The 72,089-nt window shown below is 42.4% G+C and overlaps 4 protein-coding genes across 5 annotated transcripts in view; all 4 read right to left on the minus strand.

The window, feature by feature from the left end:
- Window positions 1–5,082: 5,082 nt before the first annotated feature.
- Window positions 5,083–12,868, minus strand: LOC106601777 (uncharacterized). The gene is made up of 4 exons (XM_014194129.2): window positions 12,371–12,868; window positions 10,136–10,402; window positions 8,414–8,529; window positions 5,083–5,569 (listed from the first exon to the last, which is right to left on the minus strand). Exons 1-4 carry the CDS (start codon window positions 12,676–12,678, stop codon window positions 5,319–5,321), a joined length of 942 nt encoding a protein of 313 aa, XP_014049604.2. The 5' UTR covers window positions 12,679–12,868; the 3' UTR covers window positions 5,083–5,318.
- A 12,406-nt stretch (window positions 12,869–25,274) lies between these two features.
- On the minus strand, window positions 25,275–28,528 carry LOC106601778 (uncharacterized). The gene is made up of 4 exons (XM_014194130.2): window positions 28,138–28,528; window positions 27,669–27,935; window positions 27,358–27,464; window positions 25,275–26,514 (listed from the first exon to the last, which is right to left on the minus strand). The coding sequence occupies exons 1-4, from the start codon at window positions 28,428–28,430 to the stop codon at window positions 26,273–26,275; spliced, it is 909 nt and encodes a 302-aa protein (XP_014049605.1). The 5' UTR covers window positions 28,431–28,528; the 3' UTR covers window positions 25,275–26,272.
- A 6,380-nt stretch (window positions 28,529–34,908) lies between these two features.
- On the minus strand, window positions 34,909–39,469 carry LOC123741728 (methionine-R-sulfoxide reductase B1-A-like). Its single transcript, XM_045715540.1, has 4 exons — window positions 39,238–39,469; window positions 38,096–38,238; window positions 35,947–36,061; window positions 34,909–35,764 (listed from the first exon to the last, which is right to left on the minus strand). The coding sequence occupies exons 1-4, from the start codon at window positions 39,290–39,292 to the stop codon at window positions 35,745–35,747; spliced, it is 333 nt and encodes a 110-aa protein (XP_045571496.1). The 5' UTR covers window positions 39,293–39,469; the 3' UTR covers window positions 34,909–35,744.
- Window positions 39,470–43,691: 4,222 nt separating this feature from the next.
- LOC106601779 (cytoplasmic phosphatidylinositol transfer protein 1) overlaps window positions 43,692–72,089 on the minus strand; it is a 134,618-nt gene continuing 106,220 nt past the window's right edge. Inside the window, exons 4-9 of one of the 2 annotated variants that reach the window (XM_045715541.1) lie at window positions 65,509–65,516; window positions 61,996–62,067; window positions 56,032–56,130; window positions 50,357–50,512; window positions 49,300–49,363; window positions 43,693–45,346 (exon numbers count right to left, since the gene is read on the minus strand). In XM_045715541.1, coding sequence (XP_045571497.1) covers window positions 45,030–45,346; window positions 49,300–49,363; window positions 50,357–50,512; window positions 56,032–56,130; window positions 61,996–62,067; window positions 65,509–65,516 — 716 coding nt within the window. In that variant the 3' untranslated portion in view covers window positions 43,693–45,029. Of the gene's footprint in view, window positions 45,347–49,299; window positions 49,364–50,356; window positions 50,513–56,031; window positions 56,131–61,995; window positions 62,068–65,508; window positions 65,517–72,089 lie in introns of both variants that reach the window. The other variant, XM_045715542.1, reaches the window with a different exon arrangement.

Here is a 72,089-nt window from a genome sequence, read left to right on the forward strand (position 1 = left end):
TACTGTACATTACTAATCTACCATGCTGGTGTTGGTACTGTACTATACTATACTAGTCTACCATCCTAGTGTTGGTACTATACTGTACATTACTAATCTACCATGCTGGTGTTGGTACTGTACTATACTATACTACTCTACCATCCTAGTGTTGGTACTATACTGTACTGTACTAATCTATCATGCTGGTGTTGGTACTATACTGAATTATACTGTACTACTCGACCATGCTGGTGTTGGTAATGTACTGTACTGTACTAATCTACCATGCTGGTGTTGGTACTGTACTATACTATACTACTCAACCATCCTAGTGTTGGTACTATACTGTACTGTACTAATCTACCATGCTGGTGTTGGTACTGTATAATACTATACTACTCTACCATCCTAGTGTTGGTACTGTACTGTACATTACTAATCTACCATGCTGGTGTTGGTACTGTACTATACTATACTACTCTACCACCCTAGTGTTGGTACTATACTGTACTGTACTAATCTACCATGCTGGTGTTGGTACTGTACTATACTATACTACTCTACCATCCTAGTGTTGGTACTGTACTGTACATTACTAATCTACCATGCTGGTGTTGGTACTGTACTATACTATACTACTCTACCACCCTAGTGTTGGTACTATACTGTACTGTACTAATCTACCATGCTGGTGTTGGTACTATACTATACTGTACTAATCTACCATGCTGGTGTTGGTACTGTACTATACTATACTACTCTACCATCCTAGTGTTGGTACTATACTGTACATTACTAATCTACCATGCTGTTGTTGGTACTGTACTATACTATACTAGTCTACCATCCTAGTGTTGGTACTATACTGTACTGTACTAATCTACCATGCTGGTGTTGGTACTGTACTATACTATACTACTCTACCATCCTAGTGTTGGTACTATACTGTACTGTACTAATCTACCATGCTGGTGTTGGTACTATACTATACTGTACTAATCTACCATGCTGGTGTTGGTACTGTACTATACTATACTACTCTACCATCCTAGTGTTGGTACTATACTGTACATTACTAATCTACCATGCTGGTGTTGGTACTGTACTATACTATACTAATCTACCATCCTAGTGTTGGTACTATACTGTACTGTACTAATCTATCATGCTGGTGTTGGTACTATACTGAATTATACTGTACTACTCGACCATGCTGGTGTTGGTACTGTACTGTACTGTACTAATCTACCATGCTGGTGTTGGTACTGTACTATACTATACTACTCAACCATCCTAGTGTTGGTACTATACTGTACTGTACTAATCTACCATGCTGGTGTTGGTACTGTACTATACTATACTACTCTACCATCCTAGTGTTGGTACTGTACTGTACATTACTAATCTACCATGCTGGTGTTGGTACTGTACTATACTATACTACTCTACCACCCTAGTGTTGGTACTATACTGTACTGTACTAATCTACCATGCTGGTGTTGGTACTGTACTATACTATACTATACTACTCTACCATCCTAGTGTTGGTACTATACTGTACTGTACTATACTGTACTACTTGACCATGCTGGTGTTGGTACTGTACTATACTGTACTACTCGACCATGCTGGTGTTGGTACTGTACTGTACTGTACTACTCTACCATGCTAGTGTTGGTACTATACTGTACTGTACTGTACTTCTCTACCATGCTGGTGTTGGTACTATACTGTACTGTACTATACTATACTACTATCCTAGTGTTGGTACTATACTGTACTGTACTAATCTACCATGCTGGTGTTGGTACTGTACTATACTATACTACTCTACCATTCTAGTGTTGGTACTATACTGTACTATACTGTACTACTCGACCATGCTGGTGTTGGTACTGTACTGTACTGTACTACTCTACCATGCTGGTGTTGGTACTATACTATACTGTACTACTCTACCATGCTGGTGTTGGTACTATACTGTACTGTACTATACTATACTACTCTACCATCCGAGTGTTGGTACTATACTGTACTGTACTAGTCTACCATGCTGGTGTTGGTACTGTACTATACTATACTACTCTACCATCCTAGTGTTGGTACTATACTGTACTATACTGTACTACTCGACCATGCTGGTGTTGGTACAGTACTGTACTGTACTACTCAACCATGCTGGTATTGGTACTATACTGCACTGTACTACTCTACCATCCTAGTGTTGGTACAGTACTGTACTGTACTGTACTGTACTACTCTACCATGCTGGTATTGGTACTATACTGTATTGTACTACTGTACCATGCTGGTGTGACGTTGTAGCTACTGTATGTGATAGATGGATAGAGAGGTGTGGTGGTGAGGTTTCACCAGAGAAACTTTCTAACAAAAGGGCTGCATGGCTGCTTGACCTGTTTATTTGCCGGCTGATTTGTAGAAATAATGACAAACATGATAAAACAAAAGCATAGAAATAATGATATGACACAAAAGCGTATTGAACTGGCTAGTGGCTTGACTCATCTCTAATACCATCTCCATGTCAGATACATTGTGGTCACATGGCCTTTGAATAAACAGCAAAATACATCCTCTCATGTACAAATCTTCCATCAGCCAAACGCTTAACATACTGTAGGTTACAAAGAAAGCATGGACCTCGATCTACAAGGGACTAATATTATCAAAGTGGGCAGCACCATCAACAGGTGAAAACCTGCAGCTGCCCTCTTCATGGAAGGTGGAAGGTTTGGGGTAGTTACAGTATGCAGAGCTGGTAAGAGCTAGCCTGGCCGGACATTTCACACATTTCTCTTCTGATGAAAACAATGTGTTAATAGTCTGTAAACCAAACACTTAACAGTGAATTTTCGATATGTGAGTCAGGTACTAAGGCAAGAAAATTATCAGAAGTTCTGTAAATGTACACTGAACAAAAATATGAATGAAACATGTAAAGTGTTGGTCCCATGTTTCATGAGCTGAAATAAAAGATCCCAGAAATGTTCCATACACACAAAAAGGTTATTTCTTTCAAATGTTGTGCACATACTTTTTTCCAACCCTGTTAGTGAGCATTTCTACTTTGCCAAGATAATCCATCCACCTGACATATGTGTGACATATGTAGAAGCTGATTAAACATCACTGCTTTGATTAAACATCATTACACAGGTGCACCTTGTGCTGGGAACAATAAAAGGCCACTCTAATATGTACATTTTTGTCATACAACACAATGCCACAAATGTCTCAAGTTTTGAGGGAGCGTGCAGTTGGCATGCTGACTGCAGGAATGTCCACCAGAGCTGTGCCAGAGAATGTAATGTTAATTTCTTTACCATCAAATCAAGTCAAATGTTATTTGTCACATGCTCCGAATACAACATGTGTAGATCTTACCGTGAAATGCTAACTTACAAGCCCTTAACCAACAATGCAGTTTAAGAAAATATTTACTAAATAAACTAAAGGAAAAAAATAAAAGTAACACAATAAAATAACCATAACGAGGCTATATACAGGGGGTACCGGTACCGAGTCAATGTACTGGTGTACAGGTTATTCGAGGTAATTTGTACATGTAGGTAGGGGTAAAGTGACTATGCATAGATAATAAACAGTGAGTAGCAGCAGTGTAAAAACAAAAGAGGGGGAGTCAATGTAAATAGTCTGGTGGCCATTTGATTAATTGTTCAGCGGTCTTATGGCCTGGGGGTAGAAGCTGTTAAGGTGACTTTTGGACCTAGACTTGGAGCTCCGGTATTGCTTGCCGTGTAGTAGCAGAGAGAACAGTCTATGACTGGGGTGACTGGAGTCTTTGACAATTTTTTGGGCCTTCCTCTGACACTACCTAGTATATAGGTCTTGGATGGCAGGAAGCTTGGCCCCAGTGATGTACTGGGCCATATGCACTACCCTCTATAGCGCCTTATAGTCGGATGCCGAGCAGTTGCCATACCAGGATGTGATAGAACCGGTCAGGATGCTCTCGATGGTGTATCAGTAGAACGTTTTGAGGATCTGGGACCCATGCCAAGTCTTTTCAGTCTCCTGAGGGGGAAAAGGTTTTGTTGTGCCCTTTTCATGACTGTGTTGATGTGTTTGGACCATGATAGTTTGTTGGTGATGTGGACACCAAGGAACTTGAAACTCTCAACCAGCTCCACTACAGCCCCGTCGATGAGAATGGGGGCAAGTTCGGCCCTCCTTTTCCTGTAGTCCACAATCGTCTCCTTTGTCTTGCTCACATTGAGGGAGAGTTTGTTGTCCTGGCCTCCCTATAGGCTGTCTCATCATTGTCGGTGATCAGACCTACCACTGTTGTGATGCCAGCAAACTTAATGATGGTGTTGGAGTCGTGCTTGGCCACGCAGTCGTAGGTGAACAGGGAGTACAGGAGGCGACTACCACAAGCCGCCGTCAACGTCGTTTTAGAGGATTGGGCACTACGTCCAACTGACCTCACTCACAACTGCAGACCACATGTATGGCGTCGTGTGGGCGAGCGGTTTACTGATGTCAACGTTGTGAACAGAGTGCCCCACGGTGGCAGTGGGGTTATGCTATGGCAGGCATAAACTACGGACAACCAACAGAATTGCATTTTATCTATGGCAATTTGAATGCACAGAAATACTGTGACGAGATCCTAAGGCCCATTATTTTTAAAGGTATCTGTGACCAACAGATACATATCTGTATTTGCAGTCATTTAAAATCCATAGATTAGGCCCTAATGAATGCATTTAAATTGACTAATTTCCTCATATGAACTGTAACAGTAAAATCTTAAACATTGTTGCATGTTGCATTTATATTTTTGTTCAGTATATTTGAGCATTTCATTATTGCTGTTCTGGGATAGATAGGCCTTCGTTTCAACACAGATCCAATTAAGAAAAACAATATGTTGTATAGCCTATTACATATTATTTGGGTAGTATTAATTTAACAATTGCTGCACAGCCTTCCATTTGAGTAAAAGTGAAAAATATGGAAATCTCTACATTTTGCAGGAAGTCTATACATTTACCAATGTGGTCAATATGAAGACCTCCAGATAAATGTAGATTAGAAAGAGACTTTAAACAGTGATAAGCTTCAAGAGGCTATTTAATGTAAGCAGATTGGCTCCACTAGCACACTGCTGCACATAATCAACCAATCATTTATATAAAAGCCTCCTCCATTCAGGCTGCAAAAGCATAATTATAAAATGACATTATCAATATGAAATTCATCAAATTGTAGGCTACTCCAAAATATGATCACTAAGTGATGGAAGGTATACTTTTGATTATTTCCCCTTGGATACTGCTGTAAGAGTAAGCCTACAACATATGAAAACAGTCATAGAAATCATTAATGTCTTCAAGGATCTCCTTATACTCTGGGGTATCCCGGTCCAGGTGCATCTCTCTTTTCACCCATATTTTGAGGTCTTTTGCTTGACCATCGTTGATTATCCCCTTGTAGAGATATTCATCGCCCAGGTCAATGTAGCCATGTCCGTAGTAGCTCCTTGTGCCTTCATCAGACATGTCAACTTTACCCTCTGTACGTTGTGCGGCGTCAACAAATCCTACAATAAGAGTGCATATTTTCACATTTACAAGGGATTTTTACACATTGAAAGAATGAATGTTAGTGATTCAAACACTAGTCCTTCTCAACTACACATTTTGCCTAGGCAGCCAATAGTGTATGGGCGCTAGATCTGCACTATCATCTAGCTAGGCTTGATGTGCATATCCGGTAATACACTCGTGTCTCCCGTAGACAGCTTGTATATAAAAGCCTCCTCCATTCAGGCTGCAAAAGCATAATTTACCTCGTTAACTAACTTTAATGGTGAGAAGGCAGAAAATAACAGGGAAAATATGCATATTACCTTTATGAAACCCCATTTTCCACCACCATTTTCATATTTTCAGACAATTTAGGATGCTGCACACAGCGTTCTAAAATATGGTGGTGGAAATGGTGTTTCATAAAGAAAGTATGCATAGTTTCCGTTTCCCCCCCACCTTCTAGCCATTAAAGAGAGGGAAATTCTGCCTTTGCAGCCTGAATGGAGGATGCTTTATGTATTAGCTGGTCCATGGGGGGCATGACTGTCACGTCCTGACCCTAGTAAGATGTCATTTTCTATAGTAGAGTAGGTCAGGGCATGACGGGGGTGTTTTGGGTTTTTCTATGTTTTCTACTTCTATGTTTAAGTTCTAGTTTTTCTATTTCTATGTTGGGGTTGTTTGGGTTGATCTCCAATTGGAGGCAGCTGATCCTCGTTGCCTCTGATTGGAGATCATATTTAAGTAGGGTTTTTTTCTTCCTGTTTTTATGGGTGATTATCTTTTGAGTAGTGTTTGTTTCTCTCTGCGTCACGGTTTGTTGTTTTTGTAAATTCAGTTATTTTGTGTATTGCAAAAGTTTCACGGCTTTAATAAAATGTGGAACTACAACCACGCTGCACTTTGGTCCGATCCTTTAGACAGCCGTGACAATGACTGTATTACCGGGAATGCACATCAAGCCTAAATGACATACCAGCAGGACATAGGGGTGCTGAGGGTGCTGTGTACCCCCTGAAAAATCATAATAATACAAAAAATTACAAAACAAATAATCTCACAAAAGTAGTGTACTAGGGCTTTACTTTATGCCAAATCATAGCACCTTCACCCCCAAACATCTTCCCGCAGCTATGCTGAATGATAGTGCAGATCTAGCACTGGGTGTGCTATCGGGTGCCTAGGCTACTACAAGTTCATTAAACAATCTTAAACATTGACGGAAAGACAAATATTGGATACCTTTGTAAGATTTATCTTAACATTAAATATCCATATGATGAGGGGAATATATATACTACTGGTCAAAAGTTTTAGAACACCTACTCATTGAAGGTTTTTCTTTATTTTCACTATTTTCTACATTGTAGAATAATAGTGAAGACATCACAATTATGAAATAACACATGGAATCATGTAGTAACCAAAAAAGTGTTAAACAAATCAAAATATATTTTATGTTTGAGATTATTCAAAGTAGCCACCCTTTGTCTTGATGACAGCTTTGCACACTCTTGGCATTCTCTCAACCAGCTTCACCTGGAATGCTTTTCCAACAGTCTTGAAGGAGTTCCCACATATGCTGAGCGCTTGTTGGCTGCTTTTCTTTCACTCTGAGGTCCGACTCATCCCAAACCATCTCAATTTGGATGAGGCCAGGTCATCTGATGCAGCACTCCATTATTCTCCTTCTTGGCAAAATAGCTCTTACACAGTCTGGAGGTGTGTTGGGTCATTGTCCTGTTGAAAAACAAATGATAGTCCCACTAAGCCCAAACCAGATGGGATGGTGTATCGCTGCAGAATGCTGTGGTAGCCAAGCTGGTTAAGTGTGTTCTAAATTAATTCTAAAATCTAAATCACAGACAGTGTCAACACCAAAGCACCCCCACACCATCACACCTCCTCCTCCATGCTTTACGGTGGGAAATACACATGCAGAGATCATCCGTTCACCCACACCGCATCTTACAAAGACACAGCGGTTGGAACTAAAAAATCTCAAATTTGGACTCCAGACCAAAGGACAAATTTCCGCCGGTCTAATGTCCATTGCTTGTGTTTCTTGGCCCAAGCAAGTCTCTTTTTCTTATTGGTGTCCTTTAGTTGTGGTTTATTTGCAGCAATCGACCATGAAGGCCTGATTCACACAGTCTCCTCTGAAGAGTTGATATTGAGATATGTTTGTTACTTGAACTCTGTGATTCATTTATTTGGGCTGCAACTTCTGAGGCAGGCAACTCTGATGAACTTATCCTCTGCAGCAGAGGTAACTCTGGGTCTTCCATTCCTGTGGCGGTCCTCATGAGTGCCATTTTCATCATATTGTTTGATGGTTTTTGCGACAACACTTGAAGAAACTTTTGAAATATTCCTTATTGACTGACCTTCCTGTCTTAAAGTAATGATGGACTGTCGTTTTTCTTTGCTTATTTGAGCTGTTCTTGCCATAATTTGGACTTGGTCTTTTACCAAATAGGACTATCTTCTGTATACCCCCCTACCTTGTCACAACCCAACTGATTGGCTCAAACGCATTAAGGAAAGAAATTCCACAAATCATTTTTTAACAAGGCACACCTGTTAATTGAAATACATTCCAGGTGACTACCTCATGAAGCTGGTTGAGAGAATGCCAAGAGCTGTCATCAAGGCAAAGGGTGGCTATTTGAAGAAAAATATTGTTTAACACTTTTTTGGTTACTTCATGATCCCATATGTGTTATTTCATAGTGTTGATGTATTCACTATTATTCTACATTATAGAACATAGTAAAAATAAAGAAAAACCCTTGAATGAGCAGGTTTTCTAAAACTTTTGACCTGTAGTGTATATATGTATATATATTTTTTACCAGCATCATATCTGAGCATCTGGGAAGCTATAGGATGACCCATGATAAAAGCTTGCTTCAGCATTTTTATTGCACAATCATCTTTTCCGCTTAGAATTGTTTGTGTCAAAAGCCACCTGTGAACAGGAGGGGTAAGCATTAAAGATAACACACAGAGCAGGGGAGCTGCACAGGCCATGTCCAGAAACAACATCTTACACCTACCCCTGTGGAATTTGTGGTTTTATGAAAATATGGGATAGGTATAATAGGACTGCAAAGAAAAATAATACGCCTTTCAAAATCCTTAATGGAAATGTTTAAAAAAAACTGTTACTTTCAGGAATGTTGTTAATTTATCATTTGTAACCAGAAAAGTCTGTCATTGTAAGGGTAAGGGGTTGTTTCAGTTTTTTTCCCCCAATTTCACTTGTTCAGTCCCACTCAAGCAGGGTTGGGGTCAATTATGAATTGAGAATTGCTCTTTAAATTTAATTTAACTCTTGAATTAGGAAGCAGAATTTGAATTAATTTAGAATTAGATTTACATTTTAATTTAATTCCATGAAATTCAAATGGCTTATTTATCTATCCCCATAGAAATGTTTATTTTGACATCATGTACAACTTGGTCTCAGAGCATGTTGTATTATTCTGTACATTTCCATTTAATATGATAGTTTTCGCATGGTTTCTAATGGTACGCCTTAAATTGTCCATCACCCATTTCGTATGATATGGTACGAATTACAATTCATATTATATTATACATTTGCAAAATGCACAATATGTTACAAAATGTACAATACTTCTAGCTAGGTGTTAGCTAGGCTAGGGGTTAGGGTTTGAAATTATGGTTAGGGTTAAGTTTTTTAGTTAGATTAAAGGGTTAGGGGAACGGGTTAGCTAAAATGGTTAAGGTTAGGGTTAGGGAAGAGTTAGTTAAAAGGGTTAGGGGAAGGGTTAGCTAATATTCAAAGTAGTTGCAAAGTAGCTAAAAAGTAGTAAGTAGTTGAAAAGTTGCTATTTAGCTAAAATACGAAACGCCCACCCATCCACCCCAACCAACCACCCTACTTTCATTTTTTGCCTTAAGTTACCATCTGTCTTATGTAACCATACCAAACGAAACATGTCATACTAAATTGTGTCCCGGATTTACTTTCACTATGTCACGTCTAGACTATGAGACCAGGCTGTCATGTATGGTTACCAACACCATGTAGCGTACATCTAATTTAAAAAATGCATTCTCCTTAAACAATTTTGAATAATTACAGTGGTCTGGAAACATTCTAAGATCATATTGTGGGTTGTCTATAATAATTCATAAATCCCTCAATATTTTTTAATATCAGATATTTTTTGGCAAGAATGCATTACATCAAACACTACAGTATGGAAGGGAACAATCTAACATTTCATGACAAAGAAAAATACTCTGAGTTATAATAAAACAAATATTTTGAATGGTATGTGTATTCATTGCATTAATAAGTGGCATATCCTTTGGATAAAACATTTGTCAAATGAAAGAGACTTTCATGTTTCATGTCTCAGTTGAATTGGCTTGAATTGCTTTGAATTAAATTATATTTCCTGCAATTGAAATTCAATTCAAATGATGCTTGATGAATTGACCCCAACCCTGCGCTCGAGGATTAATAACGATTTACAATGTATAAGGGGAGGGAACTAGTACACACATTGGGGGAAAGCCTTGAGCATTTCTAAAGCATTCACCTGCATATTTTAGATTCTTTGCTGCTACCAGTGGTCAGAGCATCTCTGTGATCCTGGTAAAGAACCCTCATGGTTAACAGTTTCCGTCCAGTTGGGTCATAATCAAGGCTCATGATCATCTCATGAAGCCTTGGATTCACTTGTAGGAGACGATCCAGTCGTACATCGTTTAGGGCCTTCTTCAGAGAATCTTTAGGTGGAATATGGTCTGCCTCCGTAATGCCTTTATTCTCCTTATCACGCTGAGATGGTCTAAATTTTTTGTCACTTATGAGGAGAGAAGAAGAATTAGTAGGTTAGGTTTACATCATTTGTTTGTTAACCTCGTCCCCAGTCTTGAATTGCTGGTGCGTAGAGCCTGGTAACAGTGTGGGACTATTTGGAATTTAGGGGGTGTGGATTTACTAATTGAAATGCTAATCAATTTATATTCTGAGTGAATCACACGATTATGAGGTGGCTCTAAATCGAGGTGGGAGTGTGGAGCGAGCCTGTGACAGTTGTATTAGACGGGACTTTAAAAAAAAGTATGTTAAATCACATTGATCGTATTATTTTTGAGAAGCCCAATTGAAAAGTATTTCTAAGATGCGTACTTTCCGATTTTCTAAGCTCATTTTAAATCACTTGTGGTGCTGGCGTTTGAAGTCCACAATATAGGGGGGAGGTTCTAAGGATTATGCTAAAGGATGGACTGAGAGATCATTCAATTAAAACCAGCGGTTGTTTCATCCGCTTCTGCCATAGACATCTATTCAACTTCCATTCTGAGGCCCTGTGAAACCATACGGTTCGACAGAGAGCCAGCTGGTGGACGAGATTATTCATTTTGTCAATGCAGTTGGAATTATATACATGCTGTCAAGAACATTAAGTCCTAGGCCTATCCATAACAAGGCCTATTGTATTCAACTATCAAAGTAGACTTTAATCATGACACTGGAGCTTGGGGCTTCTAACCCCTTTAAAACATTGTGTGTTTGTTGTTCCTCTATTTCTTCTGCGTCCATTGATAGTAACCATTAGTCTGTGTGATTAACGGTAGCAATGTTTGTGAGACAAGAGCGGATCCCGAAGTGGTCCAGGAGCAGTTTTTCTCACAAAAACGTTGGCCGAGTTCGAATGGTTTGAGCTACAAACTATTGAGACTCTCACAAACATGTACTTGTAACCTGTTTTGCTCTATGACGCTCACAAGCTACACAATAGTAGTTCGAAGGTAAAGAGTTATTTTACATAGAAGATCAAAGGAAATCAATAGTGTCTATAATACTCTAATAAGTTCACATAGTTGCTGTCACAAACTCCAAACTCCACACAGTTGTCACTGACTAGTTGAATATTCATTTCCCACTGAGCAAACAATTTCTATACTTACAGCATTCTTATAAATTCATTTTAATCAGATTTTTGTTTGGTGGACCTTATTTTTCTTATTGACATTCATCAATAAAACTCATGAATGCAACTGTTTTTGTGCTTTTCTTGTAGCCCTGGTTGTCCTGAAAATAAACCGGTGAAACACTTCATTGTGAGGCTAAATATAAGGCTTGTACATGCAGATAAATAACAGTAGTGATTTTTTTTTTTACACATATTTAACATCTTATTTTTGGGGGCACAAAACTACCTCCATACTTCCATTAGTTCGTATGGGTTACCTTCAGACTTCCATTGGTTTGTATGGGTTAACTTCAGACTAGTGCTGGGACACTTGTGTGGGTCATAGAGCAAAACGGAGAATCCCATCGTGTTCATTCTCCCCTTTCCATAAGTTTGTAGGCCAAACCTTTTGGACGCTATAGACGTTTCCGTGAGAAGACCGAGTTTTGGGATGTCTCATGGTCGGTAGTTCGGCCACCTTCCACTACAGATGCGGAAGGTCGACATAGGCGAATGCAGTGGGTTGAGACGCAGCCCATGCCAAAATATCTGATATCTTTAGTTTAAACTGACAGATTTTGATCGGGATATTTTTATTATGTTACTTAGATTGACTCACAAGTCCGTCAAAGAAAAGTGTGTGAGGTGGACTTGTCTGCTACCAAAAATGGATCCACCATGGTTCTGCCTCTCACACCAGTCCAATATCTCCCCGTCATCCACCCAGAACCCAGAAAATTGAGTAGATGGCTGAAGTACTCCGCTCATACAGTATTTGATTCTGGGTTGATGAGATTAGGCCTAGGTCTACCTGTACTTCCACACAAAAATGTACCGAAATGATAGACTTACTCTTTATATTTGTGAACATGTCCAAGGCTGTAACCTTTTATTATGCCATCATCATGTTCGTCATGACGGCACGGTTCTTCTCTCTCCTTCCTAGCGTTTCCAGTTTTTCCAGAATCTTCATTAGATTTTTCCTCCTTGAACCATGTTCTCTCGTCACCAAAACACTTGTGAGTTCCTGGAGAAATACAAAGTTTCTCCTCTCTGTTCTTTTTAACCACCTTAATAAATATAACCACTCCTACCAGCACTGCTGCCCCCCATCCGACTGGCCCCAAGAACCCTAACAGCCCGAGGGCTGGAAGACCCATTTCAACTCCTGGTAGTCTGCAATGTCTTGTAGCCCAACTCTTGGTTCTCAGCAAATGTGTCCTCTCTGATCTTAACTCCGAAAAGTTATAATCTTGACACACTTAGATAAGTTTGTCATGCGGTATGGGCGGAGTTGTGCCATATATGACCAATGAGTCCAAGTTCTAAGTGTGTGCGTGCATGTGTGTTTCTAAGTGAAAGAGAAAGAGAGATGTTATACATTGCTGGGTGAGGAGTGTCTGCTGAGGAGTGCCTGGTTACATACACACGTGCGCACATGCACACACCCACATACTGTTCACACACATTCAGACAGAAATATGCTATGTGAAACAAACATGTCTCTCTGACATGGAGATCAAGGAATCATGTCGGCTCTTTTCATGGCCTTTCTATCTGCAATGCAATATTTGGTTGTGGGTTTATGAGCTAAGGCCTAGGTCTACCGGTACTTCCACACAAAAATTAAGCAAAATTATAGACCTACTCTTTAAACACACTTAGAAAAAAGGATTCCAAAAAGGTTATTCGGCGGTCCCCATAGGATAACCCTTTTTGGTTCCAGGTAGAAACTTTTTGATTTCAGGTAGAACTATTTTGCATGCTTAAGAAACCCTCTTGATTACTGTGCATGCTCCTACCATGTGCTCCTAATTGAGCACTATTGATTGATGCATTGAGAAATGTGATTGATCATTTTGTTTAAGGTGTGGCTGCCCAGGCGAAGGTGCAGGTGAGAGGGAAGCCACATTTTTTAGAGCTGTGGCAGATGTTGTACTTTAGAGTTTCTAGAGAAGTTAAAGTTGTACTTATCAACAAATGGGTAATATATTGTGCATTTTAAAGGTGTCTAGTATCATTCAGTGAAGTTTCATATGATTTCTCAAAATGGTCACAAGACCGCAAGAACATTTGTCCAAGGTGTACTTATAGCTTTGGCACCAGAAGTCTACATTCAACAGCTTTAAAAACAAAAACATTGTTAAAATAAAGCATTTATGATGGATGAATAGTTTATTAATCATTTAGAAAGCATTGTTCCTAAATGTATAAATATTAATGTCAGTAAGCTATTCATAAACAGTATTTTATCAATTTATAAATGATGTATTAATGATTAAGACGATCCATTAAAAGATGTTTGATAATTGTATTTTCATACTTTATAGTTATTTATAAACTAGATATAAATGAATTATTATTGCAATTACAAACCAGTTGTAACAGACCTGTTATTGGTTGATTAAATCATTAAGAGAGCATTAGTTAATGGTTGACTGACTTGCCTAGTTAAATAAAGGTAAAATAAAATACAAAATACAAATTTTATTGTCAAAATGGTGATATATGTCACGTCCTGACCAGCAGAGGGAGTAGTTGTTTAGTATTTTTGGTCAGGACGTGGCAGAAGTACTGTGTTGTATGTGTTTTTCTGGTATTTCTGTTTCTATGTTGGTCTGTGTGGCTCCCGATCAGGGACAGCTGGTTATCGTTGTTCCTGATTGGGAGTCATATATTAGGAGTATGTTTGTCACCTGGTTTTTGTGGGTTGTTTTATTTTACACTGCTAAAGTATCTGTATAGCCTGTAAAACTGTTACTAGTCGTTCTTGTTTATTGTTTTCCCGTGTTCACTTTATTCAAATATAATTAAAGATGAGCATACATATCCCGGCTGCGTTTTGGTCTATTCAACACGGCTACATTCATGACAATATAATACTAAAAGCTTAGATTTTGTTTTAATTGGATCATGAGTAAACTTATGCAATGTGTCATTTGTTTTCTTACAATTTTGAACCAAACGTGACAATTGTCCCATGGTGTGACTGTCCCCCATAATTGAAAACATAAATGACCCGAAAAAGCTTGGGAAATCATTTAAGGAACTAGGCTGTAGTAGTACTACCAAAAACAAACTAAACAGTATTGGACTGAACATCAGAGGGGAGATGGTATATGAAAAAGCAGAGGTTGCCAATGAATTCAACTCATTTTTACTTCTGTTGCCAGCAAGCTGGTTAGCAAGCTGCCCACCAGTTCTGGTTTGTATGGAAGCAACCAAGTCAAGAAGTATTATGTAAAGTTAGGGGTTCAGCCAAACTCTTTTTCTTTTGCAAAGGTAGCAACAACCAAAACAGTACGTATGCTGGCAGAGCTAAAATGCTCCAAAGCCACAGGCCTGGATAATATTCCTGCAAGGTTTCTAATAGATTCTGCTGAGCAAATTGGCCCTTGGATTACGCATATTGTTAATCTCTCTCTTGAACAAGGCACCTTTCCCAGGGACATGAAACAAGCTAAAGTTATACCTCTGTATAAGAAGGGGATAAAGTCTGACCCTGGGAATTATAGGCCTGTATTAACACCAAAGATCCTGGAGAGAATTGTACATGAGCAATGTATGAATATGTTAACAAACAGGGTCTAATGTTTGATTTTCAGTCGGGTTTTAGAAAAACATACTCCACTGATTCATGTCTACTTTACTTGACTGACTTCATCAGGAAAGAGATTGATGAGGGAAATCTGTGTGGAATGGTACTGCCTGACCTACAGAAGGCCTTTGATACAGTTAACCACTGTCTCCTAATCTCCAAACTGGAGGCACTGGGGTTAAGCAATATCCTTCTAGGCTGGGTAGTCCTATTTATCAGGAAGGGAGCAAGTAGTAGAGGTTAATGGTTCACTGTCTCAGGGAAAACCAATGAGTTGTGGCGTTCCACAGGGGAGCGTGCTTGGGCCTCTGCTGTTTTTATTGTATATTAATGATATGAAAGATGCTTGTTCTTGCCATCTTTTTCTTTATGCGGATGACTCTACACTTCTGGTGTCTCACAAAGTAAAACTATGTCGGAGAGCATACTTAGCACAGAGCTTACTAACATTAGCAAATGGCTTGGACATAATAAGCTATCTCTGCACTTAGGGAAAACTGAAGCAATTATTTTGGGATCCAGACCTAAATTGTGTAGGTCGTGCCAATATGAATAACCCCTATGATGTAACAAGGAATGATGAAATAGATGTTCTTCTTCTATGTTTTTGTTTTATTATTTCACTGCCATACTGTGTTTGATCTTGTCTAGCCATCTTGTCTCAAGAGGACCACAATGGAAATAAGTCCCAGACTGTATTGTGTGTTATCCTCCATGATTTTATTCATGTGCATGTATGGCTTTTAAGTTTTATGTGTGCTTGTTTTTTTAAATGGTCGAATTAATAAACTAAACTAAACCATGTAAGGTAGTGGAACTTTGAACTTCAGTAAATTAATTAAAATAATGAATCAAATTCCCCTCACTCTTTAAGTTATAGCACATAGGTTTATTTCAAGAAACAATAGTCCATATTTCCAAATAGTTCTGATTGATTATATTTTGTCCCTAAAAGCAATGTCCACTTGTAACACAATTCACTTGGTGTTACACAATCCACTTGGTGTAACACAATTCACTTGGTGTAACACAATTCACTTTGTGTAACACAATTCACTTGGTGTAACACAATTCAGATCCTCAAAAAGTTATACAGCTGCACCATCGAGAGCATCCTGACTGGTAGCATCACTGCCTGGTATGCTCGGCCTCCGACCGCAAGGCACTAGAGAGGGTAGTGCGTACGGCCCAGTACATCACTGGGGCCAAGTTTCCTGTCATCCAGGACCTCTATACCAGGTGGTGTCAGAGGAAGGCCCTAAAAATTGTCAAAGGCTCCAGCCAACCTAGTCATAGACTGTTCTCTCTGCTACTGCACGGCAAGCGGTACCGGAGCACCAAGTCTAGGTCCAAGAGGCTCCTTAACAGCTTCTACCCCCAAGCCATAAGACTCCTGAACAGCTAATCAAATGGCTACCCGGACTATTTGCATTCCTGGTTGTCGCTCCCTGCATTAGACCATCCATCCTGTTGGTCCCTCTCTGTCTGTCCTACCAGTTTCACTCCTCCTGACCATGATCCACGTGATCCACCCTGGGAGGCCCCCCATCAGCTGTGCCTCTTTTGGAGACTGTTTCCCCCCTGCTCTACCTGGTTGATCCTGTCATATTCTTGTCCCAAAGATTAAGCCATGCAAGTCTTAGTACACACTGTTGGTACAGTGAAACTTTGAATGGCTCATTCAATCAGTTGTGGTTCCATTGATCGCCCCAATGTTACTTGGATACATTAGCTGTGGTAATCCTATAGATAAGATATGCCAACAAGTGTTGACCTTCAGGGACACATGCATTTATCAGACCCAAAACCCATACAGGGTGCTCTCGGGTGCCCTGGACGCTTTTGGTGAAGCTTTGTGCCACTGGCGTCTCATTCTAATGTCTGCCCTATCGATGGTAGTTTCTGTGCCTACCTTGGTGACCACGGTAACGGGGGAATCAGGGTTTGATTCCGGAGAGGGAACCTGAGAAACGGCTACCACATCCAAGGAAGGCAGCAGGCATGCAAATTACCCCTCCTGACTCGGGTAGGTAGTGACGAAAAATAACAAGACAGAAGTCTTTCAAGGCCCTGTAATTGGAATGAATACGCTTTAAATCCTTTAACGAGGATCCATTACTGATGTTACAAGCATTTTTACAGTGGTCAGAAACGTCTGAAAGTTTCCTTAATTATGTTTTAACAGTACAATGACTGCCTGATGTGTATTGTTGTCACGTGTGCTCCCTCTCCGGCCTCTAGGTCACCAGGCTGCTTGTTAGGGCGCACACCTGTCACCAGCGTTACGCGCATAATGACACTCACCTGGACTCTATCACCTCCTTGATAACCTGTCCTTTATATGTCACTCCCTTTGGTTTCTTCCCCAGGCGTCATTACTTCTGTTTCATGTCGGTGCGCTGTTTGTGTTTCTTGTTTTGTTCATTTAGCCGGTTTGTAGGCTCCCATGCCTCAGTGGGTTCGATAGGCTCCCATAACTAAGCTTGGTGAACAGGTTCCCGTGCCTCAACCATGGCAACCGGGGAGGTCTCAGCCAGCTCATCAGGCTCTCACTCCTCAGACTGTTTGTCAGGTTTCTGCGCTTCAGCGAAGGCTACCGGTCCGCTCCGGATCTACGGGATCATCCCTGTGGTTGGCGTCCTGCGGCTGGAGTCAAACGCGCCGGGGAGGGGGTACTGTCACGTATCCCCCCTCGCCAGCCTCTAGGTCACCAGGCTGCTCGTTAGGACGCACACCTGTCACCATTGTTGCGTGCATTATGACACTCAGCTGGACTCCATCACTTCCTTGATTACCTGCCCTTTATAAATGGAATAGACAACAGGTGGAAATTATAGGCAATTAGCAAGACACCCCCAATAAAGGAGTGGTTCTGCAGGTGGGGACCACAGACCACTTCTCAGTTCCTATGCTTCCCTGGCTGATGTTTTGGTCACTTTTGAATGCTGGCGGTGCTTTCACTCTAGTGGTAGCATGAGACGGAGTCTACAACCCACACAAGTGGCTCAGGTAGAGCAGCTCATCCAGGATGGCACATCAATAGGAGCTATGGCAAGAAGGTTTGCTGTGCCTGTCAGCGTAGTGTGCAGAGCATGGAGGCGCTACCAGGAGACAGGCCAGTACATCAGGAGACGTGGAGGAGGCCGTAGGAGGGCAACAACCCAGCAGCAGGACTGCTACCTCCGCCTTTGTGCAAGGAGGAGCAGGAGGAGCACTGCCAGAGCCCTGCAAAATGACCTCCAGCAGGCCACAAATGTGCATGTGTCTGCTCAAACGGTCAGAAACAGACTCCATGAGGGTGGTATGAGGGCCCGACGTCCACAGGTGGGGGTTGTGCTTACAGCCCAACACCGTGCAGGACGTTTGGCATTTGCCAGAGAACACCAAGATTGGCAAATTCGCCACTGGCGCCCTGTGCTCTTCACAGATGAAAGCAGGTTCACACTGAGCACCTGACAGACGTGACAGAGTCTGGAGACGCCGTGGAGAACGTTCTGCTGCCTGCAGCATCCTCCAGCATGACCCGTTTGGCGGTGGGTCAGTCATGGTGTGGGGTGGCATTTCTTTGGGGGGCCGCACAGCCCTCCATGTGCTCGCCAGAGGTAGCCTGACTGCCATTAGGTACCGAGATGAGATCCTCAGACCCCTTGTGAGACCATATGCTGGTGCGGTTGGCCCTGGGTTCCTCCTAATGCAAGACAATGCTAGACCTCATGTGGCTGGAGTGTGTCAGCAGTTCCTGCAAGAGGAAGGCATTGATGCTATGGACTGGCCCGCCCGTTCCCCAGACCTGAGTCCAATTGAGCACATCTGGGACATCATGTCTCGCTCCATCCACCAACGCCACGTTGCACCACAGACTGTCCAGGAGTTGGCGGATGCTTTAGTCCAGGTCTGGGAGGAGATCCCTCAGGAGACCATCCGCCACCTCATCAGGAGCATGCCCAGGCGTTGTAGGGAGGTCATACAGGCACTTGGAGGCCACACACACTACGGAGCCTCATTTTGACTTGTTTTAAGGACATTACATCAAAGTTGGATCAGCCTGTAGTGTGGTTTTCCACTTTAATTTTGAGTGTGACTCCAAATCCAGACCTCCATGGGTTGATAAATTGGATTTCCACTGATTCTTTTTGTGTGATTTTGTTGTCAGCACATTCAACTATGTAAAGAAAAAAGTATTTAATAAGATTATTTCTTTCATTCAGATCTAGGATGTGTTGTTTAAGTGTTCCCTTTATTTTTTTGAGCAGTATATATTCACTCCTTGAACTTGCTTCCTGACTCTCAGCATACATTGTTACAATTGTCCATTGGGGTGACACCAATAAATGAAAAGAAAAAAGGTGTCGTCTTGGACAAAATGTAAAAATAATTGTTGAGCATGAGGCAGGTAACATTATAATAATACACAAGTAAGATAATTGCTTTTTATCAGATTTAGTGAAATTACTGTGAATCTTACCCAAAATGTAATAGCGAGGCACTTCGTTATCATTATACAAGGAAAATATATGTTTTTCATTTAAATTGCCAGAATTTGATTACAGATTTAAAGACAGAAGTAACTAAATAATGAGTAAAAATAATTTGGGAATCATTAAACCTTAATATTAACATACATTTTAATGTCACACTAGAGGACAAATTGAAGGTGGTTTAGACATGGTTTATTGTAACTATGTTTTTTTAACTTTAATTTTAAATGACTTTAAAAAAAAAAAAAATTATTGGGGGCCATATGGTAACTACCTAGTGGTAGAAAAAGTACCCAATTGTCCTACTTGAGTAAAAGTAAAGATACCGTAATAAAAAATGACTCAAGTAAAAGTGAAAGTTACCCAGTAAAATATGACTTGAGTAAAAGTCAAAGTATTTGGTTTTAAATATACTTCAATATCAAAAGTAAATGTAATTGCTAAAATGTACTTAGTATCAAAAGTATAAATAATTTCTAATTCCTTATATTACAGTTTTCCTCGATTGTTTACACACATTTTCTGAAAGTATGCCTCATATTCTCAGAACTCTACACACAAATCAAAAAACACACACAATGGGCAAAACCCCTCAATTCTCCAGCAAAATGAAACTTTACATTCAAAACAATGTTATTTCTTATCAAAATGGTATTTTGTTTTCACATGACACACACAAACCATCATATGAATAGACATTTATAAGAACCAGTTGAACACTGATGTGCTCAATGTAAAACACTATGATGAATGGAAAACACTTCTTCTCCATTCATCATAATGACTTAGGCCTTTTTTTGGTTCAGTGTTGCCATTACTTCAGACAGTACATACATAAGTGTGTTGTAAAATATTTCAGAATATTGTTTTTATACTCAGAACACACAAATACACGGTAACAAATATATTTTATTTTTCCCACAAAAACAATGTACACAGTGTACATCCCATTCCCAACCAACAGAAAGTTGCACATACAGTGGTCTACATACAAAACAGAAGAATTTAATGTATACAGTTACAGTAAAAAAATTAAAAATTAAAATAAAATTAAAACTATGCTGCATCCTCTCTTCTGTTGCGGTCTGGCCACAGCACCTCATCCACATCACAAGCAATGTTTTCCCTGGCCAAGCAGCGGGGGAAATATCGCCGAGCATGGCGATTCCAGCCATGAAAAGCATCAGCTGCTATATCTCCACATGCGTCTTCCATAGCTTGGAGAAGAGGTATACGCGTTTGTGGATTTCGGTCATACACTTGCCATCTCCAGGCAGAAAAACATTTCTCAATAGGATTGAGGACTGGAGAATATGGAGGGAGATAAACAACTAAAAAGCGTGGGTGGGCAGTGAACCAGTTACGAACCAGAGCAGCCCTGTGGAAACTTACCTTGTCCCAAATGACAACGTACCTGAGCTGCTCTGGGCCAGCTACCTGATCTGGTGGAATGAGTGTGTTGTGTAGGGCGTCCAGGAATGTGATCAGATGGGCGGTGTTGTAGGGGCCAAGGGTAGCATTATGATGGATGACGGGTGGGTAATCGCTGCACACATTGTGATGTTCCCTCCGCACTGGCCAGGGACTTGAACAATGGCACGCTGGCCGATGATATTCCTTTTCCTCTTTCGTCTTTTTGTGAGGTTGAATCCAACCTCATCAATGAAGATGAACTGGTGCTCCACTGCAGCCACCTCTAGCTCAAGGACTCTCTGAAACACACATGACAATATCAGAAATAGACATGGAGTGGTGTCATGATGTTGGCCTCTTTGAGTACAGGGAGGACAGTTGACCCCCTCCCCCCTTGCACCACCCCCCAACCTACCTTCCCCCACCCAGTCCCTGTGTGAAGGAGTGGTACAATTCCAGGAGAATCTCTTGCCACATGGCCCATAGAGAGACACAGGAAATTCTTCCAACTCACAGAATTGGGGAGCCAAGCGACATTTGTGTTCTGGAGAAGGTATGAAAGATTGGTGAAGAATCCAGCTACGAACTGGTCCGCTTGGTACAATTTTGTGATACTCAGAAGAGACAATATAGCCATATTACCATAAAACGGTTTATATAATAGCCTCAGCCTTGAGACTTGCATCCACATGGTTGTATAGAATGTATTAATAAGGATAAAGCTATTTGTAATACATTGATATGCTATGTACTGATGTTAATGTGATAGAATTGTATTTCTCTACCAAGCTTAACTCAGTCATCGGCACGCCCCCAGGGACACAGACAGGACCAGGCGTCATGTGACATGTTCACTATAAAACTATACCCTGATCTTCTTTCTTCAGACCAGGCCTCCACTCCATTGCGAGTTGGCCAATAGGTTTGACCATCCAAGTACTCTACTGAAAGTGAACCATACCACGTGGTTAACTTTTAGACTATTGATACCGACAGAATAAGAACAAGTCTTTGATATGAATTAATAGTCTGCAGCTAGAAATTATATCATTGAACGCGAAGACCAACGAAACATCCATTCTATAACGACATTAATGAATGTCGCTTTGAAAGATCCATTCTAACCGAGAGAGAGAGAGAGAGAGAGAGAGAGAGAACGCGGAAAAAACTCTCCAACAGAACGACGCTCCAACAAGGATCCCGACGACACACTGAGCGTAAATATATATTGATTGCAATTGTTCCCGAATGAGTGAGCGTTCAATTGTCAATATTAATGAACTCTGTGTACCTCCTCAGCTGAACTTTTTATGACCCATTGTCTAACAGACCAGCCATGCCTGTTAGCCACTAGGGCACATTACTCTACCAATTCTTTGTGATGATAATTACTGTTTGTATACTTTCTGTGAATTACTTAGTTTAGTAAATAAATGATTTTAAGACAATTGATGTATGGATGACTCTTAGTAAAGACTGGGTTCGTGCAGATACAACAATTTACGACGTTTGGAATGAGACTGGACGCGAGGTAAAATACACCATTTAAACCAGAAGATAATCGGCCTATACTACAATAGAATATAATATATGTTATAATATAGGAAAGTTATATTAGGAAAATTATAACTTTGTAATCTGAATATTTTCCTTGGTGCCCCGATCTCCTAGTTAATTACAATTAAACGATGAATCAGTTTGATCGCGTGATAATAATTACAGGGAGTTAATTGATAAACATGTCTTCAGTTTAATGGTACCCCAAAGACACGACAGTGGTCACTATTGTGAAGCACAATCATTATGATTACAATACTGAAATATGTATATATTCTTGTTGAGAGTATGCATCAATTGTGGGATTGTATAGGACTCACTTGCACATAGTTATATCGCAATTCTTTGACTCTTTCTGAATTGCGTTCAAATGGCACCCTGTAGACCTGCTTCATCCTGAGATTATTTCTGCGCAAGACACGGTCCAGTGTTGATAAGCTTACCCTATCAATATTTTGAAATATCTCAGTGTTTTCTATTATTTTTCTTTGTATTTGCCGTAATGTTATGGCGTTATTTTCTAGGACCATGTTCATGATTTCAGTTTCCTGTTCAGGAGTAGGAACACATTCCCGACCACCTTGTGTTGGTAATCTTTCAGTTCTGCCAAACAAAAAGTAAAATACTGTAAATACAAAGTAGGAATACATTTCCCAAATACTTGAAACATACTTTATTTTTACAGTCCTACAGAACAGTCCACAGGCAATACTGTACTACTGTACTCATTGAGTACTGTATTGATATGCAGTACTGCAATTTTCTAGTGAGAGTATATTTCTTACCTATTCTCATTTCGGAATGTCCGGATGATGGATGCTACAGTGTACCTGCTCAAATTTGGCTGTACTCTTTGCCCAGCCTCCCTCATTGTTAGACCATGGTTGACCACATGATCAACCAAAGTGGCTCGGATCTCATCAGAGATTACAGTCCTTGGCCTTCCTCGTCCTCGTCCTTGTCCTTGCCGTCCTCCTCCTCTTACTCTCACTCCTCTGGCTCTGCCTCTGTTTCCAATGTTAGCATCCATTGCTCCAAAACCGAAGAGCTCACCTGTTGCCCTTTTATGCTAAAGCTCTGATAGCTAATTGTAAAACTGTGTGACGGGTGTTTGCCCATGTGATGAGTCAGTGTGCATATTTGAATGGCAGTGTGTTCATTGTGAAAACAAGAGATTTTCTGCATGACGATTGTGCCAAATGCAAAGAATTGTGTGTAGTGTTTTGAAAAAAGTGTGTTTTAGAACTGCAATTTGAGTGTAAAGCAGGAATTGTGCTTGTAGTTTAGCAACATGTTGTGGTCATTGTGTCTCAAGTACCAGTATTTGTGTGTAAACAATTGAGAAAACTGTAAGCAAACCAGATGGCACAATACAGGAAACCTGTACAGAATTTTTTTTCCCAAAACATACATCCTGTTTGCAATAAGGCACTAAAGTAATACTACAAAAAATATGCCAAAGAAATTAGGGGAAAACACAACACATCACTGAGTACCACTGTTCATATTTTCAAGTATGGGGATGGCTGCATCATGTTATAGGTATGCTTGTCATCGGCAAGGACTAGAGAGTTTTTTTTTGGATAAAAAGAAACGGAATAGAGCTAAGAAAAGTAACATATTTTTCAGTCTGCTTTCCAACAGACACTGGGAGACAAATTCACTTTTCAGCAGGACAATAACTTAAACACAAGGCCAAATATACACTGCAGTTACATTTACATTTACATTTTAGTCATTTAGCAGACACTCTTATCCAGAGCGACTACAGTAGTGAATGCATACATTTCATAATTTAAAAAAAATTCTGTACTGGTCCGTACTGGTCCCCCGTGCTTATCAAGATGCCATTACATTTTCCTGAGTGGCCTAGTTACAGTTTTTTAAATAATATTTAAAAGGTGTCATCTTGGATATATGGCAAGACTTGAAAATGGCTGTCTAGCAATGATCAACAACCAACTTGACAGAGCTTAATAGAATAATGTGCAAATATTGAATAATCTAGGTGTGCAAAGCTCTTAGAGACTTACCCAGAAAGACTCACAGCATTCAAAGGTGATTCTAACATGTATTGACTCAGGGGTGTAAATACTTATGTAAATGAGATATTTCTATTTCATTTTCAATAAATGAACAAAAATGTCTAAAAACACGTTTTCACTTTGTCATTATGGGGTATTGTGTGTAAATGGATGAGAGAGAAAAAAATCTATTTAATACATTTTTAATTCAGGCTGTAAAACACCAAAATGTAGAATAAGTCAAGGGGTAGGAATACTTTCTGAAGGCACTGTAGCTACTTGAAAGCACAAAACATTCCACTGGCGGGAGACGAAATCACACCTCTAGTGATGCTCCTATACTCCTAGGCTGAGACGTTTCCTACAGTAGTTGCATAAATATGTGGCTATTGCTTGACAGAACAGAAGTAAAAAAGAAGACTTCCTCTCATGTAAGAGGGCTATATTTCATCTGCCAAATGGTTAACATATTTATATGGAATTATGGACAAAATCACAATTATCTACCAGGGCCTCAGAGTTGTATTATCAAAGAGGACAGCACCACCAACAGGTGGAAACCTGCTACTGCACTCTTCAGGTAGACGAAGGATCTATGAAAGTAGAGGGTTTTACACACAGCTAAGCTTTACACAGGACAAACAGAAGATCTAATACAAATAAGAAAGTAATGTCCACTCACTGTCTGCTGCTTCCAAAATAGCTGATCTTTTAATAAAGGGTTTTCCATACATTGAGCTAGTGGATACTGCATAATGTTACAATAAATGCAGAGAATCAGGAAATCTAAACATTTTGCAGAGAATCTATAGGCTGTACATTTACCAATGCAACAGGCAGACAGGATCTACTACTAGTACACTGCTGAACATAACCAACCAGGCACCGACTATAAGGTAGGCCAAAAAAACTTTGCAACAATTATCAGCAATAAATGATACTCCTCATTATGATATTTATACTGTTAGTTTCTGAACAAACGGAGTAAAAACTCAAACGGACGACTACAAAATGCTCAAACCAAGTTTACTCACCCACTGGATCATACAGCTGCAAAGACAAGGCATGATTACACAAGCACATATATTTATAACCTTCTAATATGTGGGGTCATGTCCTTACACATCTTGACAGCCAATACATCTCTGTTGCTAGGCAGGAACTTAATTGGTTCCTCTCACTGGTGTAGTCATATCCCTGCCTGATACTAAAACCTTTATGCGTGGAAGTGTATGTGTGAGATAGGACTGTAGTAGGAGAGTCGATGTGGTGGGTCTCTCTGGCCTGCCTCCCAGAGGTTTCTTCTCACTTCATCTGTTGACTTGACCTCGAGACGCATTCCTCGCTCCTCCCTAGTTCCGCAGCTGGCCTGCCTTATCAGAGACTAACTATGGCCCTTCGCCTCCCTCCTTAGAAACATGGAACAGAATATGAACTTTCTACACTCAGTAACTTTCCAAAAGTCCCTATCTACCCTTCCTTGACCCCAACATATGCATCCCTTACATATGTAAAGTTATCAATGAGTTTTAGAATGGTAACATGAATAAGTATATTTCAAGGTAGATTCCAACAATACTGTATTCCATAATTTGCATATCATAGAAACGTTTTTAACTTGGGAACTCCTGTTAGAGTACACAATCTGTATTTACTCTGTATTGTCTGAGTTTGTTTGTCATTTCTACCACCGGAAAAAATGAAAATTCCGTTTAATGTAATCAAGGATCTCCTCATACTCTTGGGTATCCCGGTCCAGGTGCATGTCTCTTTCCACCCATGAAATGAGCTTTTTTGCTTGATTGTTGTTGATTATCCCCTTCTTGTGGTATGCTTTGACCAGCTCAATGTAGCCACCTCTGTAGTAGCGCCTTGTTCCTTCATCAGACATGTCAATGTTACCATCGGTATATGGTGCGGCCAATCCTAGAATAAGTACATAGTTTCAAATAGGGAAAATTTGAACTTTAAAGTGGTATTTTACTCACAAAGCAATTATGTATTTTTATTTATTTATTTTTATGTAAAAAAAAATAAAAAATTTCATTAGTCCATTTTTGATTAAGTCCCAAATTGTCCCACACATTCAAGGCATTTAGCTTCAAGTCGCCTGAAAGCAAGAGCAAGTGTTGATAACAGTATTCTGGGAACTAAACACGTTTTCTATTAGTCTGGCTCTGATGCTCCATTATTCAAAATGATGATATTCTGAGACCGTATCAATGGTGGACTGGTGAGAAATATACTGTATGTGTCACGCCCTGCCCTGAGAGAGCCTTTTTTATGTCTCTATTTAGGTTTGGTCAGGGTGTGATTTGGGTGGGCATTCTATGTCCTTTTTTCTATGCTTTGTATTTCTTTGTTTTGACCTGGTATGGGTCTCAATCAGGGACAGCTGTACATCGTTGTCGCTGATTGGGAGTCATACTTAGGCAGCCTGTTTTCCTTTGGGGTTTGTGGGTAGTTAATTTCGGTTTAGTACCTGACAGAACTGTTTGGGTGTCGGTTTCTTGTTTTTTTTTGTTAAAGTGTTCTATCTTTAATATATTCATGATGAGCACTAATCACGCTGCGCCTTGGTCTACTCTTCAACGACGGCCGTTACAGTATGCATATCTTAGTTTTTTTGTAAAATACTCCTAATACAACATACAAGCAAACTCAGCGACTAAGACAAACGTTGTGAAATTGTTACTTTTGTAAGAGACGCTAAAGATCTACAGTATCTACTGTAAGATAAGGGAACAGGAAAATAATCACTGTTTTTACCTGCGTCTTCTCTAAGCTGCCGGGAAGATATAGGATGACCCATGATAAAAGCCTTCCTCAGCATAAGTGCAGCATCTCCGTCTAGGATTGTCTCTGCCAGCAGACGACTAGAACACAGAAAACATGATAACAGAAAAGGTGACGACTACACCTATGTTTTGATGGCGGTGGATAACTACGGTGCCATGTACAACGTCACACATCATCATCATCATGGTGGCCATTTTGCTATTCTGCCATAACTGGACAATGTCTTTTCCTTCATATCTGCTAAACCATACACAAGGTGTTGCCTACTCTAAAGCATTCACCTGGATACTTGAGATTCCCTGCTGTTTCCAGTGGTCAGAGCATCTCTGTGATCCTGGTAAAGAACTCTCATAGTTAACAGGTTCTGTCCAGTTGGGTCATAATCAAGGCTCATGATCATCTCATGAAGCCTTGGATTCACTTGTAGGAGACGATCCAGTCGTTCATGGTTTCGGGCTATCCTCAGAGAAGCCAATGGTGGAATATGGTCTGCCTCTGCTATGCGATCATTACCCGGACCAAACTTAGATGGTCTACCTTTTTTAACACTAATGAGGATAGAAAAGGAAGTATCAGTAGGCTAACATCATTCTTGTGTCAATTCAAATGGAATTATACAATGTAATAGGAATTATATCATGAAAATAATGGCCTAGGGTAGGCCTATCCATGCTCTCATGAATAAAAAGGCCCATTGTACTCAGTGGGTAAAGCAGACTTGATAGAAATATGTAAATATTATAGACCTACTTTTTGTAAGTGTCAACAAATCCAAGGCCGTAAGCAATTATGATCGTAGTTTCATCACTGCTACGCTGTCCTTCTGTCTTCTTGCTGGCAGCATTTCTAGTGGGTTCATTTCCAGAAGCTTTATTTGACTTTACCGTCACGAAACGTGTTATTTTGGGACTTCCTGGATGATACGAAGGTTTCTTATGAATCGCCTTAATCAATATAAACCCCCCTACTGCGGCTGTTCCCAAAGCTACCGGAAACGCAAGGGGCCCCAAAAACGGTATCAGACCCAAGGCTGGAAGACCCATTTCAACTCTTGGTAGCCTACAATGTCTTGTAGCCCAACTCTGGGTTCTCAGCAAATGTCCTCTCTGAGCTGAGCTCTTATACTCTTGACGCAGTTAGAAAAGTTTCCCAGATGGCTCAGAACAGTGGTGGTGCTGTAGTGCAGCACATGACCAATGAGTCAAAGTCTATAAATAGGCTGTTTGTGTTGGAAAAGGCAGGCCAGGGGGAGGAATGCTCAAACTTGGAATTGCTGGAGAAGAGCTCATATCCACATTCTGAACTTATGTACTTTAAGGGAGAACTTGTAGGATAGTAAGGGTTTGAACAGGGGTCTACTAAGTGGGGAGGGGCGATGTTCCATATAGAAATGCAATGTATAGAGCAGCTCACATGATGCCCTACTGTTTATGACTGAGAACCATGCCTGTTCCACACTTTCTATCTAAATGTTCTAGAATGGTGCACCCTCCCAAACAGCCCAAGGTGTATAGTTATGAAGTAGTTCATTTAGAAATGCCACAGTAGAGTGAAGTGCTTCAAGCAAACACTGTTGGTGAAGAATCACTAACGTAATGACAATAATCCTTCCCTGACCAAACGTTTGGGCAGACAGGCAGCTGATCTATATCTACTAGGTCTATATACAGTATTTATATTTTATGAATGTGTTTTTAAAAGGTTGGAATAAACATTTACATTCCCTTGGTTTCCTCTCGTAAAATCTAAACATTAATAACCTCTAAAAGTGTAAAGCCTTTGGAAGGAAGGGGGGGGAGGGGGGTCTCTGGATCCACTACTGGTACACTGCTGTGCATTATCAACCAAACACCTAATACATCATCTGTGGTACACAAGGTGCAATTTAGAAATTTGGTTGTGCATCAGCAGTCACTCAATTAGCCCATGTCAGCTAAAGCTCGATTGGTAAACTAGTCTAAGGCCAGCTGTCTAAACTTGTAGTAAGCATGTGTCACGGAATTCTAGGACCAGTGGAGATGCGGAATCAGGCGCAGGAGACAGAGGGCCGGAGCAACAGTGTTTTAATGCCACGGGAAACAAAACACAATAGCCAAAAGGCACAGGGCGCTTAATAAAGTCCGCCAGGGAAAACACATTCCCAAAATAAAACACGGGGGAAAAGGCGCAGCCCGGCAATAAATCTGACACAGGCCAGCAAAACAGGAAACAGCACACACACACACACACACACACACACACACACACACACACACACACACACACACACACACACACACACACACACACACACACACACACACACACACACACACACACACACACCTGTCCTGAGTGGACAATAAACAATCCCGCACGAGAACCCAAACTGAAAATAGACACTAAATAACCCCCCACTAATGACAGACACGAAACAGGTGCGGGATAGACAGACAAAACCAAAAGACACAGAAACATAGATCGGTGGCAGCTAATAGGCCGGCGACGACGACCGCCGAGCACCGCCCGACCGAGGAGGGGCGCCACCTTCGTTGGATACTGTGACAGCATGCTTTTACAAGAGGAAACCAAGTAAATGTAAAGGTTTATTCCAACCTTTTAAAAACACGTTCATAAAATATAAATTCCTACCTTTTTTTTAAGGTGTCTTTGACCAGTCATGTGAAATCCATAGATTAGGGCCTCATTTATTTATTTAAATTGTCTGATTTCCTTATATGAACTGTAAGTCAGTACAAACTTTGAAATTGTTGCAAGTTGAGTTTCTATTTATTTTCCGTAGTCATGAAGAGACTATTGGGGGTTGGGGTAACGAATGTTTTTGGACAAGGCAAGGTCACAGGATTCACAACCATTGGATGACTCCATGGAGGGGTTGGCATGATTGGCCCAAGTCCTGGTGACCTAATGACTCCTCCAGTCCCCCAGCAGGACTCTGCCGGTCGTAAAACAAAAAATCAGAAGAAGAAAAATCATCAGCAGCAGAAGAAGAGCCAGCCTCGAGCAGCTGGAATACAGCATGACCCATTTAAAGTACAGATATTCTGCTGCCGGAGGGTGGAAGTTCACCTTATATGGAAGCAACCTGTTGAACTCAAGCCCTGAAAGAGAGTTAAGAAGCAAACAACCTCTTCTGAAAGAACCAGGTTGTATTGAAAAAAACTAATAAAATATATCACTTGTGAAACTGAGAAACCAAACATGAAGTCTTACTGGTTTTCATTAATAGTTACTCTATTGGTTGAGTAAAGTGTTCAGGAGAAAAGGGAACACTGATAACAACCTTAGCTTAATTGATAAGGGAATTTATATGTTTAAGGTAATGACTAAAGAATTTCACCCTTATTAGATTATGTAACATGTATTATGAATAATTAGAGTGATAAACATAAGTCCAATAAGGTTTGGCCGAGACTAGTAAGGGAGAGAAATGTGTGTGTGTGACTAAGAAAATACAGAGGACAATTAAACTATTCATGACCTAACCTGGTTAGAACTCTAAGAAACTTACGACAGGAAAGGGAGTCCTGTCAAGGTCCCTCTAATCTCAGGAGGATAGAACTGCCAGCTTGGTAGTGATAGACGAGGAATGAGGACTGTGGGGAAAGATACATCCCACCTACTGTTTGTGTGTCTGTATGTGCGTGTAAGGAGGTGGGGGGAAATGGGAGTTATAAAATGTCATGTCTTTGCATTCTTGACTTTAGAACGTTCTCTGAATAAACTGTACGGACCTTTTGCATAAGCTGAGTCTTTGCCTAATTATTATTAAACCCAGGGTCTTACATACCTCGGGGATTGGTCAAAGCTTAAATAATTGTTAGTTATCATCATAGGGATTGAAAATTCTCGTGACACTTTACCATAGATAGCCCGTTACCAGACCATTATTGTGGACTCAGGAAACCAAAAGGGGCTTGGTGTTTAAGGCACACTTAAAGGAGCACTGGGCGTCTAGCCTGTTGAGCATTAGTCCTTTGCCCAGATAAAGTGCTGAACCCCTGCCTTTGAGCATAGACAACTGGTTGAAGCCCCATACGCAGGACTTATCGAGTGTGACTCACCCGTGAGTGTATTCTCCGGTCAGTTAAAAAGGGAGGACCAGCTGTTAGCAAGAGAGTCTTAGATTACACCACGCCAGCAGCTCCTTGTCAACAGGAGGGGGAGGAATTAGACAGAACACAGAGCTGGGGAACATCACAGAAAAGTCCAATATACTGACAGACACATCTCTGCCACCTATAACACAGAAAACCTGACAGAAAAGTCCAATATACTGATTGACACATCTCTGCCACCTATAACACAGAAAACCTGACAGAATGCTGACACCCCCCCTTTTGCCCTCAGAACAGTATCAATTTAATCGGGACATGCTCTCTGCAAGGTGTTGAAAGCATTCATTTTAACTCCAATGCTTCCCACAAATGTGTCAAGTTGGCTGGATGTCCTATGGGTGGTGGACCATTCTTGATACATGCCGGAAACTGTGGAGCGCACCTACTAACATATCCCGTTCAACGGCACTTCAATATTTTGTCTTAACCATTCACCTGATGGTTTATTATGGACCCTTCAAATAAAGTGTTACCCATCAGATCCTAGTTGTGAATCAATAAACATTTATATTTGACAAAGAAGAAAATCACTGAATAAATGCCTTATAGATGACAATTGGCTTATATAATATCTTATAACAGCCAAACTACATATTTCAAATGAATGCTTGTCATGTGTTCACCCTGCCCACTTAGCTAAGGGATTAAATATTAGGCTACCTACAATTGAATAGAAGAAAACAGAGAGAAGGAGATAGAGAGATTGTCAGTTCCTTAATGTTTGGGCTGTATAATACAGCCAATGGATACATTAAGGAACAGGGCCGTCTCTCTCTCTCTCTCTGTTTTCTTCTATTGAATTCAATATAAACCTTGTTTTTCATAGAACGATGCCAGGACTAGTTTATGTGGATGCAGATAGATTTCCAGTGTTGTGCTTCGTTTGAGTATCTGTCTGCCAAGAAGTGACGGGCCTTTCAGCAAATGAAATAGGTGGGACTTTCCAGTCTCCAGTGGAAGTGGCTATGTAATGTAATTCAACACCAAAGTCACTCTTTACTACAGATCATAAACTAAGACCCACTCGCTGGCTGAAGAGACTGAGAACCAGAAGTGAATAAACATTGATAAAACTATTAAAATACGCAGACAGTCCCCGAATTGAACTTTAACAGAGGATTATTTGGCAAGTATTATTCACTAATTTAGTGATTCATTGTCATACGTGATGACTTGTATTTAATAAACAGCAGTAGCACTGTATTTCATGTCTAACAGATGGCTATCTATTAGAAAAGCCAATCTAACTACTTTTTAGGCTATTGTCCCAGGACACATGCACTGTCCTCCACACCTTCAGCAGCACAGAGACTCCAGACAATCCTACTGCTCTACCACCACTGTGACTCCATACCCCTGCTGTTCACCTTACTGTATGTATGTATATAATATATACCTTAACATTGGAGAGGGGAGCTGGGGAGCAGGGTCAGAGTAAGAGTATATTCTGTAGTACTCTATATCAGAGGAGAATACAAAAAGACCATCCTTAATCCTCCATTAGTGTCTTTGTGTTGTTGTTTTTCAAATTAGTTATATTCTACACAGGATAACTGTTTCTGCTCACAGAGGTCAAACACACTGAATTCCCACCTTCAGGGATGAATGTGAGTGAGCTGCTGAATATTCAGGAGCAGGAGTCCCTCCCTTGCTCCGTCGTATAAGAACTCATGACCCAGTCCATTTCCACACAACAGACCTGAAACAAACTTCATCCAGAAAGGATTCCCTCTGTTTTAAAGTTCTGTATCCTTGTTAAAAGCGGACACATAAAAACATGTTAAATACCTTCTGTTGTAAAATTAGTTGGTGGAAAACTAAAACCTCTATTGCCAACAATCACACAAAGTCACAAACAACCCCTACACATGTTAGGTCTCCTATAGGACGTAAGGGTGAATCAGTCCCTCTCTGACTGCACACACAACACACCTTCACTGGTCCCCAATTCTCAGGGGATTTGGACACACTGTCCTGGTGGATGGTCTGAGAGAAGAGCTCATATCCCTATTCTGAACATACATTGAGCTCTACATGTATTGGGACAGTGACACGTGTTGTTGTTTTGGCTCTGTACTCCAGCACTTTGGATTTGAAGTGATTCAATGGCTTTGAGGGTATTTCCATCCATATTCGGTGAACCGTTTCGAAATGATAGCAGTTTTTGTACATAGTTCCCCCATTTTATGAGAGCAGAAGTATTGGGACAAATTCACTTATATGTGTATTAAAGTAGTCCTAAGTTTAGTAATTGGTCCTATATTCCTAGCACACAATTTCTTATTTTATTTCTATTTCACCTTTATTTAACCAGGTAGGCCAGTTGAGAACAAGCTCTCATTTACAACTGCGACCTGGCCAAGATAAAGCAAAGCAGTGAGACACAAACAACAACACAGAGTTACACATGGAATAAACAAACGTACAGTCAATAACACAATAGAAAAAAATCTATATACAGTGTCTGCAAATGAGGTAAGATTAGGGAGGTAAGGCAATAAATAGGCCGTAGTGGCGAAGTAATTACAATTTAGCAATTAAACACTGGAGTGATAGATGTGCAGAAGATGAATGTGCAAATAGAGATACTGGGGTGCAAAGGAGCAAAAAAACAATATTGGGATGAGGTAGTTGGATGGGCTATTTACAGATGGGTTATGTACAGGTGCAATGATTTGTAAGCTGCTCTGACAGCTGATGCTTAAAGTTAATGAGGGAGATATGAGTCTCCCTCATTCAGGTTAGCAATGATTACATCAAGCTTGTGACTAACTTGTTGGATGCATTTGCTGTTTGCTTTGGATGTGTTTCAGATTATTTAGTGCCCAATAGAAATGAATGGTAAATAATGTATTGTGTCATTTTTGAGTGACATTTATTGTAAATAAGAATGTTTCTAAACACTTCTACATTAATGTGGATGCTACCATGATTACAGATAGTCCTTAATAAATCACGAATAATAATGAGTGATAAAGTTAGATGCACAAATATCAGGTTAGCATTTTTGGAGGGTTGGATATGTGTGAGTCTAGCCCACATTCACTGCCAGACCAACTGACAAGCCCGTCCTGATTGGGTAATGCATGGTCTCATGTCTGCCACAAGGTGGGAGTATAATGCATCAAATAAATAAAAAACAGTTACTGTGAAAGATGTGAAACAAGATTAGTTGTTCTGTTCAGCAGTGCCACAGCTAGATAGCTCTCATTGAGTATTATAACATGAGTATTGATTGAGTATTTGTTAACGATTGAGTATTATCAGGTCTGCTAATCTCATGAGGTGAGTACAGTAAAATACTGGCATGATTGATGTGTTTGTCATAAAGATGGCTGAAAAACTATTTTCATGACACACTTAATCAATGTTGTGCCCATAAAAATATAAACAAACAATGTAATCTTCTATAAAAGTATATCTTTATTGCTCAGTTTCATTTCTCTTTTTGTTTGCGTATTACACATTGTGACCGTTAAAACGATAGATAGTGATGTAAATAAAATCTTTAAGAGGCTCATAACATCATTGATAGAACTGATTAACATACATTGGTAGATTGAAACACTTTTGTTTGCTTTCACTACTATATATAAATTAGGACATCTTGAAGTTACATTCAACACTATGAAGGCTACATAGTGATCCCCCATTTCACTGACAATGTTAAGATAAAAAATAAAACAATGATTAAGTGACAGAATATCTTTGTGTAATCGTGTAACTCCTTGTACCTGTCTGTGTTATGATTGTGTATTATTGTTATGATTGTGTATCATCGTTATATTATGATTGTGTATTATTGTTATGATTGTGTATTATTGTTATATTATGATTGTGTATTATTGTTATGATTGTGTATTATTGTTATATTATGATTGTGTATTATTGTTATGATTGTGTATTATTGTTATGATTGTGTATTATTGTTATATTATGATTGTGTATTATTGTTATGATTGTGTATCATCGTTATATTATGATTGTGTATTATTGTTATGATTGTGTATCATTGTTATATTATGATTGTGCATTACTGCATTATGTAGCTGACTATTTGGTCGGAGTTCCCCTGTACTTGTCCAGTGAAGACATTGACCATCAGTGTCCTGGAGGTCCCAGAGTGGGCTTTATCACAGGACACTTCATCCACTGTCCTCCACACCTTCAGAAGCACAGAGACTCCAGACAATCCTATTGCTCTACCACCACTGTGACTCCATACCCCTGCTGTTCACCTTACTGTCCATCTACCTTATCTGTGGAGAGAGACAGGACAACATTTTAATTCATCAACGTTTTTAAGTGTAACATTAACTATCCAGTGGTTAACGTGTGCTCAGTCAGATTGGTTAGGTATCAACCAGAGACATTGACATGTTTTGACTATTATCAAATCGGCTTGACATTCCGTGACTACATAGTTTAAGTGAACCCTTACCTTTAGGGACGAACTTCAGTGAGCTGCTGAATATTCAGAAACGTGAGAGTCCTTTCTTTGGCCCGTCGCCCACAAACTCATGACCCAGTCCGTTTCCACACTTCCCACATCGGACCTGAAACACACAACTATCAGATACCATCTTTCCGTACAATAGTAAAGTCAATTCTATGTGCCAAATTTTTATCAAGAAAAAAAAGTGTTTTCATTCATAAAACTCTGTTCACAACATTGACATCGGCAAACCGCTCCCCAACACAACACCATACACATGGTCTGTGGTTGTGAGGCCGGTTGGACGTACAACATATTCTAAAATGACGTTGGAGGCGGCTTATGGTAGAGAAATTAACATTCAATTCTCTGGCCACAGCTCTGGTGAACATTCCTGCAGTCAGCATGCCAATTGCAGAAATAAGCTTTTTGTGCCTATGGAAAATGTCAGGGATATTTTATTTCAGCTCATGAAACATGAGACCAACACTTTACATGTTGCGTTTATGTTTTTGTTCAATGCACAATCAACGTAGCAAACATGATTGTTAGGACCTTCCCAAGTTCAAAATGAAACACTGCTTACAAATGCAGAAATCGAATGCAATACCCTACACACATCCTGTTGAAATGAACATTGGCTCATCAGTGCATTGACCACAAGCAGACAACTACTTAGCAATGAACAGTCATCAGAGGGACGCCCCTATGGAGGAGGGTTAAGTTGTCACCCATCTTTTCTGAGTCAAGATCACTTTTGCAGTCAAAAAGCAAACCAAAATTTACCGCTCAGATTATAAAAAAAAAATATGATTAACTTTATAAAAGAATAGTTCTGTAGGAATTACGTTTTTGTGCAGTAGACCTAATACATTATCACAGCATATTTGGCTATATGCTTGGCCTGCCAATATTGTTCTTCTCAGACCATATTATATTTCAAAACTCAAGCTTTGATAACAAAATAGATCAGTTGCGAGGCATAGTTGAGCATTAATAGAAATAATTAGCTTTTTTATTTTACTGAACTAATTAATGGTACCTGCATCTGATGGTCAGTCTCAGCGGAGGAAAGGAGAGAGCAGCAGAGCGTTCATCTATCACGGTCCCTGCTCTCTACTTTCCTCCAGTGAGACTGACCAGAGGATACACTGACCAGAGGGGACACTGACCAGAGGGGACACTGACCAGAGGGGACACTGACCAGAGGGGACACTGTCCTCCCACTGATTGTGAAACTCGAGTCGCACCACATTATTTCTGCCTCATGCACAAACTCATGCTGTTCTTATGACCAGAGAAAGTGAAATATTCGAGTCGCACCACATTATTTCTGCCTCATGCACAAACTCATGCTGTTCTTATGACCAGAGAAAGTGAAATATTCATCGATATTAAAATAGACATGAGCTGCTAATAATAAAAACGCAGGCCTAGCAACACACTTGGCTACTAACGCATTGCAGCTGCAGCGCGAGTGGAATGAAGGAGAAGCGTGTTTATGTTTTGTAAAAGTGTTGAATGAAAACAGTGTTGACAGTGCTGAATAAAAACGTCAACATGAAGTCAACCATAAAAACAGCAGCTCTGCGGTATTCCCTGACAGTTTCTCTGGTCACGGCTAGCGCTACTATCAAACTTTGCTGTGGGGTCGTGGAAGCTGTACCAGGTGATTTGAGCCATCTGATTGGCTAGCACAGTAGGAGCACTTGATTTAGCCACAGCTCTCCTGGTCCACCGGGAAAGCAGAGTTTGTCCCTTCAGACAAATTAAGTCATTTAAAATGGGAACTCTTTGTCTACCTGGCGCGCAGGGCTTCTGAATCAAGTGCACCTTCCGCCCAAAGTCGAATAAAAAAATTAAATAAAGGAGCCCAAGCCTTTATCATTGGCTTTTCTACAGAAATGTTGTGATCGACTACGAATGCCTAGAAGATCGACCAGTCAATCGGTTGGTGACCAGTCAATCGGTTGGTGACCAGTCAATCGGTTGGTGACCAGTGCCATAGACAATGATCTTGGGTTAGTTTTGCATTTCCCCCACTAATGGTTAAGATTGGGGAAGGGGAAGCTTAGCTGATCTTAGATCTGTACCTAAGGTAAACTTCACAACTCTGGTCCAATGCAACTCCAGGCCCAAACTGAGAGGATCTCACCTTGAATGCCCCAGGTCTCTCCTCGTGCTTGGACACACTGTCCTGGAGGACGGTCTCAGTGAAGGCAGGCCAGGGGGAGGAATGCTCGTACTTAGATCTGCTGGAGAACAGCTGGTGGCCACACTGGGCACACACATATAACCCTGGGGAGATAGAAGATTACAGTGAGATTAGCCAAAAGTAGATCTAGGATCTATGTTCAAAACATTCTCTTTGAGTGAAGTTACAGGATGAAGTTACAGTGAAAACGTCATTAATGCACCAGGAATAATCCTCAATGAGAGGAGAAAAGTGACTGGCATTATTTCCTTAAACAAAACCGGTTTGTCATCCATTAACCCTGGGGAGGGACCCATGTTCAACACATTCTCTTTGAGTGATGTTACAGGGGGACATGTCAAAACCTACAAGATCTGAATATACTTGTATAGGCGCTACATTGTATACTTAGAAATAATATAATTAGTATTTTCAATGATACTTTATAGTTAGTCCAACTCTTAAGGTTTGGTTTACATTTGTTTTATTGCACAGTAGAATAAGTTGCTACAGTTTAACTGGCTGGTGGTTCAATCTTCCATCACGGTTTGGTAAAAGCCAGGGGTGCGTTCAGCAGTATGCAACGTTTTGGAACGTTCAGATAGAAACATGTTAGTTATGTAGAGCAAACATGGCTCTCTGACATGTAGAATAAGGACTCACGTCGGCTCTATTCATGGTATTTCTATCTGCAACGTTCGAAAACGTTTGGCAACTGAACGTGGCCCTTGTGTAATCAGTGATTACAAAAGCATGCTACTTTTAATTAGCTACTGATTGAGCATAAGTTAGGTCATAGTCCATTTTAGGACACAGTTGGGCTAACGTTACTGTAAAATATACCACAGATGTTATAGTTATGTGCCACAACGTCCCAAATCAAATGTATTTATAAAACCCTTTTTAAATCAGATGTCACAAAGTGCTTATACAGAAACCCAGCCTAAAACTCCAAACAGCAGGCAAAGCAGATGTAGAAGTTATTTTTACTGACTAATCTTATGTTTACAAGTTGGCTAAGATACTGTAGCTACTGTAACTGACTAACTTGCAACGCTATTAGCTATACTCTCCTCAGCTTAGCTAGCTGAGGAGCCTCTTACCAGTTTTAAAGTGGTCTTTAAAGACCTCACCACCGAAGAAGGAACAAAATGACATTACTCCACTTGCAATTAACCTTAATGAGAGTATAAAAGTGCAGTTGACTCGCACTCTTTCCTTAATCAACCTGGTTTGTTATCTATCGGCTTTGAGAAAAGTTCAGACTTGTGCTTGCTTTGGGACAGCAGCAGTGGGCTGGTACTGCCGGATGACGTCGATTGTTCAAAGCGCCAATTAAAGTGAACTTCCGGTTGCTTTACAGTTAGCGTTTCAAAATAAAAGCCTAAACTCCAACGGTTAGTGCTTTCAGGGATCCTTGGGACGTCCCTACTGTAAACCCTAACCTTGGGAGCAGTGTGCTTTTTTTACAACCAAATCTCTATTTTTGATGTAAATTGAATGTTTCTGAGAAACCTAACGCAACCAGTGATTCATTCATCTGATAATATTGCACTGTCTCTATGCACACTCACAGGGACAAACTCACGCACACTGACACTCTAAACACACACACCCACTCACAAAGGCCTACAATCATCATATACGCTGCTGCTAATCTGTTTACCATATATCCTGATGCCTAGTCACCTTATCCCTATACGTGGGCTCCTGAGTGGCCCAGTGGTCTAAGGCACTGCATCGTGTCACTACAGACCCTGGTTTGATCCTGGGCTGTATCACAACCGGCAGTGATCAGTGAGCGCAGCTTGGCCAGTGAGCACGTTCCTATAAGACATTGAGTCGCAAGCTAAAACGAGGATGTGCTCATTGAAAGGAGGGAGTTGTGTAATGACCCTGGGTTTGAAGTTGGAAGTTTACATACATGTAGGTTGGAGTCATTAAAACTCGTTTTTCAATCACTCCACAAATTTCTTGTTAACAAAATATAGTATTGGCAAGTCGGTTAGGACATCTACTTTGTGCATGACACGTCATTTTTCCAACACTTGTTTACAGACAGATTATTTCACTTATAATTCACTGTATCACAATTCCAGTGTGTCAGAAGTTTACATACACCAAGTTGACTGTGCCTTTAAACAGCTTGGATAATTCCAGAAAATTATGTCATGGCTTTAGAAGCTTCTGATAGGCTAATTGACATCATTTGAGTCAATTGGAGGTGTACCTGTGGATGTATTTCAAGGCCTACCTTCAAACTCAGTGTCTCTTTGCTTGACATCATGGGAAAATAAAAAAAAATCAGCCAAGACCTCAGAAAAGAAATTGTAGACCTCCACAAGTCTGGTTCATCCTACGCCTGAAGGTACCACGTTCATCTGTAGCAACAATGGTACTCAAGTATAAACACCATGGGACCATGCAGCCGTCATACCGCTCAGGAAGCAGACGCGTTCTGTCTCCTAGCGATGAACGTACTTTGGTGCCAAAAGTGTAAATCAATCCCAGAACAACAGCAAAGTACCTCGTGAAGATGCTGGAGGAAACAGGAACAAAAGTATCTTTTATCCACAGTAAAACAAGTCCTATATCGACATAACCTGAAAGGCCGCTCAGCAAGGAAGAAGCCAATGCTCCAAAACCGCCATAAAAAAGCCAGACTACGGTTTGCAACTGCATGGGGACAAAGATCGTACTTTTTGGAGAAATGTCCTCTGGTCTGATGAAACAAATATAGAACTGTTTGGCCATAATGACCATTGTTATGTTTGGAGGAAAAAGGGGGAGGCTTGCAAGTCGAAAAACACCATCCCAACCATGAAGCACGGGGGTGGCAGCATCATGTTGTGGGGGTGCTTTGCTGCAGGAGGGACTGGTGCAATTCACAAAATAGATGGCATCATGAGGCAGGAAAATGATGTGGCTATATTGAAGCAACATCTCAAGACATCAGTCAGGAAGTTAAAGCTTGGTCGCAAATGGGTCTTCCAAATGGCCAATGACCCCAAGCATACTTCCAAAGTTGTGGCAAAACGGCTTAAGGACAACAAAGTCAAGGTATTGGAGTGGCCATCACAAAGCCCTGACCTCAATCCTATTAAAAATGTGTGGGTAAAACTGAAAAAGCGTGTGTGAGCAAGGAGGTCTACAAACCTGACTCAGTTACACCAGCTCTGTCAGGAGGAATGGGTCAAAATTCACCCAACTTATTGTGGGAAGCTTGTGGAAGGCTACATGAAACATTTGACCCAAGTTAAACAATTTAAAGGCACTGTAACCAAATACTAATTGAGTGCATGTATTTTTTTTACCCACTGGGAATGTGATGAAAGTAATAAAGGCTAAAATAAATATTTCTCTCTGCTATTATTCTGACATTTCACATTCTTACAATAAAGTGGTGATCCTAACTGACCCAAGACAGGGAATTTGTACTAGGATTAAATGTCAGGAATTGTGAAAACTGAGTTTAAATGTATTTGGCTAAGGTGTATGTAAACTTTCGACTTCAACTGTATATGCGCGGATATCGACTCTCCCACCCGAGCATGCTTTTGGGGCACAGTCGATAGCACGCTGGACTTCGGGCTAGAAGGTTGATGGTTCGAGACCTGCTTCCTACCTGTTTCAATACAATACTTTATCTACCTCTATCACTCCAGTATCCCTGCACATTGTAAATATGGTACTGGAACTGACACTGTATATAATATTCTTACTTTCTCGTTTTCTTATTTTTATTTCTTGTGTTTTTGTTCTACCTTGTTATTTTTTGTATTACATTCTTATTGTTGGGTTTAGACCTGGCAAGAAAGGCATTTCACTGTACATTTGACATTAACACTCAAATTTTCTTAGTCACATGCCGAATACAACAAGTGTAGACCTTACAGTGAAATGCTTACTTACGGGCCCCTAACCAACAACACAGTTAAAAAATATTTGGATAAGACTAAGAAATAAAACTAGCAAGTAATTAAAGAGCAGCAGTAAAATAACAATAGCGAGACTATATACAGGGGGTACCAGTACAGAGTCAATGTGCGCGGGCACCAGTTAGTTGAGGTAATATGTACATGTAGGTAGAGTTATTAAAGTGACTATCCGTAGATGATAACAACAGAGAGTAGCAGCGGTGTAAAAGAGGGGTGGGGGCAATGCAAATAGTCTGGGTAGCCATTTGATTAGATGTTCAGGAGTCTTATGTCTTGGGGGTAGAAGCTGTTAAGAAGCCTCTTGGACCTAGACTTGGCTCTCCAGTACCGCTTGCCGTGCGGAAAGAACAGTCTATGACTTATGTGGCTGGAGTCTTTGACAATTTTTAGGGCCTTCCTCTGACACCGCCTGGTATAGAGGTCCTGGATGGCAGGAAGTTTGGCCCCAGTGATGTACTGGGTCGTTTGGTAGTACCCTCTGTAGTGCCTTGCGGTTGGAGGCCGAGCAGTTGCCATACCAGGCAGTGATGCAACCAGTCAGGATGCTCTCGATGGTGCAGCTGTAGAACCTTTTGAGGATCTGAGGACCCATGGCAAATCTTTTCAGTCTCCTGAGGGGGAATAGGTTTTGTCGTGCCCTCTCACGGCTGTCTTGGTGTGCTTGGACCATGTTAGTTTGTTGGTGATGTGGACGCCAAGGAACTTGAAGCTCTCACACCACCCATCCTTGTTTTGCAGTACGGTGGCACTGAAAACATATGAACAAATGCTCTAAAAACCCCCAAATACATCCTTTTAGAAACAAAAACGCTGTCAGTATAGCATGAAATTGTGTCATTACGGACTTTATATTCCATTTATTGCGACTCGAGCTGCTTCCCCAATCCAGCTGTTTCATTCTCTGTGTAGCCTGCTGCTACAGGTAACTGACAAAATAAAAGAAACACCAACATAAAGTGTCTTAATAGGGCTTTGGGCCATCACGAGTCGCCAGAACAGCTTCACTGCGCCTTGGCATAGATTCTACAAGTGTCTGGAACTTCCTGTGTGGTAGCACCTGCTTTCATTATACTTTGTATTCCTCATTTACTCGTGTTTCTTTTATTTTGACAGTTACATGTAGAACGGATGGAGAGGTATCACTCGAGTCTCAACAAAATGGAATATAACGTTGCGGAAGTTAGAAATAACACAATTTAATGTGTACAACATGCGAAGACTTGCATCACTATACTTAGAGCTTTTGCGTTTCTAAAAGTGTTTTTGGCGCCTTTGTTCATGTTGTTTTCAGAGCCCCCATACTGCACAACGAGGATGAGGAAATTGGTTGGGGGTAAGTTTCTCAAAAACAAGTGAAATCACACAAAAACGTGTCTGGACCCTTCCACAACATACTATTTACATAAACAATGTAGGTTTGGTTGTAAAAAAGCTATAGCAAGGACCCTACCTCAACGTACAATAAGCATCCAGTGACTGCAAGTGACAAGTTGCAGACTAATGGGCCAGACCCTACTAACCTAACCCATTTGTCATTTCAGTTTAATAAACTCAACAAAAAACTGATTAACTACAGATATCACAATTCCCCCATTTATTGTCATTTCGTTTATATGAATGACACAAGATGTTTGAGCAATATTTAATTTATTGATTTGATATAAAACACAACAACAACATGATTGCAAATTCATGACTTAAATCATCCCTACAAGCCAAATCACAACATTGATCAGACATGTTTTGTCCTGTCGTAGTCTGTAACAAACAAAGGAAAAGCACCAGACCGTATAGAAGACAGCCATTTCAAAGGTACATTTTCTCCCCAGTTTAAAAGAAAAGCAGAGGCTGGATATTCAAACCATGCATTTTTATATATGTCTTTCAAAGGACACCATGGCCAACAAAACTATAGCAACAGAATTCAGATTTAGAAAGAGAACGCCTCCACTTTAGAGCTCTACACAGACCTCTTTTCTCTCTCCAATACACAGATTACAGCAATTCCATAGCACTGAAAGACATCAATGAATTCAGCATTTTTACAATAGATAACTCTTAAATATACATATTTACAAAACAAAACACAGGATAAATTAACACTCTCCTGAAATCCACCGTTTTACTCTAACTGTTCACAGCGACCTACAACAAACCATGAATAACAACCAACACACAATTCCATCTGAAATTACATGGCGTCAATTTCCAACCAATAAGAGGGCTTGACTGCAAGGAGAAAGAAGGAGGAAATGAGTTTGATCATCCCACACATTTATATCCATATGCAGAAAGATTGAGTGTGCTGACTGAAGAGTCTATTTATCAGATCTCTGTGTATCTAGGTAACAAACCCTGAGATACAGTATCAACTGAGATGAAAGAGGACTGAGACGCTGAAGTGAAGCACAAAGTATTCAGAGGAATGTGAACTAAATTAAATCAGACTATAATTGACCTCCACATGAGCTTTCTGGCTGGTAGATGGTGCTGGTTGCTGTGTTTTTATGGGACCAATGGAGAGGTTTAAGAGGTTTTTAAAAGACACTCTGTGTGTGTGGTGTGTGTGTGTGTGTGTGTGTGTGTGTGTGTGTGTGTGTGTGTGTGTGTGTGTGTGTGTGTGTGTGTGTGTGTGTGTGTGTGTGTGTGTGTGTGTGCATGTGTTTGCACGTACATGTATTTGGTGTGTGCCTTGAGACTCCTCTCCAAGTGTTGCGTGGTGATCAGACTGACTATCTCTCTGCAAAGGCAGACCAAGACACAGTTAGTTGGTGACAGTGGTTGGCTTCAGGGTGATACCAGCAACTGTCTGTGGAGAGGCGTTTACCACACCACCAAGTTACAGGAGGTCTGTGAACAACACTCCCTTTTACATAAGTTGTCTAGGGGACAAAATGGATGTACATAGCCACCCCCTGAATGGAGATAGGTGTATACCACACATATGGGTCCCCCTCTCATTCAGGCTGGGGGCTAGGGGTTGAGCCCCAGGAGAAGATGCTAGCCAGCCTGAAGCCTGAGTCCCTGCGATTGGGGTCGGGGAGGGTCAAGGTCTCTGGGGCTGACTTCTTCCTGGGCCGGTCCTTGGGCACGGAGAGGTACTCTGGAGCCTCCGTGGAGAGGGGGGTGGAGGGGGCGCTGGAGGGCCCGTTGCGGGCCACTGAGGCCAGGGGGGTCTCGGTGATGGAGATGGATGGGGGGAAGGGGCCGATCTTACGGTTGGTGGCCTCCTGGGTGGCCCGCTCGTACTCTCTCACCTCGTCCATGGTCATTTCTTCAGGAGGGGAGAGAGAGGGATATATTATAACCCCATGACATCTACTGTATGTCTTAACTGTATGTCTTAGCATTGTAGCGTAATAACACAATTACATTATACAGTAAATTCGTATCTGACTTCACCTGTTGGATTTAAAAGAGCTTACATTTCAAAGGCTCTTGGAGATTAATACAAGAAATATATGAAAAGATGTTCCCTGCTCTGAATACAAATCTGAATTCATAATCAGTTGTGTGTGTTCCAAAGGAGATAGAGTAACACAGTCATCATCCTTGCTCACAAGTGTCTGTGTGTGTCTGTGCTTGTGTGTGTGTCTGTGCCTGTGTGTGTGTCTGTGCTTGTGTGTGTGTGTGTGTGCGTGTGTGTCAAATCATATCAAATTCATCACATGCTTTGTAAACATGTGTAGACTAACAGTGAAACGCTAACAGTGACTTGCTCATTTATGTGTGTGTGTGTGTGTGTGTGTGTGCATGCTTTGGTGTGTGCGCTTGTGTGCTTGTGTATGTGTGTGTGTGTGTGTGTGTGTTTGGGTCCGTACACGTGTTCTGTGCTGTTCCGGTAGGACAAACAAAGCATAAAGTTTGACGCAGTCAATGACAATGCATGAACGTTTGAGTGTGTTTGAATGGATGACATGAAATGAGTCAGTGAGGAAGAGGGAGATGAGTCACCAGCAGACAGAGAAACAGTGAAGGAAGAGTGAAGACATACGGCTGGCTGTCTCAAGGCTCTCTACCACGTCCAGTGATGGCGGTGGGTGGCAGGTGAGTTTATGCTGTGGTATGCTGTGGTTGTTGGACATGGCCAACTCTAATGTTGGTTTTCTCATGCATGTGTTTCTCGTACTCCTGCACATCATCCCACATTATATCTGTGGAGATGTTCCAGACCACCACCGCGCCACCTGTTAGCTAGCTAGGGCACTTGGTGCAGGAGGAGCAAGGAAACTGCCCAGTATTGTCTGATTCTACATTTAGAGTGCTGCCTTTCCATTCCAGAGCTGTGTTCTGCTCCAATTTTCTGACCAGCATGATAAAGTTATAAACCCGTTCAAACAAGGTTTTTCTGTTCCCTAAACTGTTTCCTTCCCCCTGAGAGCCAGTTTCTATACTGAATTAAGTATAGTCCTGGAATAAAATGCACTTTCAATTGAGATTCTCAATTGAGAATGATTTAAATCAAACTTCACCTGGCTCTGAGAAACCAGCCCCTTGGTGATATAGAGTAAGTCATGGGCAGGTATGGATATAGGTTAAAGGTCCAATGCAGCCATTTTTATCTCAATATCAAATAATTTTGGGGTAACAATTAAGTACCTTACTGTGATTGATTTAAATTAAAATGGTAAAATAGAAACAAAAATTGTATCTTAGCAAAGAACAATTTCTGAAGCAAGAATTTTTCTAGGACTGTCTGGGAGTGGTCTGAGTTGGGAGAACTGAAAACTAGCTGTTATTGGCAGAGAGGTTTGGAACTCTCTTATCAGTCTATGAACTAATTTACCACCTGGTGATGTCACCAGGCAGGTCAAAACTCCATCCCATCAAAACAGGCTGACATTTTAGATAGCTCTTACACTAAAAGGGAATTATCATAATGTTCACAATTTAACAGTATTATTCCAACCTCATACACTCTTAGAAAAAAAGTTGCTATCTAAAACCTTACAGGGTTCTTCGGCTGTCCGCATAGGAGAACCCTTTGAAGAACCCTTTTTGGTTGCAGGTAAAACTCTTTTGGTTCCAGGTAGAAGCCTTTCTACAGAGGGTTCTACATGTAAACAAAAATAACCAAAACAGGTTGTACCTGGAACCAAAAAGGGTTCTCCTATGGGGACATCTGAAGAACCCTTTTGGAACCATTTTTTGTAAGAGTGTAGTGTGGAAATAAATATAAAACACAGAAAATCACATTTTTGACTGCACTGGGCCTTTAATGTGAAGTGAGTGCATTAGTGGGTGGACACAGGGTGGTTTGATATAGTGGTGGTTTATGGCATAAGATACACGCTTTCAGGAATATTATTAGACAAGCCTTAGTAATGTAGGCTGTGGAAGACCCCAATGCAAGGATGGAGGGAAGGACCACTGCTGTACAGCAGGGCCATGTTCATTTAGGGCACACAACGTTTGAAAACGTTTTGCAACAGAAAATAAAAACTTGTTTTTCTTATTGCACAGGTAGTCCCTCAGATTCAGTTGATTTTCTTCCGTTTGGTGCTAAATTAATATGACCCAGATGATATACAGCCCACAGGAGGTTGGTGCCACCTTAATTGGGGAGGACAGGCTCGTGGTAATGACTGGAGTAGAATTGGTGGTATTGTATCAAATGTGTTTGATGCCATTCTATTCACTCCGTTCCAGCCATTATTATGAGCCGTCCTCCCCTCAGTGGCCTCCAGTGATACAGCCACTTTCACTGAATCTCCCACAGCTCTTGGAGGAAGGGGAACAATGCAATCTAGATTGACCTAAGGCTATAGTGTATCTACTGTGCTAATGATGTACTGTATAAAGGTTAATGTATGTGAATAGGGATAAAGAGCAGGCTCGTGTGGTCTTAAATGTTCCTCTATCTTTAAAGCCAGGCTCTGTAAGCCCCAAATAAAATAGCTACTGACACTTGGCATGCTCTCACCTTCTCTCATCCTATGACCCATACAGTACTGAGTCAAGTGCTCTCTGTACCTGTGTGTAGACTCTCTGAATAATTCTCTTGCAGTGGATACATCTCAAGTGGGAGCTTCTCTGATGAAGGTCAGCGAGAAAGCGTATTGGTTGTGAGAAATGGGCTTTATCATTTAAAAAAAAATGTAACCTTTATTTAACTAGGCAAGCCAGTTAAGAACAAATTCTTATTTACATTGACGGCCTACCAAAAGGCAAAAGGCCTCCTGAGGGGACTGGGGTCTGGGATTAAAAATAACATTTATAAATACATTGAATCATTATTGATATTATTAAGAAAATGTATGTTCCTTCTCCATGACAATCCTAATGCGTCAGCTTTTCAAAAACACGTATAAAGTTAAGTACATAATTCAAAATGTACGAAAGAGTCGTCTGGCCTATCAATTGTCTTTTTTCCTAAAAAAAGGCCGCTAACAAATGTAACAACAGGGTGAGAAGTGTAGTTTCAGTCAGATCTGCATTCCAATACTGTTAGAAATGATTTGAAATAGTGAAGCTGGGGTTGATTGAGCTTGCCTGTTGCATTGGAACCAATAAAAAAGTATTGGAAATACAAACCCCGCCCACCTGGCCCTCCAGGCAGGTTAAAGCAAACGCTTAAGGTATTTTAAACACTGTAGTATTGAACTCAAGTCTTGTTGCAGTGTACCTTGTGTTTGACCATCCTGGCCACACAGATCCATTTTATAAGCCTTTTGCTCATGTTGAAACAGTGAAGCAAATCACCGAAACAGTGAAGACATGCTTAGACAAGAAATTCTCAGACTAAAAACATCATACAAAATAATGGTTATTAACACAAATCAATGCTTGTATAGATGAGTTACTGATATTTTGAGATCGCTTTCAGGAAACAGACAAATGAACACAAACTCAAATATACAGATAGTAGATAGTAGCAGTGCTTGGTGCCATGGCCTAGGTCCTACATTAGGCAGAGTGAAGATCATGGTCACATAGAAGTAGATAGCAGCTATGCGCCAGAGGCTGGTCTAGCAGGTAACTGGGCCGCTGCAGCATATACACGTCACCCCTCAGCGTGGGTAAGAATCCTGGCCCCAGCACTAGTCTGCATCGCCCTCCCTCTCCATCTCCTTACTCAATAAAATACAAATACTATGAAATATATATTTAAAACATTTAATAATAATAATAATAATATATATAAACACACAGTATAAACAAGCTAGCTCACATCTGAGCGTACATGTCAACTAACTGGGACAGAGACAAGACGCGACGCAACCTCACCAATCCACTCATCCACCCAGGCAAAGGCTTGTCTGTGTCCTAGGAGCAGGACATCACGGATAACCTGAGGAAGGAGAGAGAAGGAGAAGGAAGGTAAAGAGGGAGAGTGGGAAAGAAAGAAAGAAAGAAAGAAAGGGAGGGAGGGCGAGAGAGAGAAAAGTGAGGGAGAGAGAAAGAGAGCGAGAAAGAAAGAAAGAAGGGTGGACAGGAAAGGAAGTTAGAAGACTTAGTGAGAGGACAGGTGAGTCAGAGAAGAAAGGAAGTTAGAAGACTTAGTGAGAGGACAGGTGAGTCAGAGAAGAAAGGAAGTTAGAAGACTTAGTGAGAGGACAGGTATGTCAGAGAGGAAAGGAAGTTAGAAGACTTAGTGAGAGGACAGGTATGTCAGAGAGGAAAGGAAGTTAGAAGACTTAGTGAGAGGACAGGTATGTCAGAGAGGAAAGGAAGTTAGAAGACTTAGTGAGAGGACAGGTATGTCAGAGAGGAAAGGAAGTTAGAAGACTTAGTGAGAGGACAGGTATGTCAGAGAGGAAAGGAAGTTAGAAGACTTAGTGAGAGGACAGGTATGTCAGAGAGGAAAGGAAGTTAGAAGACTTAGTGAGAGGACAGGTGAGTCAGAGAAGAAAGGAAGTTAGAAGACTTAGTGAGAGGACAGGTGAGTCAGAGAGGAAAGGAAGTTAGAAGACTTAGTGAGAGGACAGGTGAGTCAGAGAGGATGAACTTTAAGTTGTTCTCTGTCTTTCTTCCACTCCTCCACCAGTTAATGTTAGCCATGTGTGCCCCTATATGAGTAATGCTGTGTGTGTGATGTCAGGGAAAGAGACCCTCAGGCAAGGAGAGGCACAACTCAGAGGGGGAACAGGGGAATAGGTAGGGGTGGAGGGGGGCTAAATTGAATTGAAGGGAGAGGAAATGGATGGCTGACCAAGTTATATTGGGAGAGGGCAAGAAGTGAAGAACGCCAGTGTGTTTTTGCCTGTGCATCCCTGTCTGTCCCTGTCTGTCTGTGTGTGGGTGTGTGGATACAGAAATGGTGGGTGGACATAACTGGACTGACCTTGTGAACAAACTGCTCCACCCGTGTCTGAAGACCCCACACCTCGAACTTGACTGTCACCAGTTTGTAGGAGCACATGATGGGTTCCTGGTTGTCGATCCAGCCCTCCTGTAGAACACCCCGGTCTGTCTTCTCTGATTTAAAGTACCGCAAGTCCTACAGGGAACCATGGAAACACAGTATGGACAGTATTAAAGCTACAGTCCGGGATTGGTACATCCAATGTTGGACTTCTTTTGACATAGTGACATTGAAGAATATAACTTTCACATACCTCATGAGCTTAGTGCCACTGTGTCACCTCATTGTTATGTCTCTATACAGGAATGCAATTCAATTCCGACCCAATGAGTTTTGCAGTAAACATCCTGACAAGTATGAATGAACCATGTTTTCTTTGTCCAGCAGCCCAGCAGAATGGATGGTAGGTACCAGGTGGGTACAAGTCTCATGGAGAGCTCAGCCTGGAGCAGCCCGCTCGGGGGGGGGGGGGGGTTCTCGTTACAAACAGTACCCATTACGCATGAATTAATCACACTTCCCTGGGGGCTCATTATACTCTAATGCTCATTAGCTAGGTCAGGTGTCTCAGTGTTGGGATGGTGAGAAGGGATGCGTCTCACACACACACACACACACGTACACGTACACGTACACACAGAAACACACACTCACATGCTGTGCACAGGAGGATACACTTGAAGGCACTTTACGTGATTGCAGATGAGACGCGTTATAAAGTTAGATTAGGTTGGATCAAAGGTGTGTGGGGGTGTTTCATGATCATGTGACCTTACCAGGAGAGAACTCTGGGCCCTTGTTATGGAGTAAGGACTAGATGGTATACAGAATTAACTTTATGTAGCAGGTTAGGAGAACTTACGCAGCAGGATAGGATAATTAACCTAGCAGGTTAGGAGAACTTACGCAGCAGGATAGGATAATTAACCTAGCAGGTTAGGAGAACTTACGCAGCAGGATAGGACAATTAACCTAGCAGGTTAGGAGAACTTACGCAGTAGGATACGATAATTAACCTAGCAGGTTAGGAGAACTTACGCAGCAGGATAGGACAATTAACCTAGCAGGTTAGGAGAACTTACGCAGCAGGATAGGACAATTAACCTAGCAGGTTAGGAGAACTTACGCAGTAGGATACGATAATTAACCTAGCAGGTTAGGAGAACTTACGGAGCAGGATAGGATAATAACCTAGCAGGTTAGGAGAACTTACGCAGTAGGATACGATAATTAACCTAGCAGGTTAGGAGAACTTACGGAGCAGGATAGGATAATAACCTAGCAGGTTAGGAGAACTTACGCAGCAGGATAGGACAATTAACCTAGCAGGTTAGGAGAACTTACGCAGTAGGATACGATAATTAACCTAGCAGGTTAGGAGAACTTACGCAGCAGGATAGGACAATTAACCTAGCAGGTTAGGAGAACTTACGGAGCAGGAGAGAATAATAACCTAGCAGGTTAGGAGAACTTACGCAGCAGGATACGATAATTAACCTAGCAGGTTAGGAGAACTTACGCAGCAAGATAGGATAATTAATCTAGCAGGTTAGGAGAACTTACGGAGCAGGAGAGAATAATAACCTAGCAGGTTAGGAGAACATACGCAGCAGGATACGATAATTAACCTAGCAGGTTAGGAGAACTTACGCAGTAGGATACGATAATTAACCTAGCAGGTTAGGAGAACTTACGGAGCAGGAGAGAATAATAACCTAGCAGGTTAGGAGAACTTACGCAGCAGGATACGATAATTAACCTAGCAGGTTAGGAGAATTTACAGAGCAGAGTAGGATAATAACCTAGCAGGTCAGGAGAATTTACACAGCAGGATAGGATAATTAACCTAGCAGGTTAGGAGCATTAGGTTAAGGTTAGGACAACGGTTAGGTTTAGGGTTAGTGGAAATGCTACAATTCTCCCCGAAACGACCAACAAATTTAGATGTTGACGATTTATGCGTCACTTTCATCAGTAGCTGCATACCGTCAAGCCACAAACTTGTTATGGCCTAGAACCTAGAGTATTTTTTTATGTTGGCAGGAAAACTTCTGTGCTTTGAGCACATTACCAAGTTATACAGTTAAAGTCGGAAGTTTACATACACTTAGGTTGGAGTCATTAAAACTCGTTTTTCAATCACTCCACAAATTTCTTGTTAACAAACTATAGTTTTGACAAGTCGGTTAGGACATCTACTTTGTGCCTGACACAAGTAATTTTTCCAACAATTGTTTACAGACAGATTATTTCACTTATAATTCACGGTATCACAATTCCAGTGGGTCAGAAGTTTACATACACTAAGATGACTGTGCCTTTAAACAGCTTGGAAAATTCTAGAAAATTATGTCATGGCTTTAGAAGCTTCTGATAGGCTAATTGACATCATTTGAGTCAATTGGAGGTGTACCTGTGGATGTATTTCAAGGCCTACCTTCAAACTCAGTGTCTCTTTGCTTGACATCATGGGAAAATAAAAATAAAAATCAGCCAAGGCCTCAGAAAAAAATTGTAGACCTCCACAAGTCTGGTTCATCCTTGGGAGCAATTTCCAAACACCCGAAGGTACCACGTTCATCTGTACAAACAATAGTACGCAAGTATAAACACCATGGCACCACGCAGCCGTCATACTGCACAGGAAGGAGACACGTTCCGTCTCTTAGAGATGAACGTACTTTGGTGCGAAAAGTGCAAATCAATCCCAGAACAACTGCAAAGGACCTTGTGAAGATGCTGGAGGAAACGGGTACAAAAGTATCTATATCCACAGTAAAACGAGTCCTAAATCGACATAACCTGAAAGGCCGCTCAGCAAGGAAGAAGTCACTGCTCCAAAACCACCATAAAAAAACCCAGACTATGGTTTGCAACTGCAGATCATACTTTTTGGAGAAATGTCCTCTGGTCTGATGAAACAGAAATAGAACTGTTTGGCCATGATGACCATCGTTATGTTTGGAGGAAAAATGGAGGCTTGCAAGCCGAAGAACACCATCCCAACCGTGAAGCACGGGGGTGGCAGCATCATGTTGTGGGGGTGCTTTGCTGCAGGAGGGACTGGTGCACTTCACAAAATAGATGGCATCATGAGGCAGGAAAATTATGTGGATATATTGAAGAAACATCTCAAGACATCAGTCAGGAAGTTAAAGCTTGGTCGCAAATAGGTCTTCCAAATGGACAATGACCCCAAGCATACTTCCAAAGTTGTGGCAAAATGGCTTAAGGACAACAAAGTCAAGGTATTGGAGTGGCCATCACAAAGCCCTGACCTCAATCCTATAGAGAATTTGTGAGCAGAACTGAAAAAGCATGTGTGGGCAAGGAGGCCTAGAAACCTGACTCATTTACACCAGCTCTGTCAGGAGGAATGGGCCAAAATTCACCCAACATATTGTGGGAAGCTTGTGGAAGCCTACCTGAAACGTTTGACCCAAGTTACACAATTTAAAGGCAATGCTACCAAATACTAATTGAGTGCATGTAAACTTCTGACCCACTGGGAATGTGATGAAAGAAATAAAAGCTGAAATAAATCCCTCTACTATTATTCTGACATTTCACAGTCTTAAAATAAAGTGGTGATTCTAACTGACCTAAGACAGCGAAGTTTTACTGGGATAAAATGTCAGCAATTGTGAAAAACTGAGTTTAAATGTATTTGGCTAAGGTGTATGTAAACTTCCGACTTCAACTGTATATCATTGTTCTGGTATAATGTGAAATAGGTCTGAATTATGGTAGCAAAATTCCAGCAACTTTCCCAAAATTCCCAGGTTTCTGTAAATCCTGGTTGGAAAATTACAATTAATTTGTTTATTCCTTCCTGATTCCAGGATTATTCCAACCAGGATTTCTGGAAAATCTGAGAATTTGGGGAAATTTACCAGAATTTTGCATTCCTAGCTTAATGTAATAGTATGACCATCTGTCAAAATCATCTCTTTGTATGTACATTTGAACAATGCCAGGTGAAACGTTACTGCAGTTGGCAACATATGAGACTAAGTCCATGCTCTCCTGAACACAGCAGGTATCAGGGATCTAAAAATGGCTCAGATCAAATCAAATATACTTAAATAGGCTGGTTGACATTATATTGTATTCCAGGAAAAAGCATCTGGTGGCTAGGGCATCAATTCCCATCCTCTGTTCAAACATAAAAAACAGATCCACTGCTGTCCCCCTGACTCTAATAACAGACATGGTATAACCCCCCACCCCCCTCCACCACACACACACACACACACACACACACACACACACACACACACACACACACACACACACACACACACACACACACACACACACACACACACACACACACACGTATGGAGAGGCAGAGAGCCAGTTGGTGATCAGAGGAGTGAGAAGCTGTAAGACGCTGTTTGAGGAAGATAACACCATGTATTCCTCCATCCCTCCACCCCCTTCCCTCCATCCACCCCTACATCAACCCTCCCTGGGGCTTGTGAAGAGCGAAGAATGGAACGTGACGGAGAGCAGGGATACAGCGGTGAACATGGTTAATGGCAGCCATGACCAGCTAGAGGTCTCTCTCTCTGATGAAACTAGCAGCTAGCTGACCCTCAGGGCTGAGAGGAGAGATATGACCAGCTAGAGGTTTAAGTGCTCAGGGCTGAGAGGAGAGATATGACCAGCTAGAGGTCTCTCTCTCTGATGAAACTAGCAGCTAGCTGACCCTCAGGGCTGAGAGGAGAGATATGACCAGCTAGAGGTCTCTCTCTCTGATGAAACTAGCAGCTAGCTGACCCTCAGGGCTGAGAGGAGAGATATGACCAGCTAGAGGTCTCTCTCTCTGATGAAACTAGCAGCTAGCTGACCCTCAGGGCTGAGAGGAGAGATATGACGAGGACCGGCCCAGCTAGAGGTCTCTCTCTGATGAAACTAGCAGCTAGCTGACCCTCAGGGCTGAGAGGAGAGATATGACCAGCTAGAGGTCTCTCTCTGATGAAACTAGCAGCTAGCTGACCCTCAGGGCTGAGAGGAGAGATATGACCAGCTAGAGGTCTCTCTCTCTATCTGATGAAACTAGCAGCTAGCTGACCCTCAGGGCTGAGAGGAGAGATGAGCAAATGATAAATGATAAATGGGGATTTGTATACGCTCTTAGAAAAAAGGGTTCCAAAAGGGTTCTTCGGCTGTCCCCATAGGAGAACCCTTTTTGGTTCCAGGTAGAAGGGTTCAACCTGGAACCAAAGTAGTTCTACCTGGAACCAAAAAAGGGTTCTTCAAAGGGTTCTCCTATGGGGTCAGCCAAAGAACCCTTTTAGGTTCTAGATAGTGCAGTTTTTCTAATACTGTATTCTCTTAGATATTCTGTTATCACCCTCTTACACCTTTTCTGACTTTGTGAAATGACCAGGTTGCTAGCACCGAGAGTTAACCCCCCACTCCTTCCAAAAAGTACACTTCCACACTTTCTAACATGGGTTTAACAATGGTGGAAACTTACGCCAGCCAATGCTTAGACCAATCATATGGTTTTAAATCCATGCTGGTGAGTGTACAAGTACAGACTTGTACTGGAAAACGATGGCAAATTGTGACTGTCGATGTCCACTGCTGTTGAAACAGTGACTTGGGATTCCTAACCCTTGACTTCTAACCTTTGACCTCCTCACCTCAGACTCCTTGTAGTAGCGCTCTGGGATCTCGTCGTAGGCGATATCCACTAAGCACACCTCTATCTCCTCCTCCCCTTTGGGCTCGCTGTCAAAGATCTGAGGGATAGAGAAAAAGAGATGGGCATGTAATTTTAGAGAAAGAGAGAGAGCAAAAGAGAGAGAGAGAGAGAACATAATCAACTGTTCTCCAAGTCTAAGATGTAGGGACACCCATGATGAGGACTTTGTATTTCAGCAACACCTTATCTATGTAGATATCAGTGATCTTAGGAGTGAAGCTTAATGAACGGTCATTCCCACAGCAACCACTAGGTGGAGCTCTGATGTTTGGGTAAGTTGAGAGAGCGAGCATTGCATGATACTGATCAACCAGAGCTGCCAATCATATAGAGAATCACATTGTTTGAAGGGGGAAAGCGAGGCTTTTAACGGTTATGAATGCTTTACTCCTTTCCCCATTAAAGCCATTAGACCTAGTCAGGTGACAGGTGCTTTCGCCAGGAGGATACATTTAGCTAATTTAGCAGGGAGAAAGAAACAGGAGACAGAGCTGGTGCAGTAATAACCTCCTTGAAATAGTTGAATAATCTGGACAAAAATCCATCCATTACTGACATCAATGTATATTCATCTACCAACCTTTGCATGATAAGTAGACTGGGAGGATGAAAAACAGAACTGAGTAATGATGTCTTTGAGAGTAGAGGAAGTAAGCCTTGGGAAATTGAGGCATTGATGGGATGAATTTAAAATTCAGTAAATACATACTTTAGTCTCAGGAATGAAGTCAGGGTCGTGTTCATTTTGCACCAAACACAAGAAAATCAGCTGAAACAGGGAGGGATTACCTGGAAATGTCCAATAAGAAACTTTTATATTCTTTTGTCTATAGCAAAACGTTTTAAAACGGTTTCCATTATGTCCTAATGAACACGACCCAGGACAGACAGGATCATTTGTATTATATGACATGATGTAAATGTTGTGGAATGGTAATGTGAATGTGTCCCCCACCAGGAAATGAGGTTCAGTGGTGAGAGGAACAAGAAGCAACAGTCCCTGTTTAAAGGACTGTATCAGACATGCAGACAGACACACAATATCTCCCTATATCTTATTTCCTTTCTATCTTGCACCCCCTTCTCTCTTTTCTCTGATTGTCTGAATATCAGTCCTTCATACTGTAGGGAATTCAAATCTGTAGCCAAGGAGCTGTAGGCAATCATCCCTTTCTCCCTGACACACCAAGTCTCAGAAAAAGAAGATGCAGCAGGTGAATGCGGCTGGAAACAACTGTTGTCCGCATCTCAAATGGCACCTTATTGCCTATGCAGTGCAGGCAATAGGGTGCCAATAGTACGACATAAACTCTCCTATCACAGAGGTATATGATATAAACTCTCCTATCACAGAGGTATATGATATAAACTCTCCTATCACAGAGGTATACGATATAAACTCTCCTATCACAGAGGTATACGATATAAACTCTACAAACACAGAGGTATATGATATAAACTCTCCTATCACAGAGGTATATGATATAAACTCTCCTATCACAGAGGTATACGATATAAACTCTCCTATCACAGAGGTATATGATATAAACTCTCCTATCACAGAGGTATACGATATAAACTCTCCTATCATAGAGGTATACGATATAAACTCTCCTATCACAGAGGTATACGATATAAACTCTCCTATCACAGAGGTATATGATATAAACTCTCCTATCACAGAGCTATACGATATAAACTCTCCTATCATAGAGGTATACGATATAAACTCTCCTATCACAGAGGTATACGATATAAACTCTCCTATCACAGAGGTATATGATATAAACTCTCCTATCACAGAGGTATACGATATAAACTCTCCTATCATAGAGGTATACGATATAAACTCTCCTATCACAGAGGTATACGATATAAACTCTCCTATCACAGAGGTATATGATATAAACTCTCCTATCACAGAGCTATACGATATAAACTCTCCTATCATAGAGGTATACGATATAAACTCTCCTATCACAGAGGTATACGATATAAACTCTACAAACACAGAGGTATAAGATATAAACTCTACAAACACAGAGGTATATGGTATAAACTCTCCTATCACAGAGGTATAAGATATAAACTCTACAAACACAGAGGTATAAGATATAAACTCTACAAACACAGAGGTATATGATATAAACTCTCCTATCACAGAGGTATAAGATATAAACTCTCCTATCACAGAGGTATAAGATATAAACTCTCCTATCACAGAGGTATACAATATAAACTCTCCTATCACAGAGGTATACGATATAAACTCTCCTATCACAGAGGTATACGATATAAACTCTCCTATCACAGAGGTATACGATATAAACTCTACAAACACAGAGGTATAAGATATAAACTCTACAAACACAGAGGTATATGATATAAACTCTCCTATCACAGAGGTATATGATATAAACTCTACAAACACAGAGGTATACGATATAAACTCTCCTATCACAGAGGTATATGATATAAACTCTACAAACACAGAGGTATATGATATAAACTCTCCTATCACAGAGGTATACGATATAAACTCTACAAACACAGAGGTATACGATATAAACTCTCCTATCACAGAGGTATATGATATAAACTCTCCTATCACAGAGGTATACGATACAAACATGATGAAAGGAGAAAGAGAGGATGTATGTGGAGAGATGGGAATGGTAGAGATGATCAACCACCACACACACTGCCTTCACCCCATAGTTTTTTTTATCTTTATTTAACTAGGCAAATCAGTTAAGAACAAATTATTATTTACCATGACAGCCTAGGAACAGTGGGTTAACTGTCTTGTTCAGGTGCAGAATGACAGAGTTTTACCTTGTCAGCTCAGGGATTTGATCTAGCAACCTTTTGGTTACTGGCCCAATGCTCTAACCACTAGACTACCTGTCTCTAACCACTAGGCTACCCGCCTCTAACCACTAGGCTGCCCGCCTCTAACCACTAGGCTGCCCACCTCTAACCACTAGGCTGCTGCCCGCCTCTAACCACTAGGATGCTACCCGCCTCTAACCACTAGGATTCTACCCGCCTCTAACCACTAGGCTGCTACCCGCCTCTAACCACTAGGCTGCTACCCGCCTCTAACCACTAGGCTGCTACCCGCCTCTAACCACTAGGCTGCTACCCGCCTCTAACCACTAGGCTGCTACCCGCCTCTAACCACTGGGCTACCTGTCTCTAACCACTAGGCTGCTACCCGCCTCTAACCACTAGGCTACCCGCCTCTAACCACTAGGCTACCTGTCTCTAACCACTAGGCTACCTGTCTCTAACCACTAGGCTACCTGCCGCCCCAATGCATAAATCCATATCCAAGTTGATTTGATATGCTCCACATGGAAAGGCTGGAGAAAGAACCACTTCCACTTGACTCGGAGGCCTGGGCCCATATGCATAAAGCCTCTCAGAGTTGGAGTGCTGATCTAGGATCAGTTTTGACTTTTATGAATAAGATCACACAGACACACACCTGATCCTCGATCAGCACTCCTACTAAAGATGCTTTATGAATATAGGCATTGAAGCCCACAGACTGAATGGTAATCTCATTGATATTAGTGAGGGAGAGGCTAGCCAATGCAATAAACGTGCATTCTGATGAGTTGGCTGGGGCAATTAGCAGGCCATTGTGAATATATTAGACCAGTGTTCTTATTCATCCCAGCATCCCACTGTTCTGACTCCACCCACTCGTTTAGAAGTGAGAGACAGAAGAAGATGAGACTGAATGTTGTATGTGGCATTGAAGTGCACATGCACAGACACACACCATGACCCCTCACAGACACACACCATGACCACTCACAGACACACACCACGACCACGCACCGACACACACCAGACACAGACACACACCATGACCACCCACAGACACACACCATGACCAGACACACCATGACCATGCACACCATGACGACTCACAGACACACACCATGACCACTCACAGACACACACCATGACCACTCACAGACACACACCATGACCAGACACACCATGACGACTCATAGACACACACCATGACGACTCACAGACACACACCATGACGACTCACAGACACACACCATGACCACTCACAAACACACCATGACCACTCACAGACACACACTATGACCACTCACAGACACACACCATGACCACTCACAGACACACACCATGACCAGACACAGACACACACCATGACCACTCACAGACACACACCATGCCACGCTAAGACACACACCATGACAATGCACAGACACACACCATGACCACTCACAGACACACACCATGACCAGACACACACCATGACCACGCACAGACACACACCATGACAAGACACACCATGACCACGCACAGACACACACCATGACCACTCACAGACACACACCATGACCACTCACAGACACACACCATGACAAGACACACCATGACCACGCACAGACACACACCATGACCACTCACAGACACACACCATGACCCCTCACAGACACACACCATGACCCCTCACAGACACACACCATGACCACTCACAGACACACACCATGACCACTCACAGACACACACCATGACAAGACACACCATGACCACGCACAGACACACACCATGACCAAGCACAGACACACACCATGACCCCTCACAGACACACACCATGACCACTCACAGACACACACCATAACCACTCACAGACACACACCATGACCACTCACAGACACACACCATGACCACTCACAGTCACACACCATGACCACTCACAGTCACACCATGACCACTCACACACACCATAACCACTCACAGACACACACCATAACCACTCACAGACACACACCATGACCACTCACAGACACACACCGTGACCACTCACAGCCACACACCGTGACCAAGCACAGCCACACACCATGACCAGACACACCATGACCACTCACAGACACACACCATGACCACTCACAGACACACACCATGACCACACACAGACACACACCATGACCACACACAGACACACACCATGACCACACACAGACACACACCATGACCACACACAGACACACACCATGACCACTCACAGACACACACCATGACAACGCACAGACACACACCATGACCACTCACAGACACACACCGTGACCACTCACAGCCACACACCGTGACCACTCACAACCACGCACCATGACCAGACACACCATGACCACTCACAGACACACACCATGACCACTCACAGACACACACCATGACAACGCACAGACACACACCATGACAACGCACAGACACACACCATGACCACTCACAGACACACACCATGACCACGCACAGACACACACCATGACCACACACAGACACACACCATGACCACACAGACACACACCATGACCAGACACACCATTAACACTCACAGACACACACCATGACCACTCACAGACACACACCATGACCCCGCACAGACACACACCACGACCACTCACATACACACACCATGACCACTCACACACACCATGACCACACACAGACACACACCATGACCACACACAGACACACACCATGACCACTCACAGACACACACCATGACAACGCACAGACACACACCATGACCACTCACAGACACACACCGTGACCACTCACAGCCACACACCGTGACCACTCACAGCCACACACCATGACCAGACACACCATGACCACTCACAGACACACACCATGACCACGCACAGACACACACCATGACCACACACAGACACACACCATGACCACACAGACACACACCATGACCAGACACACCATTACCACTCACAGACACACACCATGACCACTCACAGACACACACCATGACCCCGCACAGACACACACCATGACCACTCACACACACCATGACCACTCACACACACCATGACCATGCACAGACAACCATACTGACATTGTCATTGCTGCCTTTGTTGTCCTCATACTTGGTCTCTATGTGAATGGAGAACTTTGGCAGAAAGGAACACTAGAGAAGAGGAGAGAACAGCAGGAGATTACACACAGAATCGAGACAATTAAGACAATATTTGACTATTTGTGAGCCCCAAATAATACCCTATTGCCTATGTAGTGCACTATTGTAGATTAGGATTTAACCACTCTACTTTTAGGTTATGTCCCAAATGGGACCTTATTGCCTATGTAGTGTTTTGACCAGGGCCCGCTATAGGGCCTACATAGTGCGTCCTGGTCTACAACAGGGTGTGGAGCACTGGGGAAACTGATCTCCAAGAGAGACAGGATATAATCTTTCTACGACTATTCATACGAGCTCAGGAAAGACAGAGCGAATATCTCCCTGGGTCTTTGTGGTCAGGCTGCAGGGTGAGGGGTTTTATGGGCAGTGTGTGTGTGTGTGTGTGTGTGTGTGTGTGCACGTGTGTGTGTGTGTCACGCTGAGTGTGATTGCATGTGTTTTATTGCCCCTGTCTTCAGTAATAATGATTATATTATATGGCCCTGTGGATTTACTGGCTCCTCGTCCACACCCCGAAACTCCCCCCCGATCCCCCCATGGCTAGTCAACTATCACTCATACCTTCCCCCCCGATCCCCCCATGGCTAGTCAACTATCACTCATACCTTCCCCCCCGATCCCCCATGGCTAGTCAACTATCACTCATACATTCCTCCCCATCCCCCCATGGCTAGTCAACTATCACTCATACCTTCCTCCCCATCCCCCCATGGCTAGTCAACTATCACTCATACCTTCCTCCCCATCCCCCATGGCTAGTCAACTATCACTCATACCTTCCTCCCCATCCCCCCATGGCTAGTCAACTATCACTCATACCTTCCTCCCCATCCCCCCATGGCTAGTCAACTATCACTCATACCTTCCTCCCCATCCCCCATGGCTAGTCAACTATCACTCATACCTTCCTCCCCATCCCCCCATGGCTAGTCAACTATCACTCATACCTTCCTCCCCATCCCCCCATGGCTAGTCAACTATCACTCATACCTTCCGCCCCATCCCCCATGGCTAGTCAACTATCACTCATACCTTCCTCCCCATCCCCCATGGCTAGTCAACTATCACTCATACCTTCCTCCCCATCCCCCATGGCTAGTCAACTATCACTCATACCTTCCTCCCCATCCCACCATGGCTAGTCAACTATCACTCATACCTTCCTCCCATCCCCCCATGGCTAGTCAACTATCACTCATACCTTCCTCCCCATCCCCCATGGCTAGTCAGCTATCACTCATACCTTCCTCCCCATCCCCCCATGGCTAGTCAACTATCACTCATACCTTCCTCCCCATCCCCCATGGCTAGTCAACTATCACTCATACCTTCCTCCCCATCCCCCCATGGCTAGTCAACTATCACTCAGACCTTCCTCCCCATCCCCCCATGGCTAGTCAACTATCACTCATACCTTCCTCCCCATCCCCCATGGCTAGTCAACTATCACTCATACCTTCCTCCCCATCCCCCATGGCTAGTCAACTATCACTCATACCTTCCTCCCCATCCCCCATGGCTAGTCAACTATCACTCATACCTTCCTCCCCATCCCCCCATAGCTAGTCAACTATCACTCATACCTTCCTCCCCATCCCCCCATGGCTAGTCAACTATCACTCATACCTTCCTCCCCATCCCCCCATGGCTAGTCAACTATCACTCATACCTTCCTCCCCATCCCCCATGGCTAGTCAACTATCACTCATACCTTCCTCCCCATCCCCCATGGCTAGTCAACTATCACTCATACCTTCCTCTCTGTCCCCCCATGGCTAGTCAACTATCACTCATACCTTCCTCCCCATCCCCCCATGGCTAGTCAACTATCACTCATACCTTCCTCACCATCCCCCATGGCTAGTCAACTATCACTCATACCTTCCGCCCCATCCCCCATGGCTAGTCAACTATCACTCAAACCTTCCTCTCCGTCCCCCCATGGTTAGTCAACTTTCACTCATACCTTCCTCCCCATCCCCCCATGGCTAGTCAACTATCAGTCATACCTTCCTCCCCATCCCCCCACGGCAAGTGAACTATCACTCATACCTTCCTCCCCATCCCCCCATGGCTAGTCAACTATCACTCATACCTTCCTCCCCATCCCCCCATGGCTAGTCAACTATCACTCATACCTTCCTTCCCATCCCCCATGGCTAGTCAACTATCACTCATACCTTCCTCCCCGTCCCCCATTTCAAGTCAACTATCACTCATACCTTCCTCCCCATCCCCCCATGGCTAGTCAACTATCACTCATACCTTCCTCCCCATCCCCCCATGGCTAGTCAACTATCACTCATACCTTCCTTCCCATCCCCCATGGCTAGTCAACTATCACTCATACCTTCCTCCCCCGTCCCCCCATTTCAAGTCAACTATCACTCATACCTTCCTCCCCATCCCCCCACGGCAAGTCAACTATCACTCATACCTTCCTCCCCGTCCCCCCATGGCTAGTCAACTATCACTCATACCTTCCTCCCCGTCCCCCCATGGCTAGTCAACTATCACTCATACCTTCCTCCCCATCCCCCCATGGCTAGTCAACTATCACTCATACCTTCCTCCCCATCCCCCATGGCTAGTCAACTATCACTCATACCTTCCTCCCCATCTCCCCATGGCTAGTCAACTATCACTCATACCTTCCTCTACATCCCCCCATGGCTAGTCAACTATCACTCATACCTTCCGCCCCATCCCCCCATGGCTAGTCAACTATCACTCATACCTTCCTCCCCATCCCCTCATGGCTAGTCAACTATCACTCATACCTTCCTCCCCATCCCCCCATGGCTAGTCAACTATCACTCATACCTTCCTCCCCATCCCCCATGGCTAGTCAACTATCACTCATACCTTCCTCCCCATCCCCCATGGCTAGTCAACTATCACTCATACCTTCCGCCCCATCCCCCATGGCTAGTCAACTATCACTCATACCTTCCTCCCCATCCCCCATGGCTAGTCAACTATCACTCATACCTTCCGCCCCATCCCCCCATGGCTAGTCAACTATCACTCATACCTTCCTCCCCATCCCCCATGGCTAGTCAACTATCACTCATACCTTCTGCCCCATCCCCCATGGCTAGTCAACTATCACTCATACCTTCCTCCCCATCCCCTCATGGCTAGTCAACTATCACTCATACATTCCTTCCCATCCCCCCATGGCTAGTCAACTATCACTCATACCTTCCTCTCCGTCCCCCCATGGCTAGTCAACTGTCACTCATACCTTCCTCCCTGTAGTAGTGACACTTCTAGCACCACAATGCAGTGCCTTAGACCGCTCCGCCACTCTGGAGGCGTAATGAGGAGTGTGTGTGTGTGTGTGTGTGTGTGTGTGTGTGTGTGTGTGTGTGTGTGTGTGTGTGTGTGTGTGTGTGCGTGTGTAAGGAACGTCAGTGGGATACTCACAGTGTACTCTGCGTCACAGCAGGAGAAGAATCCAGGACCAGAGAGAGATGGAGAGAGAGAGATTGAAAGAGGGGAGGGGGGTTAAACAAGAGGAAAGAGAGAGAGAGGGAGAGAGAGTGAAAGATGAGAGGGAGTTAAACAAGAGGAGAGAGGGGGAGAGAGAGAGAGAGAGAGAGAAAGAGAGGGAGTGAAAAAGGGGAGGGAGTTAAACAAGAGGAGATTGAGAGAAAAAGAAAGAAAGAGGAGTTAAACAAGAGAAGAGAGGGAGAGAGAGCATCATGTGTTAAGAGGACACCTGAGAAGGACAACAAGGAGCAGCAGGAGCTTGTTTTCTTTTAGAGCTCTAATAATATGACCCTCTCATCATGTCATCCTCCATCACGCCCTCCATCCCTCCCAACAAGCTATTGGGATCTTCTCTCTGAGGAAGGGAATAGTGTGTGTGTTCGTGTGTGTGTCTGTGTGTGTGTGTGTGTGTGGTAGGGGGATGAAGCTGGGGAATATGTTGTGTCTGAACAGATAGAGAAGGTTGTAAACATATAGAGCTCTTAGTCAGTCCAGTCCAAACTAGCCAGCCAGGACAAACAGTCCCTGTGCGGATTACAGTACAGTCCATCACCTAGCTATAGACCATTATCACAATGTCTATCAGAGTACAGTACAGTCCATCACCTAGCTATAGACCATTATCACAATGTCTATCAGAGTACAGTACAGTCCATCACCTAGCTATAGACCATTATCACAATGTCTATCAGAGTACAGTACAGTCAATCACCTAGCTATAGACCATTATCACAATGTCTATCAGAGTACAGTACAGTCCATCACCTAGCTATAGACCATTATCACAATGTCTATCAGAGTACAGTACAGTCCATGATTTGAATCCCCAAGCCGGCAAGGTGTAAAAATGTGCCGTTCTTCCCTTGAGCGAGGTAGTTAACCCCAACAACAATTGCTCCCCGGGCGATGATGACGTGGATGTCGATTAAGGCAGCCCCCGCACCTCTCTGATTCAGAGGGCTTGGATTAAATGTGGAAGACACATTTGGGTTGAATGCATTCAGTTGTACAACTGACCAGGTATCCCCTTTTCTCCTTTCCATTATCAGACACACTGTACTGTCCTGTACTGCTCTTCCCCTCGGGGATAAGAGGGACCAGAACAGAGAGAGAGAAAGACTGATAGTGATCAGAGGTGTTACAGTGTAATGGTCCTAGGAGTGGTTACCTGTGATGGTGTAGGTAGTAGTGTAGAGGTGTTACAGTGTAATGGTCCTAGGAGTGGTTACCTGTGATGGTATAGGTAGTAGGTAATAGTGTAGAGGTGTTACAGTGTAATGGTCCTAGGAGTGGTTACCTGTGATGGTGTAGGTAGTAGTGTAGAGGTGTTACAGGGTAATGGTCCTAGGAGTGGTTACCTGTGATGGTGTAGGTAGTAGTGTAGAGGTGTTACAGAGTAATGGTCCTAGGAGTGGTTACCTGTGATGGTGTAGGTAGTAGTGTAGAGGTGTTACAGTGTAATGGTCCTAGGAGTGGTTACCTGTGATGGTGTAGGTAGTAGTGTAGAGGTATTACTGTGTAATGGTCCTAGGAGTGGTTACCTGTGATGGTGTAGGTAGTAGGTAATAGTGTAGAGGTGTTACGGTGTAATGGTCCTAGGAGTGGTTACCTGTGATGGTGTCGGTAGTAGTGTAGAGGGGTTACAGTGTAATGGTCCTAGGAGTGGTTACCTGTGATGGTGTAGGTAGTAGTGTAGAGGTGTTATGGTGTAATGGTCCTAGGAGTGGTTACCTGTGATGGTGTAGGTAGTAGTGTAGAGGTGTTACAGTGTAATGGTCCTAGGAGTGGTTACCTGTGATGGTGTAGGTAGTAGGTAATAGTGTAGAGGTGTTACGGTGTAATGGTCCTAGGAGTGGTTACCTGTGATGGTGTAGGTAGTAGTGTAGAGGTGTTACAGTGTAATGGTCCTAGGAGTGGTTACCTGTGATGGTGTCGGTAGTAGTGTAGAGGTGTTACAGTGTAATGGTCCTAGGAGTGGTTACCTGTGATGGTGTAGGTAGTAGGTAATAGTGTAGAGGTGTTACGGTGTAATGGTCCTAGGAGTGGTTACCTGTGATGGTGTAGGTAGTAGTGTAGAGGTGTTACAGTGTAATGGTCCTAGGAGTGGTTACCTGTGATGGTGTAGGTAGTAGTGTAGAGGTGTTACAGTGTAATGGTCCTAGGAGTGGTTACCTGTGATGGTGTAGGTAGTAGTGTAGAGGTGTTACAGTGTAATGGTCCTAGGAGTGGTTACCTGTGATGGTGTAGGTAGTAGTGTAGAGGTGTTACAGTGTAATGGTCCTAGGAGTGGTTACCTGTGATGGTGTAGGTAGTAGTGTAGAGGTGTTACGGTGTAATGGTCCTAGGAGTGGTTACCTGTGATGGTGTAGGTAGTAGTGTAGAGGTGTTGCGGTGTAATGGTCCTAGGAGTGGTTACCTGTGATGGTGTAGGTAGTAGTGTAGAGGTGTTACCGTGTAATGGTCCTAGGAGTGGTTACCTGTGATGGTGTAGGTAGTAGTGTAGAGGTGTTACAGTGTAATGGTCCTAGGAGTGGTTACCTGTGATGGTGTAGGTAGTAGTGTAGAGGTGTTACAGTGTAATGGTCCTAGGAGTGGTTACCTGTGATGGTGTAGGTAGTAGTGTAGAGGTGTTACAGTGTAATGGTCCTAGGAGTGGTTACCTGTGATGGTGTAGGTAGTAGGTAATAGTGTAGAGGTGTTACAGTGTAATGGTCCTAGGAGTGGTTACCTGTGATGGTGTAGGTAGTAGGTAATAGTGTAGAGGTGTTACGGTGTAATGGTCCTAGGAGTGGTTACCTGTGATGGTGTCGGTAGTAGTGTAGAGGGGTTACAGTGTAATGGTCCTAGGAGTGGTTACCTGTGATGGTGTAGGTAATAGTGTAGAGGTGTTACGGTGTAATGGTCCTAGGAGTGGTTACCTGTGATAGTGTAGGTAGTAGTGTAGAGGTGTTGCGGTGTAATGGTCCTAGGAGTGGTTACCTGTGATGGTGTAGGTAGTAGTGTAGAGGTGTTACCGTGTAATGGTCCTAGGAGTGGTTACCTGTGATGGTGTAGGTAGTAGTGTAGAGGTGTTTTAGTGTAATGGTCCTAGGAGTGGTTACCTGTGATGGTGTAGGTAGTAGTGTAGAGGTGTTACAGTGTAATGGTCATAGGAGTGGTTACCTGTGATGGTGTAGGTAGTAGTGTAGAGGTGTTACAGTGTAATGGTCCTAGGAGTGGTTACCTGTGATGGTGTAGGTAGTAGTGTAGAGGTGTTACAGTGTAATGGTCCTAGGAGTGGTTACCTGTGATGGTGTAGGTAGTAGTGTAGAGGTGTTACAGTGTAATGGTCCTAGGAGTGGTTACCTGTGATGGTGTAGGTAGTAGGTAATAGTGTAGAGGTGTTACAGTGTAATGGTCCTAGGAGTGGTTACCTGTGATGGTGTAGGTAGTAGGTAATAGTGTAGAGGTGTTACGGTGTAATGGTCCTAGGAGTGGTTACCTGTGATGGTGTCGGTAGTAGTGTAGAGGGGTTACAGTGTAATGGTCCTAGGAGTGGTTACCTGTGATGGTGTAGGTAATAGTGTAGAGGTGTTACGGTGTAATGGTCCTAGGAGTGGTTACCTGTGATGGTGTAGGTAGTAGTGTAGAGGTGTTACAGTGTAATGGTCCTAGGAGTTGTTACCTGTGATGGTGTAGGTAGTAGTGTAGAGGTGTTACAGTGTAATGGTCCTAGGAGTGGTTACCTGTGATGGTGTAGGTAGTAGGTAATAGTGTAGAGGTGTTACGGTGTAATGGTCCTAGGAGTGGTTACCTGTGATGGTGTAGGTAGTAGTGTAGAGGTGTTACAGTGTAATGGTCCTAGGAGTGGTTACCTGTGATGGTGTAGGTAGTAGTGTAGAGGTGTTACAGTGTAATGGTCCTAGGAGTGGTTACCTGTGATGGTGTAGGTAGTAGTGTAGAGGTGTTACGGTGTAATGGTCCTAGGAGTGGTTACCTGTGATGGTGTAGGTAATAGTATAGAGGTGTTATGGTGTAATGGTCCTAGGAGTGGTTACCTGTGATGGTGTAGGTAGTAGTGTAGAGGTGTTACAGTGTAATGGTCCTAGGAGTGGTTACCTGTGATGGTGTCGGTAGTAGTGTAGAGGTGTTACAGTGTAATGGTCCTAGGAGTGGTTACCTGTGATGGTGTAGGTAGTAGGTAATAGTGTAGAGGTGTTACGGTGTAATGGTCCTAGGAGTGGTTACCTGTGATGGTGTAGGTAGTAGGTTATAGTGTAGAGGTGTTACAGTGTAATGGTCCTAGGAGTGGTTACCTGTGATGGTGTAGGTAGTAGTGTAGAGGTGTTACAGTGTAATGGTCCTAGGAGTGGTTACCTGTGATGGTGTAGGTAGTAGTGTAGAGGTGTTACAGTGTAATGGTCCTAGGAGTGGTTACCTGTGATGGTGTAGGTAGTAGTGTAGAGGTGTTACAGTGTAATGGTCCTAGGAGTGGTTACCTGTGATGGTGTAGGTAGTAGTGTAGAGGTGTTACGGTGTAATGGTCCTAGGAGTGGTTACCTGTGATGGTGTAGGTAGTAGTGTAGAGGTGTTGCGGTGTAATGGTCCTAGGAGTGGTTACCTGTGATGGTGTAGGTAGTAGTGTAGAGGTGTTACCGTGTAATGGTCCTAGGAGTGGTTACCTGTGATGGTGTAGGTAGTAGTGTAGAGGTGTTACAGTGTAATGGTCCTAGGAGTGGTTACCTGTGATGGTGTAGGTAGTAGTGTAGAGGTGTTACAGTGTAATGGTCCTAGGAGTGGTTACCTGTGATGGTGTAGGTAGTAGTGTAGAGGTGTTACAGTGTAATGGTCCTAGGAGTGGTTACCTGTGATGGTGTAGGTAGTAGGTAATAGTGTAGAGGTGTTACAGTGTAATGGTCCTAGGAGTGGTTACCTGTGATGGTGTAGGTAGTAGGTAATAGTGTAGAGGTGTTACGGTGTAATGGTCCTAGGAGTGGTTACCTGTGATGGTGTCGGTAGTAGTGTAGAGGGGTTACAGTGTAATGGTCCTAGGAGTGGTTACCTGTGATGGTGTAGGTAATAGTGTAGAGGTGTTACGGTGTAATGGTCCTAGGAGTGGTTACCTGTGATAGTGTAGGTAGTAGTGTAGAGGTGTTGCGGTGTAATGGTCCTAGGAGTGGTTACCTGTGATGGTGTAGGTAGTAGTGTAGAGGTGTTACCGTGTAATGGTCCTAGGAGTGGTTACCTGTGATGGTGTAGGTAGTAGTGTAGAGGTGTTACAGTGTAATGGTCCTAGGAGTGGTTACCTGTGATGGTGTAGGTAGTAGTGTAGAGGTGTTACAGTGTAATGGTCATAGGAGTGGTTACCTGTGATGGTGTAGGTAGTAGTGTAGAGGTGTTACAGTGTAATGGTCCTAGGAGTGGTTACCTGTGATGGTGTAGGTAGTAGTGTAGAGGTGTTACAGTGTAATGGTCCTAGGAGTGGTTACCTGTGATGGTGTAGGTAGTAGTGTAGAGGTGTTACAGTGTAATGGTCCTAGGAGTGGTTACCTGTGATGGTGTAGGTAGTAGGTAATAGTGTAGAGGTGTTACAGTGTAATGGTCCTAGGAGTGGTTACCTGTGATGGTGTAGGTAGTAGTGTAGAGGTGTTACAGTGTAATGGTCCTAGGAGTGGTTACCTGTGATGGTGTAGGTAGTAGTGTAGAGGTGTTACAGTGTAATGGTCCTAGGAGTGGTTACCTGTGATGGTGTAGGTAGTAGTGTAGAGGTGTTACGGTGTAATGGTCCTAGGAGTGGTTACCTGTGATGGTGTAGGTAGTAGTGTAGAGGTGTTGCGGTGTAATGGTCCTAGGAGTGGTTACCTGTGATGGTGTAGGTAGTAGTGTAGAGGTGTTACCGTGTAATGGTCCTAGGAGTGGTTACCTGTGATGGTGTAGGTAGTAGTGTAGAGGTGTTACAGTGTAATGGTCCTAGGAGTGGTTACCTGTGATGGTGTAGGTAGTAGTGTAGAGGTGTTACAGTGTAATGGTCCTAGGAGTGGTTACCTGTGATGGTGTAGGTAGTAGTGTAGAGGTGTTACAGTGTAATGGTCCTAGGAGTGGTTACCTGTGATGGTGTAGGTAGTAGGTAATAGTGTAGAGGTGTTACAGTGTAATGGTCCTAGGAGTGGTTACCTGTGATGGTGTAGGTAGTAGGTAATAGTGTAGAGGTGTTACGGTGTAATGGTCCTAGGAGTGGTTACCTGTGATGGTGTCGGTAGTAGTGTAGAGGGGTTACAGTGTAATGGTCCTAGGAGTGGTTACCTGTGATGGTGTAGGTAATAGTGTAGAGGTGTTACGGTGTAATGGTCCTAGGAGTGGTTACCTGTGATAGTGTAGGTAGTAGTGTAGAGGTGTTGCGGTGTAATGGTCCTAGGAGTGGTTACCTGTGATGGTGTAGGTAGTAGTGTAGAGGTGTTACCGTGTAATGGTCCTAGGAGTGGTTACCTGTGATGGTGTAGGTAGTAGTGTAGAGGTGTTACAGTGTAATGGTCCTA

Source organism: Salmo salar, chromosome ssa03 (assembly GCF_905237065.1).
Source record: "Salmo salar chromosome ssa03, Ssal_v3.1, whole genome shotgun sequence".
NCBI classification, from domain to species: Eukaryota; Metazoa; Chordata; class Actinopteri; order Salmoniformes; family Salmonidae; genus Salmo; species Salmo salar.

What these genes read in the sequence shown, in the direction of transcription:
- LOC106601777 (XM_014194129.2), bottom strand. Translation starts at nt 12,678, where the DNA reads ATGGGTCTTCCAGCCCTCGGGCTGTTAGGGTTCTTGGGGCCAGTCGGA. An exon ending in CATGTTCACAAATATAAAGA is followed by an intron (nt 10,403 to 12,370) that starts GTAAGTCTATCA and finishes TCTCCTCATAAG; the next exon opens with TGACAAAAAATTTAGACCAT. An exon ending in GATGCTCAGATATGATGCTG is followed by an intron (nt 5,570 to 8,413) that starts GTAAAAAATATA and finishes CTCTTATTGTAG; the next exon opens with GATTTGTTGACGCCGCACAA.
- LOC106601778 (XM_014194130.2), bottom strand. Translation starts at nt 28,430, where the DNA reads ATGGGTCTTCCAGCCTTGGGTCTGATACCGTTTTTGGGGCCCCTTGCG. An exon ending in TTTGTTGACACTTACAAAAA is followed by an intron (nt 27,936 to 28,137) that starts GTAGGTCTATAA and finishes TATCCTCATTAG; the next exon opens with TGTTAAAAAAGGTAGACCAT. An exon ending in GCAGCTTAGAGAAGACGCAG is followed by an intron (nt 26,515 to 27,357) that starts GTAAAAACAGTG and finishes TACTTATTCTAG; the next exon opens with GATTGGCCGCACCATATACC.